The sequence below is a fragment of the Aristolochia californica genome, unplaced genomic scaffold (assembly GCF_029961685.1).
Source record: "Aristolochia californica isolate CCGP_79_NKW_82.1479 unplaced genomic scaffold, dmAriCali1.0.hap1 SCAF_2, whole genome shotgun sequence".
Classification (NCBI taxonomy): Eukaryota; Viridiplantae; Streptophyta; class Magnoliopsida; order Piperales; family Aristolochiaceae; genus Aristolochia; species Aristolochia californica.
This window is the reverse complement of record NW_027181881.1, coordinates 38,533,537-38,605,625: the sequence shown is the minus strand read 5'-3', so window position 1 is coordinate 38,605,625 and position 72,089 is coordinate 38,533,537. Positions and strand designations below refer to the sequence as shown.

The 72,089-nt window shown below is 37.1% G+C and overlaps 2 protein-coding genes across 2 annotated transcripts; both read left to right on the top strand.

The window, feature by feature from the left end:
* Positions 1 to 31,271: 31,271 nt before the first annotated feature.
* Positions 31,272 to 40,150, top strand: LOC137955034 (dihydropyrimidine dehydrogenase (NADP(+)), chloroplastic-like). Its single transcript, XM_068801913.1, has 9 exons — positions 31,272 to 31,345; positions 31,456 to 31,498; positions 32,192 to 32,452; positions 35,801 to 35,971; positions 36,542 to 36,652; positions 36,749 to 36,781; positions 39,460 to 39,615; positions 39,711 to 39,836; positions 39,887 to 40,150. The coding sequence occupies exons 1-9, from the start codon at positions 31,272 to 31,274 to the stop codon at positions 40,148 to 40,150; spliced, it is 1,239 nt and encodes a 412-aa protein (XP_068658014.1).
* Positions 40,151 to 47,421: 7,271 nt separating this feature from the next.
* LOC137957144 (E3 ubiquitin protein ligase DRIP2-like) lies at positions 47,422 to 55,445 on the top strand. The gene is made up of 8 exons (XM_068804875.1): positions 47,422 to 47,470; positions 48,497 to 48,793; positions 49,672 to 49,771; positions 51,198 to 51,510; positions 51,600 to 52,030; positions 52,126 to 52,173; positions 54,753 to 54,822; positions 55,069 to 55,445. The coding sequence occupies exons 2-8, from the start codon at positions 48,655 to 48,657 to the stop codon at positions 55,261 to 55,263; spliced, it is 1,296 nt and encodes a 431-aa protein (XP_068660976.1). The 5' UTR covers positions 47,422 to 47,470; positions 48,497 to 48,654; the 3' UTR covers positions 55,264 to 55,445.
* Positions 55,446 to 72,089: the final 16,644 nt, after the last annotated feature.

Below are 72,089 nucleotides of genomic sequence, written 5' to 3'. Positions count from 1 at the left end.
AAGGGACATAAAGTATTAAATTTCTGGAAAAGAACAAAACATGAGTTCCTATTTATAATAAAGCAACATAGTACAATCTAGTTACAATTAAACTACCCTTGTCTCAATTACACCCAAAGTCTAACACATAAACATAAGTCCTAGCATAATTAAACAATTGAACATAAATAGAAGACCATCATAACTAAAACACCTTATAACTAAAACTCTTCTATGAGACCCCTTCCATAATAATTATGGCTCTGTAAGATTTCTTATTGTGAGTGTCATATAAGATTCTTCCATATCTTCTCTTCAAAACTTCTTCTCTAACTGGAGTTTACAACTTCAGCTTGCAATGAAAAGGATTATTGGTCTTCAATTCTTTTTTGCTAAAAAAAATTCTTCATATATGCAATTCTTCATAGATGCAAAAACTTTATCTTTTATGCTCCCCCTTTCTTGAATATTTTGGTCAAATAAATTTTACCACAATACATGGAATAAAATACCTCTTTTTTGTACTTCTTCTACTTCTCCCTCTCAAGCTGGAAGGTATAGGTGTAATCCAAGCTTTAAAAAAAATATTTGTATTTATTATCTCCTCCATCAAGGTGTTCCAAAGATAATAACTCTATCAGACACAGACTCTCTAAAAATAAGATGGGTGATGTATGTATGAAAAAGTTTGAAACCAACCTCATAGGATTTCAATTAAAAGTAGTGAAAATAATCACTAAAAAGGATAAATCCTATTACTATAAGGATGACAATAAAAAACCACTTAAGGGTACTCAAAAAAAAGTCTTGACGATGGACATAAAACACCCATATGTATGTAAAAAAGAAACCAACCCGTTGGGAGATTAGATCAAGCCCAAACGACCAAGGAAGGCCCACATATGTAAGATTATTATAAGATGGGCCACATGCACCAAGGAAGGCCCATAAGATGAGCCCAAGCCCATAAGAAGTAGGACCATAATGATTACCAAGAGTTGGCATTCTTATCACATCAGTTCGAAGATCAAGAAGGACTCACAAAAATATCTTTATCTTAGGTCACGACCAAGAAGAGTTTTAGTTTAAGTTATATTTGTCTTTTATAAATATTGAGTTACCTAATTATGTTAGGACTTACCTTCAGTGTTAGAGTTTGGGTGTAATTGGGACAAGGGTAGTTTTATTGTAATTGGACTTTACTGCTTTTCTCTGTTATAAATAGAGGTTCATGTACTCTGATTACAACAAGTTATTGATGTCAATGAAGTATTTTAATTTTCCATAAATTCAACATTGTATCAGAGCAGATTTTGTGAGTTGACTTGGTCAACTCACGGAGGTAATGTGATTCTTTTCTCTAAATCCTAAACCCTAGGTCTAGGTTCGTTGTTATTTGTTTTTCAGTCCCTACATCGGTAGTTTTCGTTGTGATTTTCACCTCTATATGTAGTTTTTCATAAGTTCAAGTTATACATTGAAGGAAATATATTTGAGTCTAATTTTTAAATAATAATGATTTGTTCCAATCGAAGTTCTCGACAGAGAGATATCGATATTTCAATGAGCAAAGATCAGTTTGAAAAAAGGTTCGAGCAGCAGCAGCAATCTTTAGATTTTGAGGTATTTTTTTCTATCAAGAACTAGACTTTATATGATTAAATATATATCAAAAGAAATATATGTAAGTCTATTCTTTTACCTATTCAACCAATTTTTTATCTGATTTATCTAAAAAGAGAAATAGATATTTCAAGCAAGAAAGAACAGATTGAAAAAGAGGTTCGAGCGGCAGCAGATAGCATCAATTTCCGAGGTATTTTATGTTATCAAGAAAGAGACTTTATATAAATAATTATATATCAAATGAAAGATAAGTAAGTCTATTTTCATACCTATTCAACCAATTCTCAGTTTGATTTTTTTATAAGGATATATTGATCTTGGAAGAGTCAATGGTCGTTCTGGAAAACAAGGAGAAACAGAACTTAGTTCAGTCAGATGATAGAGACCAAAAACTATCAGATTATTTATCTTATGAGAATTATATTTAATGAAGTTATTTCATACTTGGATCAAAAAATATAGTTTCATAATAAAAAAATGTTTTGTCAATCTGATCTATATTGAAAGATATATTCGAATTGGAAGAATCAAAGGTCATGCTGGTATCCTGATGTATTGGAAAATCCAAATTTATGCCGATTGTTTTGCGTCACTGTTTGAGTTGATATATCAGGAAAATATCTCACTTCTCCCTGGTTTGAGGGCTTATTTAAAAATCTCTGTTATTTTGGATTATTGTTACTTCTATGATATTTGGTTCAAGCTGGGATCACTGCCATTACCTCCCAGCTTGAGGGTGAGAAGTAGAAGAAGAACAAGAAAGAGGTATTTTATTCCTTATGTTGTGGATAATTTTATGTGACCAAAATATTCAAGAAAGGGGGAGCACAAAAGATGAAGCTTGTGCATCAAAGAAGAAATTTTTATATCGGATTATTTCATGGGTTATTTGACAAAGTTTACTATTTGGTCCGTGTTATATGTGTTGGAAGATGGTCATGTTATATTCAGCTACAAGTATTATGTTTCTTTGGGGACATTATTATTTAAGAAGAGGTGGCCTCATGTCATAATTTATTTTACTCCGTCTAAAAGATCAAAATTTTTTGTGGTTGGGAGTCCACGACGGAGGAACTTCTTCCCCGTCAAAAAGATGAAATTTTTTTGTGGTTGGGAGTCCACGACGGAGGAACTTCATCCCCGTCAAAAAGATGAAAATTATTTATGATTGGAAGTCCATGACAGAGGAACTTCATCCCCGTCAAAAAGATCAAAATAATTTGTGGTTGGGAGTCCACGACGGAGGAACTTCATCCCCATAAAAAAGATGAAAATTATTTGTGGTTGGAAGTCCATGACGTAGGAACTTATGATTACATTTGCGTTCTCACCCCCCCCCCCCCCCCCCCCCCCCCCTCCCACTGTAATGGATTTTATGTCTCTTACCACTTGATGGTCGTTGTCCTGTGGTGGGACAAGGTGGTGGAGACTTCAGAGCAATGCGGATAGACACACTACCGATAGCAGTGACTGGAGTATGAAGCAATGGCTTACCAGCTAGGAGTGATTTTTACTCTCACTTATAATGCAGCAGGGCCTCTTGGAAGGACGCAGCAACGTGAGGGGGAATGTTGGAAGATGAAGGCATATTGGAAGATGTGCCATTTTATACAAAAATATTTTATACATCATTTGCAACAAGCTGGGAGTTCAAGTTGTTCTCTCACCCCCAACTTGAGGGGGAGTGTTGGAAGATAAGATCAAGCCCAAATGACCAAGGAAGGCCCACGTATGTAAGATTATTATAAGATGGGCCCAAGCCCATAAAAAGTAGGACCCACAATGATTACCAAGAGCTGGCATCCTTATCACATCAATTGGAAGATCAAGAAAGACTCACAAAAGTATCTTTATCTTAGGGTCACGACCAAGAAGAGTTTTAGTTTAAGTTATATTTGTCTTTTATCAATATTGAGTTACCTAATTATGTTAGGACTTACCTTAAGTGTTAGAGTTTGGGTGTAATTGGAACAAGGGTAGAGTCAAAAAATATAGCCAGAGAAAGGTAACCGATAAAAAAGGGGTATGTGGGGAATGTAAGGAAGGGAAAATAACCACTTGTATAAAAAGAAGGAAACTGTAACGATAGAAAAATAACTTAACAAAGTTGAATAAGTATGACCTCAAGATAATTTCATGAGGGTGAACAAAATTTTTTGGAATTGATGATGCAGAAGATATACAACCAAGTAAGAAAAACACAAAATTTGAAAACAACATTGACTATGAAAACTTTGATAATTGCATAATTTATCTTACAAGTTTCTATTTCCAAATTGAACAGTCCACATGAAGAAAATTTCTAATCAAATATTTAATGAATTCCTATTTGGAATACTTTCCAGACTCTACAGAATAAAAACAAAAACTTTCTAATGATAGACTTTCCTGAATTAGCTACACTTTCCTAAATTTGATTTTCCCAAGATAGGAGATTTTTGGGATAAAAGAGGTTTCAAAAAAGAAGATAGTGTTGAAGTCAAACCAAATTTCTCTGATTAGAAGACAAATTTGGCTAAAAAACTTGGATTTTAGGATAAAAGGAAATTCAATTCATGTCAGTGCCTAGAGAGATAATAGGAGAGGAAATAAAAAAAAAAAGATTTTAGGCAAAATTGACCTTTGGTACTTCTGATATCAATATCTAAAAACATATAGATCAGAATCACTAAAGGCTTATTGATAAAGAAACTAAACTTGAAGAGTTTAATTTGATACCTAATTTGACACAAAAATATTTGTTCTTGAATCTTTTATGACGTCTTGATTCTTTTCATTTTGTAGCTTGACTCTTATCGACTCCAATGTGAATATCTCCTTAATATAAATCAAATTTACATGAAATTTAATCCTTCTTAAACTAAAATTTAATAAATGTCATCAAAGCATATATTTATTTTGAGATAAAGAATATGATAGATTTTGAACTCTATAATCTGGCCGAACTGGGTACTCTTTCTTCTTTGGCCACCATGACCATTGACTCTTCCAAGATCAATATCTCCCTCTAGAAAACTCAAATTGAGAATTGGTTGAATATTTAAAACAATAAATTTAAAGATATTTCTTTTTATATATAATTATTCATATAAAGCCTTGTTCTTGATGGCATAAAATAGTTCGAAATGTGAAACTTTCTACTATTGCTTGAGCCTTTCTTGCAAGCTGACTTTTGCTACTTCAAATATCAATTTCTCTTTGTAGAAAACTCTGATTGCTAAATTTTTTTTGCCCCTATAAATTAGACTCGATGATATTTCTGTAAATATATAATTTGTAATATTAAAAGCTCAATATAAAGGTTAAAACACCAATAAAACAATCGGTACTAGGATTGGAAAGAGAGAGAAAAGATAGAATACAAACCTAAACTACTAGAGATGATAAATTAAAAAGAATCACATTATCTCTATGGGCCAAGTCAACTTCGAGAACCTACTCTGTTACCATGTTGATTTTTTGGAAAAGATAAAAACTTCACTAATTTGATATAATATGAGTACATGAGCTCCTATTTATAATTGAGGAAAACGATACAATCCAATTACAATTAAACTACCCTTGTTCCAATTACACCCAAAGTCTAACACATAAATATAAGTCCAAGCATAATTAAACAACTGAACATAAATAAAAGACCAACACACCTTTTAACTGAAACTCTTTTTTGACGCCTCCTTCCATAATAATTCTGACTCTGTAAGACTTCTTAGTGTAAGACTCTTCAAGTGCCTGCGAGAATTCTGATTGATCGATCATACCTTATACATTGATCGATTAACTTAAAGTGTCAGACCCAATGGGAAGATATTGATCAATCGTATGAACAATCAATAAGTCACTTTTGGACAAAAAAAGAAAAACCGGTACACATGATTGATCGATCAATCACTTTACACTGATCTATCATAGTAAATCAACTTTTTATAAATGTGGCAAAAAATAACTAGTTTGGCTTGGAGAACTTATAAATACCCTACAAAATCTCCAATTGAGAACTTAATGAGATTTTATTGGCATACCTACTAGCTTTTATTCTCAATCATTTGAAAATCCTTCTTAAGTGCTATTTTGATAAATAGAGAACTACACTTTGCAAAATCTCTGCATTTCTTTCTCATCCCATCTCCATGATTTCAAGCTCCTACATTCTCCATTGTGCGTCAAAGGTTGGAACCTTGGAACTCTCAAAGGAGAAGGTCTCCAATTACAAGGGTGTAAGTTTTATCTTTCTTGAAATTTTTCATTTTCTGATAGGTTCATCTAGAACCTTGATATATCTAAGTAGAAGGGCCTTCTAGAGCTAGAATCTATCTAATCTCTTGAGGAGATAAGTTGTAATAATGTATTTGAGCATACATGTGGCTTGAAGGAGAGACAAATGTTGAATTTAGGACCTCTTTACTGAAATCTCGAGCATGGTGAGAGAGGGAGAAAGAAAAAGAAAGAGAGAGAGAGAGCTCTCGGAAAGGGAGGAGATAAGAGAGAAAAAAAAGAGTTTAGGTTAGAGAGAAAGTCTTCACGAGAGATAAGTGGAGAACTACTTCACTTTCTTATCATTAATTTGTATACAATCACCTCTATTTATAGTAGAGGAAAGTAGTAGAGTTCAAGTACAATTAAACTACCATTCTCCTAGTAACATTCAAACAATAACTCTTAAGGATAAGTCTATCATAATAAAATAACTCAACATAATTAGAAGACTAACATAACTCAAGTTAAAACTCTTCTATCAGGAGTGATCATATGATAAAGATGCCAGCTCGTGGTTATTATTGTGGGTCCCACTTGAGCTTCCAACTCATGTGATAAGGATACCAGCTCGTGGTTATCTATGTAGGGTCCACTTGATCTTCAAATCTTCCAACTCATTCCAACTCGTGCTCCACATCTTCCAACTCATGCCAGCTCATGTGATGACTCATCATGTCATCTCACATTCTCATGGTGGATCCCACCAACTCGTGCAACCATGGTGGGTCCCACATTGTAACAACAAAGTCTCTTTCTTGTTAATAGAGCAATTATTAGTGGAATTTCCCAAGCATAGGTTCTTGGCCGTGAATACCAATAGAGCAACATCGATAATAAAATATTTGGTGTTCAAATTATGTTGAGTGAATTTTTACCTATTTTATTTGCATGTTTGTTGAAGAGTGGATATGGAAGAGTCTTACATGACTCTCATAGAGCCAGGATTAATATGGTGGAGACTTACATGAGTCTCACAGAAGGAGGTCTCAGTTAAAGGAGTTTTAGTTATGTTAGTGTTCCATTCAAGTTTAGTTGTTCAATTGTTCTAGGACTTATCTTTTAGTGTTTAACTTTGGTGTAGATGGGATAATGATAGTTTAATTATAATTGGATTGTACTTGTTTCCTCTATTATAATTAGAGGCTCATTGTACTCAAATTACATCAAGTCAATGAAGTTTTTCACTTTTCTAGAAATTCAACATAGTATTAGACTGAGTTGTGTGAGTTAACTCAATCAGCCCACAAAGATAATATGATCATTTTTTGATCTATCATCTCTCATAGTTTAGGTTTGAATTCTATCTTTTATCTTTATTCCTATCTGAATAACTTTTTTTTCTTGGTGTTCGTACCTCCATATTAAACTTATCATATTTCAAAATATATATTGTTGGAAAGATATTCAAGTCTACTTTCCAATGCAAAAATTTTGGAAATCAAATTTTTATAAAAAGAAAAATTGATATTTGAATCCACAAACGTCATACTGCAAGAGAGTTTTGAGCAGCAATAGAAAGCTTCAAATTTTATGGCATTTTATTCCATCAAGAACAAGACTTTATATGGATAACTATATGTAAGTCTATTTTCTTTACCTATCCATCAAATTCTCAATCTGAGTTTTCTAGAGGGAGATATGGATTTCTGAAGAGTCAATGGTCATGTTGGCAAAAGAAGAAAGAATCTGAAATTTATCAAATTACTTGTCTCAAAAGAAGTCTATGAAACATTATACTTGAATGAAATTTATTGAAGCCTATTTTCAAAAGGAAAAAAATGTGTAATTTTTACCTTTCATATTTGTATTTGTAAAAGGTTCATCTGGAACCTATTTAATCTAGATAGAAAAGCCTAGTTAGAGCTAGAATCTTGCCGCATTCTCTTGAGGAGATTGGGATTGTAAAAATCATGTATTAAGCTACACGTGGCCAAAGAGTGCTAGAGTCTCTTTTGTAATTCCAACTATTAGAGCTTTTGAGAATAGTGTAATTTTCCGAAGCAAGGGTTCTTGAGTGGTGACTACCATTAGGGGAACATCAAAAACATAATTTATTTTTTCATGTGGTGTGTGCATGTTTTATTTTACTTGAATTTCTTGTATGCATGAATTTTTAATTACACACACAACTCAATTTTAATTTGATTGTCTCATTTTACCCCCTCTTGAGAAGACACCTAGGCCAACATAAGTATCTCTCCTCAAACTCGTGTTGTGGCTCTCTCCTTCTCATGTTCTCATTTTCTTTTTCCTTTCTTTTTCTTCTTCCTTCTTATTTTTCTCAAACCAAGTTACCCATGGATTAAACCCTAGAATTCAACAAACATAAGCTTGATCAATCAACTTTTGTGCAGTTTGATTGATCATGCTTGGGTTGATTGACCAACCTTCCCCAATTGATTGATCAACATAGCAAAAATGGGTTTTTAAACATTCCTGTGTTTGTTTTAATCATTTCAAAACCCTAAAATCCCTAGACCTTATACCCTTAATCTCGTTTTTATGATTTTTTAGTGCCAATCAAGCGTTTTCGTGAGTTTCTTTGTGGATTCTATCCATCTAAACTAACCCAAACCGTAATTCGTCTCTTGAACACTTATATTTCTCATTTCCACCAAGGATAAATCCATTTTATTTGTTTTATTCTACATTTTTCTACGTTTTTCTCTCTTTATAAACTCAATCCTTGAAAAATGCTAAGAAGAAGGCAAACATCACGTACAAAGATCCAAAGTGACCCACCAGAATCTCCGATTGGAGGGGCCACTTCCATTCAAAAGTCAATTTTTGCTGCTACGTGGAGCTCTTCTCAAAGAAAAGTATGGTGGAGCCATTCAAAGTAGACATTGCCTATTACGAGAGGGAGTTCCCTCAGTTTACTGATATTTAGGTCCCTTAGAGAAAGTTTTTAAGATGGAGGAAATCTTTTTGAACCTAGTAAAAGACTTCTACTCTAACTTAAATTAGTGGATGAAGAAGATCAAGAGTTGAGTTTCACATCCTCTGTGAAAAGAGTGGAGATCTCCATGACCAAAAGTGATGATAGACCAAGGAGAGTTGGCAAACCAATTTTGAGGATAGTCATCTTCAAACTATTCAGGATACTATACATGAATTTTGTGCACAACTTGTTTGTCTCGTACAACATAATGATTAAGGACTTGAGCATGCCCTTGAGGTTGTGCAAGGAAATCGTGATTTACTTCTTCAACCCCAGCCAGGGCACGTACTTGAGACTCACTACAACAGAGGGATTTTGAATGTGAGCATTGTCATGGGAGTTACTTTGGGTTATGCCTACTCCTTGTCCTACATGATGGATGTAGCCGGTAATATTCAGACAAATGGTTTGCCATTCGGGGAAATCTCCACTCTGATTCTTATGGACAAGAGCGCCAACTTCAACCTAGATCAGACCCCTAAGGTTCCAAGGAAGTTTTCTATAGGAGAAGCCAATGTTGGATTTTTTTTTTTTTTTTTTTTTTTTTTTTGAAAAAGTTCATTGTGAATGGATCCCCGAGCAAAGCTGGGTAAGGAGCACCAACATCTAGAATGATCAGCTGATGTGGTGAGCCCAGGATAGTAGTAGATTAATTAGTTCACCTTCATCAAGAGAAGAGAGGTACAAGCCATTCTAGTTCAGATCGTTTGACCAACCTAGAAGAAGATGTGGTGGATCTCAGAGAAAGGCAAATGGATATTGGATTGTTTTGTGTCAGACAGAGGAATAACTTCTCACCATCCTAGCTTGTGTGACTCCCTTACCACTGTCACCTCCTCCACATGATTTTCAAGCTCCTAGTCATTTTTTACCTTTGTTGAAATCATGTATTTTGATTTCTTTTTTCTCTATCCTGATTTCTATTTTGTTATATGTGTACTCATTCAGAAATTAATGAAAACTCCTTTTTTATCATCTCATTATGTGTATTTCTTGTTTATCTTTTTGGAGCATGATGTTGGAAGATAGGTTCAAGCCCACAAAACCAAGGAAGACCCACACATCCAAGGAAAAGGCCCACACATCCAAGAGAGGTGGCATCATGGTAGATAAGAAGACTTCTGATAAAGATGGCACAGATATGTAATTATTCAAAGAGGAACATGTCTACTTATGTCTTTTCTTATGTAAAGCTTGTAGCCCTAAGGGCATTATAGACATCGTAACATCCTCTCAAAAACTATACATAGAGGCCCTTGGCTTGGGGTAGAGTATTCAAGCTCTCGCCCCTTCTCTTAATTCGTCCAAGATCTCTCTTAGCCTAAAGGCTCTCTCTCTCCCTTTCTCTCTTCTCTTCTCTTCTTCTTTTCTTCTCCTCTCCTTCTCTTACTTTGGTTGTGGTTCTAATCATGAGATCCTAAGTTCAACAAATGACAAAAAGGAGGAGAGAAAACCAACATACTTTTAGGGGGAGAACTAAAAATTTATATTGAAAATTTCAAACTCAATCTTACATGCATGAATTGAGGGGGAGTCTCCATAACCTTTAAATGCTTCATAACTTTGGGTGAAATTTTCATTTTTCAAAATCAAGGTTTTGTGACCAACTAAAGAGGGTAGATAGTAGACCTAGGTTGACTCATTCCCAAATTTTAATGATAAAAAAACATAAGACGAATAAGCTAATAAATTTGGTTATAGAATTTTCAATGTTTTACCTTTAAGTGACATATCTATGAGGTCTTTGAGGAAGAATCCACAAATTCAACATAAAGACCTCAAGCCAAAAAGAAGAATCAAGTCACAATGAAAAAGCACCTCACCTTGGGGAAGAATGAAGAATTGACAACATAGAGTTTAGGCAAATTATTAAAATCTCAAGAACTCTAGCTATGAAAATACATAGCTAGCCAAATATGAGTCTCAAGCACAAGTATGGATAGAGCATTAGAAAAGGACTTTTTTTTTCTTTCAAAAACCATATTTTTTAAATTCATATAATATTTTTAGAAATCATAAATCCTTTGGAAAATTTCTAAACTATGCCTTGAAATTTATAGAATATATTGCAAAATAGCATGATCGACGAACCTTTAGAAGGCATGTTTGATCAAACCTTGACAACAACCATCTGCATAAAGGTTGATCGATTTGAAAACCACTATTAGCCAGATCAATCAACTATAGTGGAGATGGGTAAATCTATAAAAAAAATTATCAATCGACCCCCAGGCATTATAAATTATACAAATTGTTGTAGGCAAAAGTTATAAAGTATGATCAATCAACCTGTACAAGCTTGATCGATCAATAAGAATCCTATCAGTCCAATGTATAAATCTTGATTAATTGACCTATTTAAAGCTTTATTGGTCAACCTCTGACTTTGATCGATCAACCCATCTAGCATGATCAGTCATAAGGCTAAAAATGTAGTTGTTAAAGCTCGGTTGATCGATCAACCCTTTGGCCAGCTTTTTTTAATAGCCTAATAATGACTATTTGGGATAGGAATCACATATATAGGCTCTCAAAATTGTTGGAGAGCATTCATTGAGTATTGATTGTCAAATTACCAAATCTTTCAACAATTATTACTACATACATTCTTCCTATTATATCATTTTTAAGAGAAAATTTCAAAAGTTGCCATAATGTTTAACCTTCTCTTGATATTTTTTGGCATTCATAATTCATTCAAATCTCCATATACTTCACTCATCTGATTTAAGGAATGGAAGCATGGATCTCATTAGGAGAATGTTGTCTCTCTAAAAAGGTGTAAGTTTTCACTTTTTCTTTGATTTTGCACATTTTTCAAAGAGGTTTTCTAGAACCTGGAATCTAGAAGGAAAGTGTCTAGTAAATCTGGAATCTAGTTGTACTAAATCTCTTTGAGAGAGCTTAGATAAAATGTAATTGGGTATTAGATTTAGCTTAACGAAAGCTAGTTTAAAGAGAGCTAGTTAATTTCTTTGTAATTTTGGCTACTACAACCAAATTAGTGAATGTTTCCCGAGCAAGGGTTCTTGATGCTGAATTCAAGACGAAGGATCTTGGAGTACTCAAATATTTTTTGGGTCTTGAAGTATTATAATCCAGACATGGGATTGTGCTATCCCAAAGGAAATATGTCCTCGATCTACTAGAGGAGACATGAATGATGGGATGCAAACTAGCAGACACTCCTATGGACTCAAATACAAAATTATTTGGAGGCACTGGAGAAGATGTAAATATTGGAAAATATCAAAGACTAGTGGGATAACTTATTTACCTGTGTGTAACAAGGCCTGATATTTCATATGTAGTAAGTGTGGTAAGTCAATACATGCACAAGCCACAACTTAGTCATTGGCAAACACTTGGATACTACGATATCTGAAAGGAGCTCCAGGAAGAGGGTTTCTCTATAAAAAAAACATGGCCATTTCAACATCAAAAGGATTCTCAGATGCAGATTGGGCAATATCCCTGGATGATAGAAAATCTACTTCGGGATTTTGTGAAATGGTTGGAGGAAATTTGGTTACATGAAAAAGCAAGAAGAAAAATCTAGTTGCACGGTCTAGTGCAGAAGCAGAATACAAAGTCATGGTACACACTATTAGTGAACTCATATGGATAATATTTCTTCTCACTGAATTGGGATTCTACAAAGAAGCTCTGATAGATCTATACAGTGATAATCAAGCTGCAATACACATTACATCGAATCCAATCTTCCATGAAAGAACAAAGCATATTTAAGTGGACTGCCATTTTATATGAGAAAAGTTCCAAGCAGGTTTCTTCTCTCTGAAGCATATATGATCACAAAGTCAAGTTGCAGATAATCTCACCAAACCGGTCACTCACAAGATTATGTCTACCATATGCAGCAAGTTGGGCATTTATGATGTCTTCTCACCCCCAGCTTGAGGGGGAGTGTTACAATGTGGGACCCACCATGGTGCTCGAGCTGGTGGGACCTACCATGAGGATGTAGGACACCAAGAAGAGTCCTCACCCAAGCAAGCACGAGTTAAAGAATTAAGAAGCACAAGCTGAATTGAGTTAGAAGACTTGAAGATCAAGTGGGACCGACTAATATCTCATGAGCTGGCAACCTTATCAAGATGAGCTGGAAGATCATGAGGGACCCACAAGGATAAGGCCACAAGCTGGCCTCCTCCCTTATATTCACGTGAATGAAGAAAGAGTTCTAGTTCAACTCATATTAGTCTTCTAGGAGATTGGTTTGAATAGTCTTATCTTAGAGAGTTTGAGTTGGAAAGTAATTAGGATTGAAAGGCTAATTGTATAAGGACTCTACCTCTTCCTCTACTTTAAATACAGGTGTTGTAATTCAGAATTAATCAAGTTACACATCTCCTTCTTGAGTTAATCTCTCTCTTTTTGCTTGGCGCTACCTCTCTTTCTCTTTTCTTTTTTCTTCTCTCTACCCGAGAGCTCTTCTTCCCTTTTCTTCTTTTTTCTATCTTCTTTCTCTTGCTCGGAATTATGGAAAATGGATCCTAAATTCAACATGGTATCAGAGCATTAAATTTAGGATCCCTCGTCAAAGGAATGCTCTAAAGAAGTGATGATCAACACCACTCAAAGAAGGCTCTTTAGTAAAGGAAGAACACAAGCCTTGAGATAAGTGCTCAATTTTTTTTTCTCTTCATGTTACTCATTTCCGAATTTTAAAAGATGATTTAAGGATGAGTATGTGAATGCTTTAATCTTATTATATTATGGATATGCATGCCTCTCTATCTAGAAGAAGCTATCAAAACAGTTTTGTCGGTTTGGTAATTCTGTTAACCCAGACCAGTCCATGATCAAAATGTTGGAAGTTTTTTCGTGGGAAAAAAAATCCACTGATATAGAAGATTGTTATTGAGTCTCTTATGAGTGGTATTATAGAAAAAAATCAGACTAATAATTTAGCATCAATGCTAAAATTCCCCATACATCGAGTTGTTTGAAGAGTACTACTTGGTGTTATTATTAGAATTTTTTTGAAGAAGGGCCTATCATGGTTGTAGAGAATATGAATATTAAAAGTGATATGCTGAGAATTACCACTACGTGGGGTTTCAAATTTTATGAGTTGGTCCACATCGGTTTGGAGCTTCCTTATAACAAAAGACTTACTTGGTTACCTCACCACCCGAGGACCACCTGTTGATGAAAATGATATTTTTTATAACAAATGGTTGAAAAATTATACTTCTGTGATTAGTTGGCTAATCAATAGCATGGAAGAACATGTCTCCAACAATGTCATTCATTTTGACACTATTGAACAAATTTGGGAGACATGTGCTAAACTGTACTCTTGCCCGGATAATCTACATAGACCATATGACATTCTCCAAAGAATGTTGAATACTAAACAAGAAGAAAATATCCATGAGTACTTGGCCCACTTTAGAGGCTTTCTTCAAGAGTGGAAGTTAGCTCAGCCATCAACCACATATATTTCTATCCAAGACAAACAAAAGGAAGACTTAATTATTGCTATTTGTCTTGCAAATATTAAACCCCATCTTGAGATTGCCAAGAGTCAACTTCTGAGCGCTTATGCTATCCCCAAGTTTGATGATGTATGCGCAACACTACTTCATATTCCATACACTTTTTCCTCCACTACTGAAGTATCATCCGCTATGTATTCCGATCGTAGAGGATCATCATCTGACCGAGGCCAAGGCCAAGGTAGAGGTTATAGAGGAGGCAGAGGAAGACGTGGAAGGACTGGTGCTGGTAGAGTAGATGGGAAAGAATGTTATTACAAGGATTCCAAGGCATGCACTTACTGTGGACAATATGGCCATTATAAAGAAATATGTTATAAATACAATGGAGAGTTAAAATTGACAAGGGCTAATCAAGACTTTATAAGTGATACAAAAGAAGAACAGCCCACAAAATCAATATCATAGAAAATTTTTACTGAGGAAGAGTATGAGCTATTTCAGAAAATGAAGACAATGTTGGTTTCTTCCACTAGTTCCTCTGCAACTACTACTGCCATTACCATTTCAGGTATGCTATCTGCCTCATCTTCATCCTAGATAATTGACTCAGAAGCCTCCGAGCATCTTACAGGTAACAAAAATTTATTACATTCTCTATCTCTGAGTCTTTCACACAAGTTTGTTACCATAGTTGATGGTTCTCAAACCAAAGTCCAAGGGAAAGGTTCCACTTCTGTCATACCATCACTTCCACTCACTGATATTCTTTTCGTTCCTACTTTCCCTTTGAATCTATTATCTATTAGTCAGCTGACAAAATATTTTAATTACTCTGCTACCTTCTCATCCACTTCATGTATCTTTGAGGATCTTATAACAAAGTAGATGATTGGTAGAGGCCATGAACAAGGGGGGCTTTACTACTTGGATGTGCCAAAAATGAATATGGTTTCTACTACTCAAAAAGAGACACGGTTATGGCACAATCGATTGGGACATCCATCTGCACAATCTCTTCATTATATGTTTCCTTCTCTTAAAGTAAGGTCAGAATTTCATTGTGAGGTTTTTCAATTGAGTAAACATCAAAAAAGTCATACTCTCCTTGTCCAGAAGTCAAAAGTGTTAATCCATTTTCTTTAATTCATACAAATGTTTGGGGGCCCTTGAGTGTCTCCAACATTTCTCATGTGTTAAATTTATGGAAAAGTGAAATAATTCATTGACATCAATAACTTGTTGTAATCAGAGTACATGAACCTCTATTTATAATAGAGAAAGGTAGTAGAGTCCAATTACAATAAAACTACCCTTGTCCCAATTACACCAAACTCTAACACTTAAAGATAAGTCCTAACATAATTAAATAACTCAATATAGATAAAAGATAAACATAACTCAAACTAAAACTCTTCTTTGACATGACCATATGATAAGATACTTTTGTGAGTCCTTCTTGATCTTCCAACTGATGTGATAAGGATGTCAGCTCATGGTAATCATTGTGGGTCCTACTTCTTATAGGCTTGGGCCCATCTTGTGGGCCTTCCTTGGTCGTGTGACCCATCTTATAATAATCTTAGATATGTGGGCCTTCCTTAGTCGTGTGGGCTTGAACTTATCTTCCAACACTCCCCCTAAAGCTGGGGGTGAGAGAACAACATGAACTCCCAGTTTACTGCAAATGATGTATAGAATATTTTTGTATAAAATGGCACATCTTCCAACATTCCCCCTCACGCTGTTGCGTCCTTCCATGAGGCCCTGCGGCATTATATAAGTGAGAGTAAAAATCACTCCTAGCCGGTAAGCCATTGCTTGATACTCCAGTCCTAATGCTGGATGTAGGGCACACTCCATCTTCTATCGGTAGTGTGTCTATCGGCATTGCTCTGAAGTGTCCACCACCGTGTCCCTCCATAGGACAACGACTCTCAAGTGGTAGGAGACATAAAAGCCATTACAGGGGGAGGGGGTGATAACATAGATGTAATCATCAGTTCCTCCGTCATGGTTTCCAACCACATATAATGTTGATCTTTTTGACGAGGATGAAGTTCCTCCGTCATGGACTTCCAACCACAAATAATTTTGATCTTTTTGACGGGGATGAAGTTCCTCCATCATGGACTCCCATTTTCTTGAATATTTTGGTCACATAAACTTATTCACAACATATGAAATAAAATACCTCTTTCTTGTACTTCTTCTACTTCTCCCCCTCAAGCTGGGAGGTAATGGCAATGATCCCAGCTTGAACCAAATATCATAGATGTAGCAATAAGCCCAAATAAAAAAGATGTATAAATAAGCCCTCAAACCAGGGAGAAGTGAGATATTTTCCTGATATATCAACTCAAAAAGTGACGCAAACAATTGGCATAAATTCAGATTTTCCAATACAACAGAATACCAGCATGACCTTTGATTCTTCCAATTCGAATATATTTTTCAATATAGATCAGATTGACATGAAATTTTTTCCTTCTGAAAGTAGACTTAAATACCTTTCATCCAAGTATAATATAAATTCATAAAATATAATTTTCAGAAGATAAATAATGTGATATATTTCGGTCTCTGTCATCTGGCAGAACTAATATTGTTTCTCCTGTTTTTTCAGAATGACCATTGACTCTTCAAAGATCTATATCTCCTTATAAAAATATCATACTGAGGATTGGTTGAATAGGTAAGAAAATATGCTTACATATATTTATTTTGATATATAATTCTCCATATAAATTCTCTTTCTTGATAACATAAAATACCTCAGAATTTGAAGCTTTTTGCTGCCGCCCGAACCTATTTTTCAATCTGACCTTTGCTGCTTCAAATATCGATTTCTCTTTGTAGATAACTCAAATAAAAAATTGGTTGAATAGTTAAAAGAATATACTTAAATATATTTCTTTTGATATATATTTTTCCATATAAATTCTAGTTCTTGATAGCAAAAAATACCTTGGAATAGGAAGATTGCTGCTGCTGCTCGAACTTTTTGCAATCTGACCTTCGCTCATTAAAATATATATATCTCTCTGTATATAACTCTGATTGGAAAAAATTGGTTTTATTTGGAAATTAGACTCAAATATATTTCCATCAATATATAATTTTTAATATAAAAACTAATTATAAAGGTAAAAAATGCAAATCAAACTACGGGTGTAGGGACAGAAAAAAAATAACTACGAACCTAGACTTAGGGTTTAGGGTTGAGAGAAAAGGATCACATTCTCTCCATGAGTTGACCACAACCTACACTGATACCATGTTAAATTTATGGAAAAGTTAAATACTTCATTGACATCAATAACTTGTTGTAATCAAAATACATGAACCTCAATTTATAATAGAGGAAGGTAGTAGAGTCCAATTACAATAAAAGTACCCTTGTTCCAATTACACCCAAACTCTAACACTTAAAAATAAGTCCTAACATAATTAAATAACTCAATATAGATAAAAGACAAACATAACTCAAACTATAACTATTCTTTGACGTGACCATATGATAAGATACTTTTGTGAGTCCTTCTTGATCTTCCAACTGATGTTAAAGGATGCCAGTTCATGGTAATCATTGTGGGTCCTACTTCTTATAGGCTTGGGCCCATTGTGGGTCTTCCTTGGTCGTGTGGGCTTGAGCTTATCTTCCAACATCATGAAAAATACTTTATTACATTTATTGATGATTTCACTCCCACAACTTGGTTGTTTATATTTAAGGAGCATTCTGAGATACCATTTATTTTTAAGTCATTTCATGTTATGGTACTCACACAATTTGGTCAGAAAATAAAAATTCTCCGGTCTGATAATTCCATAGAATATGTTTCCCTTGACTCTTTTTGTTAAGAAAATGACATTATTCATCAAACATCATGCGCTTACACTCCTCGATAAAATGTTGTAGCTGAATGGAAAAATCATCATATTCTTGAGATAGCTCGAGGTTTATTATATGCCATGAAAGTTTCATACTTTTCTTGGCCTCATCAGTCCTTACGACTTGTTTTCTTATAAATCGTTTACCCTCTACCATTCTTGGTAATAAATCTCCTTACTCTATATTATTACCAAATGATGATCCTTTTTCACTACCTTTGAAAGTCTTCGGATGTCAATGTTTTGTTCATAATTCATTTCCTAGACATAGAAAACTTGATCCTAATCTATCAAGTGTATCTTTTTGGGATACTTTGGCACAAAAAAGGGTTATGTTTATTATAGTCCTACTCTTCAACGTTTATTTGTGTCCAGGGATGTAACATTTTTTGTAGACTCTTCATTTTATTTTGATAGTGCTCCTCCTGGTCTATCCTCAGTACCAAGTACCCCTCGACCATTTGTGCCTCGTGATAAAGAGATCATTCAACCCCTAGAGCAAGTGGCTGACACCACACCTGCCGAGTTAACAGATCCAACAAAGGTAAGTCCTTCATCACCAATTATTTTTGGCCCTCAATATGATACTCGTCCTATTGCCATAACAAAAGAACCCAGATCATGCAATAGACCTACTTCTCATCCCATTTCAAATTTTGTGTCTCATCATCGCCTCTCACCTTTATTTTGTCAATTTCTTTCTTCTATTTCCACCATCTCTGTTCCACAATCCTATCAGGAGGCTCTACAACATCCAGGGTGGAAGGCAGCAATGGATGAAGAAATGAAGGCCCTTAATGACAATCATACATGGTCATTGGTTCCTCTTCCAACAGATAAAAAACTTGTTGGTTGCAAGTGGGTTTATACTGTCAAACATAATCCGGATGGGTCAATTGCACGACTGAAGACTCAACTGGTTGCTAAAGGTTATACTCAGTGTTATGGAATTGATTATGAAGAAACCTTTCTCAAGTGGCAAAAATGAACTCGGTACGTATATTATTATCTCTGGCGAACAATTCATCATGGCCGATCTATCAACTTGATGTGAAAAATACATTTCTTAATGGTGATATTAAAGAAAAAATTTACATGCAACAACCCCCTAGGTCTGTGGTTGAGGGGGTATCAGTATGCCTGCCTAAAAAAATATTTATATGGTCTAAAACAGCCCCTTGGGCATGGTTTGAGAAATTTAGTCAAGCCATCAAATAGATCGGCTTTTATAGATGCTCTGGAGATCACTTAGTATTTATTGAAAATACACCGAGAGGTAAGGTGGTTCTGGCTATATATGTGATATTATTTTAACTGGGAGTGATTCCGAGGGTATCCAGAAAAAAGGAGAAAATATGTGCTGAATTCAAGACGAAGGATCTTGGAATACTCAAATATTTTTTGGGTATTGAAGTATTACAATCCAGACATGGGATTGTGCTATCCCAAAGGAGGTATGCCCATAATCTACTAGAGGAGACAGGAATGATGGGATGCAAATCAGCAGACACTCCTATGGACTCAAATAAAAAATTATGTCGAGGCACTGGAGAAGATGTAGATATTGGGAAATATCAAAGACTAGTGGGATGACTTATTTACTTGTGTGTAACAAGGCTGGATATTTCATATGCAGTAAGTGTGGTAAGTCAATACATGCATAAGCCACAACTTTGTCATTGGCAAGAACTTGAAAGGATACTACGATATCTAAAAGGAGATCCAGGAAGATGGCTTCTCTATAAAAACCATGGTGACTTCAACATTGAAGGATTCTCAGATGCAGACTGGGCCGGATCCCCAGATAACAAAAAATCTACTTCAGGATTTTGTACAATGGTTGGAGGGAATTTGGATACATGAAAAAGCAAGAAGCAAAATGTAGTAGCACAGTCTAGTGCAGAAGTAGAATACAGTGCCATGGCACACACTATTAGTGAACTCATGGATAAGATCTCTTCTCACTGAATTGGGATTCTACAAAGAATCTCCAATAGATCTATACTGTGATAATCAAACTGCAATACACATTACATCAAATCCAGTCTTCTATGAAAGAGCAAAGCATATTGAAATGGACTACCATTTTATACGAGAAAAGTTCGAAGCAGGTTTCTTATCTCTAAAGCATATATCATCACAAAGTCAAGTTGCAGATATTCTCACCAAGTCAGTCACTCACAAGATTATGTCTACCATATGCAGCAAGTTGGACATTTATGATGTCTTTTCACCCCCTACCTAAGGGGGAGTATTACAATGTGGGACCCACCATGGTGCTCAAGCTTGTAGGACCCACCATGAGGACGTGGGACACCAAGAAGAGTCCTCACCCAAGCAAGCACAAGTTAAGGAATTAAGAAGCACAAGCTGAATTGAGTTAGAAGACTTGAAGATCAAGTGGGACCGACTAATATCTCACGAGTTGGCAACCTTATCAAGATGAGCTGGAAGATCATGAGGGACCTACAAGGATAAGGCCACCAGTTGGCCTCCTCCCTTATATTCATGTGAATGAAGAAAGAGTTCTAGTTCAACTCGTATTAGTCTTCTAGGAGATTGGTTTAAATCGTCTTATCTTAGAGAGTTTGAGTTAGAATGTAATTAGGATTGAAAGGCTAATTGTATAAGGGCTCTACCTCTTCCTCTACTATAAATAGAGGTGTTGTAATTCGGAATTAATTAAGTTACACATCTCCTTCTTGAGTTAATCTCTCTCTCTCTCTTTTCTTGGCGCCACCTCTCTTTTCTCTTTTCTTTTTTCTTCTCTCTACCCGAGAGCTCTTCTTCCCTTTCCTTCTTTTTTCTTTCTTCTTTCTCTTACTCGGAATTATGGAAAAGGGATCCTAAATTCAACAAATTCAAATCCTTCCTCATTCCTTAAATTCTAGGGTTTAATCCATGGATAACTTGGTTTGAGAAGAAAAAGAAGAAATAACTAGAAAGAAGGAAGAAGAGAAGAGAAGATGAGAAGGAGAAGGCTAGAGCACAAGTTTAAGCAGAGAAACTTTAGGGGTTAAAAGAGAGCACGATTTTCCAGCTCCTCCCCCACTATTTCTTATTTATATAGGTGGGGCATGGATGATTTATTACATAAGAATAAAAAAAATACTTAAAAAACCACTAATTATAGTTTATGCCACCCACTCTCATTATTACATAGAATACCACTCAAACTACTTCAACACTCCCCCTAAAGCAAGGGAAAAAACATTAAATATTCTCAGTTTGGAGCATGCAACTATGAATGACTTTGTGGTAATAGCCTTTGTGAAGAAGTCCACCAATTAATTCTTAGAAGGGATATATTACCTAAATATCATTCTTGCTTCAAGTTTTCTCTTGCATGAAATGATAGTCTATCTCAATGTTCTTGGTTCTCTCATGCAAGATTGGATTGGTCACAATATGGATAGCTACTTAATTGTCATAATGAAGCTATATAGGACGGTTACCCAGAACCTGAGCTCAGTTATAAATGATTTTACCCATAACAATTCACTTACAGCAGGTATCATAGCTCAATATTCCTCTTCTACACTCAATCTAGCCACTACACTTTTTTTATTTGCTTCTCCAGTTACTAGATTGCCCCCAATAGTTTTTTACTAACTAGAGGTGTATTTTCTCTCATTAGGGGACCTAGCCCAATCAGCACTAGTAAAGTCTTCAATTTCTATATGACCATGACATTTATATAGCAGCCCTTGACTTGGACTTTTCTTGAGATAACGAAAGATTGTATCCAACACTTCTCAATATGATTGTTGTGATTGATGCATACACTGACTGATAAGACTGGCCGAATAGGAAATATATAGTCTAGAGACTATGAGATATATCAGTTGTCACACTAACCGTTGAAACTTACCAACATCAACATGACTACCAGTTCCTGCACACAACTTAACATTAGGTTCCATAGGTGTGTTTGTAGCCTTACATCCAAGCATCCTGGTCTCCTTCAACAAATCAAGCACGTACTTCCTTTGTGATTGGACTATACCATGTTTGGATAGAAGAACTTCAATCCCAAGGAAGTGTTTGAGACACCCAAGGTTCTTGGTTTGGAACTCCTTGTTAAGGTCCTGTTTTACCTGTTGAATGCCATAAAGGTCACTGCCGGTAATAATAAATCGTCCACATATACCGCCATAAAAAATGTTGCCCTTAATGAATTTTTTAGTAAACATGGAGTGATCATTCTAAGACCTCTTGAACCCAAATTTTGTAACCATAGTGGTAATTTTTTCAAACCACTTTTGCGAAGATTGTTTCAACCCATTTATTGCTTTACTCAGTTGACATACTTTCTCCCCCTCAACCACATAACTAGGTGGTTGGCACATGTAGCTTCCTCGGAGAGTATACAATTGAATAAATCATTCTTGACATGTAACTGATGTAACTCCAATTCAAAATTGGTTGCTAAGAGCTCAGACAGAGTTCGTGTTGGCAACAAGAGACAAGGTTTCATCATAATCAATATTTTAAGATTGATTATGACCTGTAGCAACCAACCAATCCATGTATCTAGCAACAGAACCATCTGGATTATACTTTAGGGAGAAGACCCACTTGCACCCGATTGCCTTTTTCCCTTGTGGATGAGTGGCTAAATACCAAGTGGAATTGTGGTACATAGCCTGAATCTCTTCAACCATGAACTTGGATCAGTGAAAGCCTCCTCACAGTAAGTAGGAATGGTGGAAAAAGACACTTCAGACAAAAAAGAGACATAATGAGAGATAGGGTGTTAAGTAGATGGAGGTCTAACAATAGTGAGGCTAGGCTCTTTTCAAAGAGAAATGGGCCTAGTATCATAAGGTGGTCCATAAACTACTGAAGAGGAAGCAGGACAACATACCTCGGGATCATCTGAAGACTCCACAGGTGACTGATCAATGGGTGTAGAGTGACGGTCTTTAAAAGGCTGTTCTATAGTCATAAAATCATAATCCACCAGGATAAGCGGCTTTGGTATCCCTATAGATGATGAGAAACCATGAGGAGTGTTAGCGGAAAATAGGGTTGATGCTTAAAAAAGGTAATATCAACTGAGATGAAATTTTTCTTCAAGGACGAAGAGTAACACATGTAGCCTTTTCTTATCTTTGGAATACCCCTAGAAAATGCACTTAACGGGCTAGGAAAGGAATTTACCCTCGGGTGGTGATGAACAAAACATGTGCATCCAAATACCTTAGGTGCCAATGGGAAGGCAATTGAATCAGGGAAATTTGGAGAAGGGTTTGGCACCTTTTAGCACATTAGGGGGCATACCTTTAATCAAGAAAAAAATAAAATGAGGACCCAGTAAGGCCAATAAAACAATGGAACATTCATAAACAACATAACAGTTTGGTCGATTTCTACAAGATGGTGATGTTTTCTTTTAGATACACAATTCCATTGAAATGTATAAACACATGATGATTGATGAATGATCCCTTTTTCCTTGAAAATTTTTTGAAAGGGAGAGGAAAAACTCTTTTTTGTTATTAGACCGAAAGATTTCGACTTTGGTTTTAAACTCATTTTCCACCATTGCACAAAATGTGGGGAAAATAGGATATACCTCAACCCTGTCCTACATCAAATATAACCATGAAACTCTTGAGTAATCATCCACAAGTATGAAAAAGAATACTTAGATTGAGATATGTTTATGCCATTAACAAGTCCCTACACATCCAAATGAGTGAAAGAAACAAAAAAATTTAAATTTGATAATGAGGGATGGCCAAACCTTTTATGCCATTTGGAATTCTCTTCTATTGTGGTTACTACTACTATTGTCAATGTAGTAGGGTCCAAATAGTGAAGCCCCCCTCTCTCAAGACCACCGCCAATCACCTATTTCATCTTGATGTCCTAAAAAACACAATGAGATGGAAAAAAGTTAACAAAATAATTTTGTACCAGTATAAGACTCAATGGAAACTGAGGGATAAATAAGACATTAGAAAGTGAAAACAATGGTGAAATGGTGGATGTACCAGTACCCTAAATCCTAGTTTGTGATCCATCTGCCATGGAGACAAAGCGAAAGTGAATGGTGTCACAAAGGGAAAAATTCAATTTTACCTGTGAGGTGCTCAGAGGCTTTGGAATCAATGATCCAAGGTGAATTGCTAGAGCATGAGAAAAAGGAAGACGTAACAGTAGTAACAATTGTGGTGGTTGTGTTGCTTTGGAGACCTGCCATCATACTTTTAAACTTCTAAAACAATTCATAATCCTCTTTTTACAGAGTTCATCTTCCTCTGGAGGACTCTTAAGGATATTTCACTTTTGGTAGATGTTGTTGAAGAGCAAATATGGAAGAGTATTACATAACTCTCACAATAAGAAGTATTATAGAGCCAAAATTATTATGGAAACATATCTCACAGAAGAGTTTCAATTTAAAGGTGTTTTAGTTATGTTAATATTCTATTTATGTTGAGTTATTTAATTATGCTATGACTTCAGTGTTAGAGTTTGGGTGTAATTGGGACAAGGGTAGTTTAATTGTAATTGGACTCTACTACTTTCCTCTATTATAAATAGGGTTTTTGTACTCTGATTACATTAAGTCAATGAAGTATTTCTCTTTTCCATAAATTCAACATGGTATCAGAGCTTTGATCTTCAGGATTCAAATTATTTTTCCCTACTCATTCTCTTCTTAATGATGGGCAGCAGCAAATGGATAGCAGCAGAGTAAGGATTTCGATTTGAGTTTCTTTAATTCATTAGAAGACGCGTTTGATTTCTTTCTATATCTCTGTTATTTGGTGTTGAGATATGCAATTACAAAAACTTTCCATACTTGCTGATTAGAAACTTGTTGTTGTAATCACTGTTGCTGCTCCTTGTAAGTCAAATGTTACTGGCTTGAATCGCTTCTCCTCTGGTAAGCCAAAACTATCTCGGCTAGTTGCTTAATTGATGGGATTTTGTTCCATCACTGTGTTGCTGATTTTAAGCCCGATTCGTCGTATTACTAATGTCATGAGATTCAATTGATTTCCAGAAAATCCTATGGTCTCCTCTTGTCATTTTCATGCTGATTACTCTACTGGACCTGCTCGTAGCTGCTATTTTTTTGGAACTGATAGAGCTATCTTTGTTGCTCATCCTACTCTGCTCGGCAATCACCAAGAGCTGCTTCGGGAGGACAAAGACACTGGTGTAGCCTGTCAGATTCTATTTCTGACTCATCTACCATCGTTGGTTCATCGCCAGCAATCCTCTCTATTCACTAATTGATTCCCATTGTCATTGCAGGAGAAGATGACTTTGTTGAGTCCATTTCTTTTTGGCCCATTGGATTATTTCCTCAATCGAGAACTCTATTTTTGTCGAGATATTTGCTCTCACCGGCTGTCGACATATTCCAAAAACACTTGCCTTAGTAGACAGTCGCAATGATGTCTCTTTACAATCATCGACACCGTGAGGAAGAAGACGCACTACTGCCAAATTAATTTTTCCTAAGTTAGGAAAAACCAGTGTTGGTTTTTCCCGAGTCTCGGACTGGACCCGCCCAAGTTCTCCCAGTGATGGTTTTGTTGACCCGAGGATTACTTGCTCCTGTTCTAATGAGTTAATCTGGGTCAACTCGGGTCCATGTCAACCTAACTCGGCCCACTTATTTCCTGCCTCGATTGTACGGGTCTGAGTCACAAGGTTTATACCTATTTTTCCTACGACTCAGTTATATTGGTCTGATATCTTACTCGGTTCTCTATCTTCGATTCGATTATTATGTTGGATTATTACTTGGTTTCAACATACTATTTGGTACAACTTCCTTCTTTACTGATGGACTGACAAAAGATTATTTTATGTGTCTTTATTACTCTTAAGAACTTTCATTATTTACCAGTTATCCACTGCTTTATAATTGCACATTTGGCATGTGTTACTTGGGCATTGGCCCATTTTCACTACTACTATTGTGTCTCTTTGATTGAGACATTATTTTTGAATAAGAACTCCTCGGATCCTTGCCTTGGGTTCACTATTTGTTGATTGTTGTCGGCACTGGTGGCCTCAACATCTTATCTTCCTCTTTACCCATTACCCATTGGTTATTTGGCAGCCTTTCTCTTACCGTCTTTTATTTGACTCTCACTTACCCCTATTAGAGCATTGCTTTGGTTGGTCTCTTTTCTTTACATGGGTGTTTTAAGTCCATTGAGACTTTTTATTGGTACCCATAGGTCTTTTATCGATGTCTTGTGAATGACTGGCATTACCCACTTTAGTGATTATTATCACTATATTTGTTCGAAATCCTTCGAGGTTGGTTTTGACTTATGTTTTATCACCCATTTTTACTTCTTGAGAATTTGTGTTCAGTTTCGTACTTATCCTAGGGACACCATGATGGAGGAGATTATTACTACATCTATGTTACTTGTTTCAAGCCGAGATCACTTCCATTACCTTGCAACTTGAGGTGGGGAAGTAGAAGAAGAAGTACAAGAAAGAGGTATTTCAGTCCATATGTTGTGGTAATTTTTATGTGACCAAAATATTCAAGAAAGAGGGAGCACAAAAGACAGTTTTTTCATCTATGATGAATTGTATTTCTTAAGAATTTTTTTTCAGAAAAAAAAAATTGAAGACCAAGAACCCTTTTCATTTCAAGCTGAAGTTATAAACTTCAACTTGAGGGGGAGTGTTGAAGAGAAAATATGGAAGAGTCTTACATGATTATCACAATAAGAAGTCTTACAGAGCCAAAATTATTATGGGAGTAGGTGTTTCAAAAGAATTTCAGTTTAAGGGTGTTTTAGTTATGTTAATCTTCTATTTATGCTGAGTTATTTAATTATGCTAGGACTTATATTTAAGTGTTCGATTTTGGGTATAATTGGGACAAGGGTAGTTTAATTGTAATTAGACTCTACTACTTTCCTCTATTATAGATAGGGGTTCGTGTACTCTAATTACATCAAATCAATAAAGTATTTCTCTTTTCCATAAATTCAACAGATGTAGTAGAGGTTGATGCTTGATTAACTTTGAAGTAAGGTGGTTTGCCATAGAGGTTCCAACAATTTTCAACTAGATGGTTTTTGAGCCCACAAAACGTACACTTTCTTGTTGACCACCAATGTTATAGGTGGAGCATTCCCACCTCTAATTCTACCTCTGCCATGTGTCTTTCCACCTAATCCTTTACGACTACCAAAACCATTGTTCCCTCTCCCTAGGGAGAACACAGCTGAGTTTTCCACTTGTTCTGGTTGACGTTTGGACTCCTTAGTTGGAATCCGTAGCATGGTTGCACATACATCATTAAAAGAATGTTTTACAGTAAAGATAAGTACCTGTGACTTGGAAACATCCAAGTAGGGTGATAAATTATCAAGACACATGATTGAGACCAGGTCTTCCCTCTACTGTCCCTGTGTGGAAACATTAAGTACATATGGTCGTGTAACCTTCAACTCTTCTAACAACCCTCTGAATTTGGCAAAGTTCTCATGAAGATTGTCTTTATACTTTGAGTTGCACATCTCCTTAAAATTTTCATAAATTTTTTGTAGATTGTCAGAGGTAGAATATAATTCAAAACATGTATCCCATATTGCTTTTGCTTTCTCTAGTGCACCATATTTTGGGGGGGGGGGGGGGGGGGGGGGGGGGGGGGGGGTTAGTCAACGTTGAAGTTGTAATGAAGTATTAAGTTCACCCGCATTACGTAGTTCATTCAATGGAGCCGTTAGTGGTGCACCAACACCAACGTCATCTGAAAAATGTAGGTAATTGTCTTAGGCTAAAATCGTGGAATCAAGATCCAGCCTAGAATTTCAAATCATCCACTTGAAGCCATCATTTGGGATGTGTCATTCCTCTCCGACGAAATTTGTTTTCTCTCTCACGCTCTCTTCTCCCTCTCGGCCTTCCTCCCTTGAGATTTTTTTCTCCCGCTCTCTTCTTCCTCTCATCTTTGCACTCCCTTCGTCGTTTTGTATCTCTTCTCCCTTCTCATTGTCTTGACATCTCTTCTCCCTTCATCATCTTCGCATCTCCTCTCCCTGTCTTTCTCGGCCTCCCTCTCCCTTCTCCCTCTTGGCCTCACTCTCTTCTCCCTCTCGTTTCCTTCAAATGAAGAAAACATCACCATAGTACCGCTTCCTCCTTGCTGTCCTTCTCCATGCTCCTCCAATTCGTCCGAAGAAAGTGATCCGTGGCTGAATTCACTAAAGCCCAAGAAGCAATTGAACAAGAGGAAGGGAATTCCCCACCGAGCTCCGGTTTTCTGAAATTCAGATTTCGATATAATTTACAACAGATTTTCTAGGACAATGGAAGTGCCCGAGGACCAATTTTGTCATCGATTTCGCCTCTTTGGGTCCCTCTTGTTTCGTCAAGTTAGATTGTACAGTATAAGGTTGTTCTCCACTGGGGGTTTTCTTCCCATCTTAATAAGCATTTATTTGTTTCTAAAATATTGGGGGCGGGCATTGTATGAATCCTTTTCTCTATCTTATGATAAAAGCGATTAGAAATAATTTATTAATACTCTATTCTATTTAAGTACAATATAAAAAGCTACTCATTCTCTTGTTTACATCATATTTTTCATTTTGGGACACTAACACTAGAATTTGTTTTCAGTGTACTTGAACTCATCTACACTAACACCCAACTTGAAGTTGACGTTGAATTAAATCATTGACTTGAATTTGAAGTTTAACTTCAACTTTAACTACAACGTTGATAAACCCCAACAACCCCCCCCCCCCCCCCCCCCCCCCCCCCCCCCCCCCCCCCCCCCATTGTTTGCCACATGTTCCTCTATACTATTAATCAACCAATTAATAACTAGTGTGTCTTCCCCAACTAGTTATGGTATGAGTGTTGATCCACATGCATAGGTGGTTGAGTTATATGCTCAACAAAGTCTCTCTCACCCACCCACCCCCCGCAATGTTTGCCACATTTCCTCAATACTATTAATCAACCAATTAATAACTAGTGTGTCTTCCCCAACTAGTTATGGTATGAGTGTTGATCCACATGCATAGGTGGTTGAGTTATATGCTCAACAATGTCTCTAGTAATAAAAAAAATATTTCACACATTGGGACCAAGACAAGTAATTACTCAAGCTTTTTAGCGGAATTTTAGTAATCCCCAAGGAATCACGTATGCTGAAATCAACATATGTAGAGGAAGAGGAAGTATTTGATTATTTAAACATTATGACTTACAAAAGAACTTTTTTTCTTCTAGAAAACCTTTAGGATGAGAGAGAACAATAATTTATCAAAACTAACAACTATTTTAAGATATGGAATACAAAACTATGTAATGTCAGGTGATCAAATTTGGCAAGTAATAAGCAAGTAAACAAGCCAATAGATCACACAAACGTGGCCCCTTTTTCTTTTTCTTTATTTTTTTTGTTTGAGATTCTAAACCAGAATTATAATCACCCAACAACCATTGGTGATTAAAAAGGGGGAAATGAACTAGGTGTTGGGTCCCAGATGCCAATGGCGTCGGCGGTTCGTGCATGGTCAACAGAGATGGCAACTTACCAAATGATGGAGGCTGCAAATAATCTACACTGAAAAAAAAGCTGGAGAAGTCCAACAAAACAGTACGAAAAATCCTCAAGTGAAGGAACAACAGCCGAAAGTGATCAACAACAGAGCAATGTCATGGCAGAGATTCATTCAACAACGAGCTCATTGATGCTGCTGTGAGAGCAGAGGGATCATCGCGGTTGGTGGTCATTAACCAGAAACTCCCAGAAATAGAATAGTAGTATAGAGGTGAAAATGTAAAGCAAATAACGGGTATATAGAGATTGAAAAAAAAATATGAACCTAAACTTCTTGAGATAATAGATTAGAAAAGATCACATTACCTCTGTGGGTTGACCGAGTCAACTCACAGAACCTACTTTGATACCATGTTGAATTTATGGAAAAGAGAAATACTGCATTGACATATTATAATCACAGTACATGAACCTCTATTTATAATAGAGGAAAGTAGTAGAGTCCAATTACAATTAAACTACCCTTGTCCCAATTACACCCAATCTCTAACACTTAAAGATAAGTCCTAGTATAATTAAATAACCTAATATAAATAGAAGATTAAAATGACTAAAATACCTTTAAACTGAAACTCTTCTATGAGATCTACTTCCATAATAATTGTGGCTTTGTTAGACTTCTTATGCCACCTCACGTGATCATGGTGTGTCCATATCTTATGAGCTTGGGCCATCTACCAACATTCTTGGATATGTGGGTCTTCCTTGGTCTTTTGGGTTTGGGCCCATCTTCCAACACACTTGGATATGTTGGCCTTCTTAATCGTGTAGGCTTGGGCCCATCTTCGAACACCCATCTTAGGGGGGATAAATAGAAGAAGAAGAAGTACAAGACAAAGGTAACCCAACAATGAAAAAATTCCATGTGTTGTGGTAATCAAGTTTTATGTGGCTAGAATATCCAATGGGAAGACAAGATGAGAACAAAATGAAAACTACAAGCAAGATGTAAACAAGAAAAAGAAGAATCAAATCAAGGCAATCAATTTTTTTCAAGCAAAAAAGTTTCTTGACCAAAATTATTTGCAAAGTGAAGATACAAACACTAGCTTGAGGAGTGTTAAAAAACACCCATGTGTGTATGGGTGGCATTGTTAGTAAATAAGGAGAATTTTCATAGAGATCGTATAGAATTGTAATTATACAAGTTGTTGTATGTCTTCTTTTTTTTTTCCTTTTGAAGCATGTAGCTCTAAGGACATTATTGCTAGGGGTGGCTTCAAATCGAGTAGGCTCGCGAGTGGCTTGAGTTTGGCTTGGTTCGATTTGGTATCTCTCGAGCTCAAGCAGAGCTCGAGATCCGGAATCGGCTCGTTTAAATTAACGAGCCGAGCTCGACCGAAGCCAAGTTCGGCTCGACGGCTTGCGAGTCGTCTCGCTAATTTAACGAGCGGCGGGATTTGGGGGGATTTTGGAAATTTTCCGAAGTCTCGATCTCGGAACCGGAAGAGAGTCGCGTCGTCTTCCCTTCTATCTCTACCATTTCCCATGCTTCTCTACCATAAACACTCCATGAAATTTTATTTGAAATGGTAGCATGGGACTTCGTCATAGTGGCCGGGGATATGGATCGTTGGCCGTCAAGTTGTCGAATGACTTATCCCCTGCAAGGTAAAGCCAGATCCACGATCCAAACATCATGCGCTCGAGTATGCAAATTGTGACGAGATCCTTGAGCCTTCATGCGATGTAGTTATGCTTGGTTTGAGATGTTGGCATAGGGCCATTTGCGGGAGCCTTTATGCTCTTTCCCTTTATGCTAGGGTTGGCATTTTTTTTCTGTGAACCGTAATGCTTTCTGTTACTGATAATAAGGTCGCCCTCTTTCCTGTTACTCTGGCTTGATAGGAAAAAAAAAGACGTTTGGTGACCAGGATCGGTTTTGCTTACTGAATGAATACTAGATAAGTCCATCATATTCATAAGAATTAAAAAGAAATTCTTTCTTGAGTACAAGTCCATCATAATTTATCTCGACAGAGGTGAAAGGTTGAGACACTATCCTGATATCCAAATCATGTTGAAAATATTTTTGAACACCTTTGAGTTTATTTACTCTGGAAATAAATGTCTCAAATTGCTCATCAAACCTGACCATCATTTTGCTATGCTTAAACTGCCTGTAATTTATTTCATTTAGTGAGAGGGTCGTTGGAGACAAGTTACATTTTTCAAATTATGTAAAATTTTGAGGTTCAGAAACATCATATGCGTTTATAATAAGTTGCTCCTGTAGCTCTTTGGTGACAACTAAAATTCATGGTAATCTTGTAGCTGAATCAGGATTTTCTTTTCACCAAAATAATTGAGCATCTATCTACTGTTTCATTTCCTTAAATTTTTTTAACTTGTAATGTGTTCTTTCTCGTGCTAATTTACAAGCCTATATTATTTTTTTTACTATCTTTATACTTTTCATCTTTACACCAAGTTTGTTTTCAACTCTGTTGATGCCAGGTCTCCCTGGAGGCAGATAAAGTTGTTAATGTGACCCCTCGTTATGCTAGACTGCGAGCAGAATCAAATGGATCCCCCAAAAGACAAATAATTGGGTGGGAGAATATTGAACTAATAAGTGATCGGCCACTTGAAACTATGTTGAAGGAGTTCAAGCAATTGAAGAAAGAGTATCCAGATCGGATTCTTATTGCTTCAATTATGGAGCATGACAAGGCTGCTTGGGATGAACTCATTGATCGTGTTGAGGAAACTGGAGTTGTAAGTTGCTGAAATTCCCTTTTTTTTATCTTTTATGGAGTTGTAAATTGCTGCAATTCCCTTTTTTATCTTTTTTGGAGTTGTAAGTTATCTTTCATTTCATTCCTAGTTGTTGAGATATCACATTTGATCATACAATTTCTGTCAGATACCGTTTCTTACTTCAATATGAATAGGACTAAATTGAATTGATTCTCCTTTGCTCTTAGGATGCGCTTGAGATCAATTTCTCTTGTCCACATGGCATGCCGGAAAGGAAAATGGGTGCTGCTGTGGGGAAAGATTGTGTGCTTCTGGAGGAAGTATGTGGTCGGGTCAATGCGAAAGCTACAGTTCCTGTGTGGGCAAAGATGACTCCAAATGTCACTGATATCACCCAGGTTTTCTTCCCTTTCACAGTTCTTCTCTTCTTCTCATTTATTCGACATATTTTTGGTTCTTAAAAAAGACGGGGCTTCTTCTTTTCTTAACAAGGTAAAGGTATTCAATTTTTCCAGTGTTTTCCTTTTCAAAATTTAGATCAAGAACTCAATTTTTTTCTGAGGATTTTGTATGTTTTCATGGAGGGCTCTTAGACAGGTAGAGCCCTATTTGTATTGAGAGAAATATAGGATTATAGAAGAAAAGAAGCATCTTTCATTTTATGTGAAATTTCTCTTACTTCCTCTTGCATCTCCAAACAAGGTTAAATTTTAACTCCTTAGCTGTTAACTTGATAAATCAAACATTTTCTTAACAAGCATTTGATTTGGTTGAGTGTGTTTTCAGAGTATAATTTTGTTTTGTAGAATTTAGGATCTCATGAAAGGAATTTTAGATCAACAAGAAAGAAGAAGAAGAAGAAGAGAGAAGGAGAAGAGCAAAAGAAGAACGTGGAAGGAGAGAGTTTGGATTAAGGGAGAAGAGGGTTGCGTAAAAAAGAAAAGTGAGGGCTGGACAAATTTGTGGAAAGAGAGGAGAGTGCTTCAATGCCCTACCTCTTAGCCAATGCCTTTATTTATAGTTTTACAATGCCCTTAGGGCTACAACTTGATCAAACAAAAGATATAAAAGGAACACATATTTACAATTCTATGCCATCTTTATGGAAAGTACCATATTTTACACGTATGCCACTCCTTTGACGTGTGGGCTTCTTGTCTTGAGCTCGTGGGCTTGAGCCCATCTTTCAACACTCCCCCTCAAGCTGGTGGAGAAAAGACATCATAAATACCCAGCTTGCCACATATAAATGATAGGATTTTAGATGTAACGGGTTTAGTGAGAATATCAGCTAGTTGCTCTTGAGAAGACACATGTTTGAGAGAGATAATTCCTGATTGAAACTTCTCCTGTATAAAAAGACAATCCACCTCAATATGTTTAGTTCTTTCATGAAAAACTGGATTTGAAGTGATATGAATGGCTTCTTGATTATAACAATGCAGATTTATGGACCCCTTTTTATAAAAACCTAGTTCGGTAAGAAGGGTCCTGATCCATAAAAGTTCACTAACGGTATGGGCCATAGCTCTATATTCTGCTTCGGCGCTAGATATTGCAACCACATTTTGATTCTTACTTTTCCATGTATCTAGAGTACAATATCCTGATGTAGATTTTCGATCATCAGGAGATCCAGCCCAATCTGCATCTGAGAAGCCTTCTATGTTGAAATGCCCATGTTTTTTATACAACAATCCTCTGCCTGAAGCTCCTTTTAGATAACGTAATATTCTCTCTAAAGCCTGCCAGTGGGTAATTTGTGGTTTGTGTATGAATTGACTCACCACACTTACAACATATAATATGTCTGGCCTAGTTACTGTGAGATAAATCAGTTTTTCCATGAGTCTTTGATATTTGCCAATATCAATATCTTCTTCATTTGTGGCACATAATTTTACATTTGTATCCATAGGTGTGTCAACTGGTCTACAACCCTTCATTCCTATTTCTTCAAGGAGATCCAAGACATATATTCTTTAAGACAATATTATCCCATGTTTGGATTAAAGAACTTCTATACCCAAAAAATATTTAAGCATACCAAGGTCTTTAGTCTTAAATTCCTGACATATCATCTGCTTCACCTCTTGTATGCTCAAAGCATCATCACCGGTTAAGATAATATCATCCACGTATACGGCCAATAATATTTTTCCTTTGACCGTATCTTTATAATATATGGAATGATCAACTGAGCACCGATGAAAACTAAACAGTAGGAGTGTTTGACAAAATTTATCAAACCAAACCCAAGGGGACTGCTTAAGCCCATATAAAGACTTTTTTAACCGGCATACTGACTCCCCCTCAACCACATAACCAGGTGGTTGAACCATATAAATTTCCTCACTGATATCACCATTTAAAAAAACATTTCCAACATCCAACTGATAGACGGGCCATGAGGAGTTAGCAGCAATAGATAAGATGATGTGTACAGAATTCAATTTTGCAACAGGAGAGAAGGTCTCCTCATAATCTATCCCATAGCTGTGTATAGCCCTTAGCAACCAGTCGAGCTTTAAGACGAGCAACCGATCCATCAGGATTATGTTTCACCGAAAAAACCCATCGACAACCAACTAGTCTTTTACCTTTCGGGAGTGATGTTAAGTACCAGGTTTGGTTTTTGTATAAGGCGTGCATTTCTTCATCCATAGCCACCTTTCATCCTGGATGTCTCAGGGCCTCCTGATACGACTGCAGAACGGAAGTAGAAGAAAGGGACGCAAGAAACTGAAAACACTCGGAAGACAAGCGATGGTGAGACATAAAATTTGAGATAGGATGCGAAGTAGTACAGGAGCGACTTTCTTTTCTTAAAGCAAAAGGTCGAGTATCAACTTCAGGCCCATACATAGGAGGAGAAGGACTTACCTTGGGTGGATCCGACAACTCCATAGGTGGAGGTATGGCTGGTGCATCAGGGGATGGATCCACTTCAAGATTGAATGGCACAAGCAGACAAGGAGTAGTAGAAGGACAAGTCCATATTATTTTTTTTACTATCTCCGTACTTTTCATCTTTACACCAAGAAATTGAAGAAAGAGTATCTAGATCGGATTCTTATTGCTTCAATTATGGAGGAGTATGACAAGGCTGCTTGGGAGGAACTCATTGATTGTGTTGAGGAAACTGGAGTTGTAAGTTGCTGCAATTCCCTTTTTTTTTTTTTTATCTTTTATGGAGTTGTAAATTGCTGCAATTCCCTTTTTTTATCTTTTTTGAAGTTTTAAGTTATCTTTCATTTCATTCCTAGTTGTTGAGATATCACATTTGATCATACAATTTCTGTCATATACCGTTTCTTACTTAAATATGAATAGAACTAAATTGAATTGATTCTCCTTTGATCTTAGGATGCGCTTGAGATCAATTTCTCTTGTCCACATGGCATGCCGAAAAGGAAAATGGGTGCTGTTGTGGGGAAAGATTGTGTGCTTCTGGAGGAAGTCTGTGGCTGGGTCAATGCGAAAGCTACAGTTCCTGTGTGGGCAAAGATTACTCCAAATGTCACTGATATCACCCAGGTTTTCTTCCCTTTCGCAGTTCTTCTCTTCTTCTCATTTATTTGACATATTTTCCATTCTTAAAAATGATGGGACTTCTTCTTTTCTTAACAAGGTAAAGGTATTCAGTTTTTTCAGTGCTTTCCTTTTCCAAATTTAGATCAAGAACTCAATTTTTTTCTGAGGATTTTGTATGCTTTCATGGCTCTTAGACAGGTAGAGCCCTATTTGTACTGAGAGAAATATAGGATTATAGAAGAAAAGAAGCATCTTTCATTTTATGTGAAATTTCTCTTACTTCCTCTTGCATCTCCAAACAGGGTTGAATTTTAACTCCTTTGCTGTTAACTTGATAAATCAAACATTTTCTTAACAAGCATTTGATTTGGTTGAGTGTGTTGTCAAAGTATAATTTTGTTTAAAAAACTATACCAACAGATTGCCAATTTATGACAGCCTATACCCACTCATATTCTGGTTTTTAAAGCATTTCAGGGGTATTATGCTTGTAATGTTTTCCTTACTGGTTTTTTAATTTAGTTTTCTTATGTTTTTTAATGTTTTTCCATTTTTGTCATTTGTATCATGCAGCCAGCACATGTGGCACTGCAAGAAGGATCTAAAGGCATCTCTGCCATTAATACTATCACAAGTGTTATGGGAATTAATCTCAATACTCTGCACCCTGAACCTTGCGTGGAGGGGTTTGTCGCTAAATCCTGCCAATCATAAATATTGCCTTCTCTTTGTTTGTTTTCTTCTCCATAGTCCTTTTTCGGTTTTGGTACACTTTCTCTCGGGTATACCACTCCAGGTGGTTATTCTTCTAAAGTTGTCCATCCTATTGCATTGGTGAGAAGTTTTGTGTATGGTTGTAATCCTCAATGAATCGTGAAGTTACTGAATGTTCTTATTTATAAGGTACGTACAGTATACAAAACATATCATCAAAGATCAAAGAAACTAATTGATACATATCTTATCGTATACATAACAGATCATCAAAGATCAAGGAGAGAATCAGAAGATGATTCATCCTTATCACTCCCCTTCAAGCTAAGCGTGGCAGAAGGAATCACGTGAAGCTTGTTACGAAAATGAGGAACTGAGACTTGGGGACTCCCTTGGTAAAACAATCAACAAGCTGGAGATGTCAGGGAACAAAAGCGACTTTTAAGGAACCATTTGTAATAAGTTCACGAACAAAATGATAGTCAATCGCAATATGCTTGGAACGAGGCCGAGTGACAGGATTGACCGCCATAAAAATAACACTTTTTTTATCGCATAACATCTTCAGAGGGGAAGGCAATCGAAGACGAAGATCATGAAGAAGTTGAACAATCCAAGCAACTTCAGCAGTAGCAACGACTAAGGATCGATACTCAGCTTCGGCACTGGAGTGAGAAACAGTGGACTGTTTCTTGGAGCACAAAGAGACAAAATTAGCTCCCAAGAAGATAGTATAGTCAGTGATAGACTGACGTGTATCAGGACACCCAGCCCAATCAGCATCAGAATAAGCAAGTAACTCATGAGAGGGAGTTGGAAAGAGTGTCAATAGTACACAAATTAGGGTGACCTAGAAGAGCATGCCACAAATAAACGGAGGCACGCAGCTTATTGGAAGAAATGATGGAAGTAAAGGCAAGATGATGTTGATCGAACACGTACAGACCATTCTCACATCTGTCGACCCCCAACACTACTCTTGTGACCCGATCCTGTATGGTAAAACTAGAAGGAGAAAATGTGACACAACTGTTATTATCCTTTGTAAGTTGACTGATGGAAATAAGCTTTTTCTTAATATCAGGAACAACTAAAACATTGGATAAAAGAAATGAGCTGTTGGGAACAAGAGTAGAAACGGAACCTGTGTGAGAAATAGAAAGTGACTAACCATTACCAACCATCACCCTTTCATTACCAGAGTAGATAGCAAGAACGTCTACACACTCGGGATCATTTTCCATGTGAGATATTGCACCAGAGTCAGGATACCAATCAGAGTCATTGGAGGCTGGAATCGAACAAGCAACGAAAGCCTCAACAAGGTTGGCGGACTGCTTTTCCTTGAGATTAAGAAATGTCCAGCAACGTTTAGCCAGGTGTCCCTCCTTGTCGCAGATTTGACAATAAACTAGAGATTTTGGGGCGGCAGAGGAAGGCGTGGGCTTCCCTTTCTTTTTGCTTTTCGGTCTGGTGGAAGAATTCCGTTGGGTGTAGAATGCTAAGTTGGGTGTAGACTGTTGATACATCGATCTTTCAAAAATCTCATGGCTCAATGCTTTTGGAATGAGATCTACAAAAGTAGGTAACGGATGCTGGGAAAGCATTGTAGTTGAGAACACCTTATAATCGGGACCTAAGGCTCTCAAGAACCAATGGACTTCATCCAAGTCATCAAGTGGACGACCAATTGCCGCTAGTTGATCGCAGAGGCCTTTGAAGAGTCAAGAAAATTCGGCCACGGATTTGGAGCCTCGCTGCATCAGTTGAAGCTCATCCTTCAGTTGGAGTTCTCGAGTCTTGGATCTATGAGAGAAAGAGGCTTCAAGAGTAGTCCAGGCCTCATGTCCATGACTCAAACCAAGTACCTCATTCATAGACTCATCTGTAAGAGAAGAATCGAAAAGACTTAGGAGAGTCTGGTCTGTATTCAGCCAGGAATTGTATGCTAGATTTACCTGTGTGGTGCCATCAGAGCCGGTAACCTTTGGAGAAGTGGCTGGGACACTACCATCCAGAAATCCGAGAAGACCTTGACTGGTTAATAGAGGAATAAATTGATTTCTCCATAACAAATAATTGCATGAGGTCAGTTTGATGGTGAGCATATGCACCATCGTGTTCAACAGATGTGAAGTTGACAAGGATGACGCAGCCATGGAAGCAGGAGAATCTGTCGACGTCGTTTTCGAAGAAGACCAAAAAAAATAGAGTTTCAGACCTACCCAAAATAGAGATGTCGTCGGCAGTGAAAAGGCTCGTGCGATGCCATCGCTGATGCCTATGCTGCTGGGTGACCCTATAGAGAGGGCGTCATTGTCGAAGAAGACGACGAAAAGATGCAGAAACAGAGACGCCGTCAGCAGCGAAAAGGCTCGTGCGATGTCGTCGCTGATGCCTTTGCCGCTGGGCGACCTTGCAGAGAGGGCATCGTTGTCAGAGAAGATGACAGAAAATTTCCGAAACAGAGAAGCCTTCGGCAGCGAAAAAGGCTTGTGTGATGCCTTTGCTGTTGGGCGACCCTGCAGAGAGGGGTCTCTTAAATGTGACATTGCCGTTGCCGAAGATGACGACGGAAAAAAAAATTACAATAGCTCTGATACCATGAGAAGTTATGTAGGGCTGTAATCCTCAATGCATCATGAGGTTAGTGAATGTTCTTATTTATAAGGTATGTACAGTATACAAAACAGATCATCGAAGATCAAAGAAACTAATTGATACATATCTTATCGTATACATAGCAGATCATCGAAAATCAAGGAGAGAATCAGAAGATGATTCATCCTTATCAATTGGCAATGGTGATGCAAATTGTAAAAATGATGCAATCAGAGTTTAGCAATGTCGATTGTTCGCTTTCTGCCATTGGAGGAGTAGAGAAAGGAGAAGACGTAGCTGAGTTCATTCTTCTTGGAGCAAATACTATTCAGGTATTTGTTTTGAATTTTGTTGCAAGACATAATGCTCATACCAAATGAGCACGTTGAACACTGTTGAGACCAGGGCTTATGGTGCCATTGTTTAGGCTGCAATTCTGAGCGGCGAAGACGATGAGAAGGTCCAAGACCTGCTGCTTCTGGATGTGACTTCGCTAAGTCTGGGTATTGTGACCGCTGGTGAAGTGATGACTGCAACCGCTCGATTCTATCTTGTATTTTGGTTTATAAATATGTAATTGATTCATTCATTCTTACTTTGGAGGTATTTCCGGTTTCATGGTTTTGGGTTTCAAGTTCGCCGTGGGAAGGGAATAGTGTTGAAAAGTGCCAGGGGAGTAAGGAGTGTCCTGCACTGGTTGTGACACATGAAGAGGTCGCAATTCTTCTCGACTTATTTGGACAATCAACCCAGCGTATTGATCCAGAGGGTGAGCGAGCTCGGATCAAAGACAACAATTTGTTGGGCAAATTCGAGCTGACGGGCATTCCTCCGGCACATCGTGGGGTTCCCCAAATCAAAGTTTGATTCGACATCGGCACGAACAGGATCTTGAATGTCTCTGTCGAGGACAAGACGACAGGGTTTAAGAATAAGATTACAATCACTAACAACTAAAAGAAGATTGAGCAAGGAAGAATTTGAGAAGATGGTCAAGGAAGTAAAGCGGTAAAGGCGGAGGATGAAGAAGTGAAAAATAAAGTGGAGGCAAAAAAAGGAAAGACGAGGTTTTTTGTATTAAATGTTTGAATGAGTTATATTTGTGTTATTTTTATTTTTATTGCAGTGTATAGAGTGTTTAGACTATTTTATGGAGTGTATGGAGTGTATAAACAATTTCATGGAGTGTTTATGCAATGTATAGACAATTTTATGGAGTGTTTATGCAGGTATGATGTATATAAATTATGCCCAATTTTAAGTAGAAGTTATGCCAAATTTTATACAGGTATTATATACATAGATTATGCTCAATTTTAAGTAGAGGTCATGCCCAATCTTATACATGTATTATATATATATATATAGGTTATGCCCAATTTTATGTAAAATGTATGCATAATTTGATATATATTTTTTGAAAATTTTTAAATGTATGTTGAAGCTCGAGCTCGAATCGAACTCGGTTAAAATTTTTGGGCTCGAGCTCGATAACAATTTTACGCTCGAGACGAGGCTTGGCTCGAAGCTCAGCTCGAAATATTTAAATCAATCTTGGCTCGAACATAAGCAGGTTCGGGCTCGGCTCGGTTCAATGCCACCCCTAATTATCGCCATTATAAACACCTTCAGACAACTATAAATACAACCTCAAGGCATAAGTAGAGCATTCATGCCTCTTCTTCTTTGCTCATATTCGTCCATACAACTCTCTCTTTTTTACCTCTTCTTTTTTTCCCTTGGTTTCTTCTCTCCTCTCTCCCAAGAGCTAGAACTCCTTTCTTCTCTCCTTCCATTGAGATATCTTGTGTTTATGTGTTGGCCCTAGAAATAAATATAGTGCAATGCAAGTATGATCAATCAGTGAACTTCCTATGATTGTTCATGCTTTATATCCATGACTGGCAAGATTTTGTCTGATCGACCAATCATGTGGGATGATAAATCATTCAATGCAAAATTTTATTTCCTAGACAGTATTGATCGATTAGTCCAAGTGGGATGATGGATCATGCTTTATAGCATGAAATGACCACGTTCTAAACGATTGATTATGTACTTCGGATGATCGATCATTCCAGTGCCACTTTATTTAATTTAAATTTAAAAGCATGAGAGTGAATTATCTTAAGTGCTCTAACTTGTTTGAAAAGATGTATATGATGTTTTGAAACATGAACGAATGCAATGTATGTCCTAAAGCTTCATGTTTAACATTGTACCTTAAATCAAAGGGGTTTGGACAACTCTCTTTTACATGGATTAAGTTTTGATATACATCAAGGTATCTTAAACTCGTGTCTTCACATTATCTTCTTCTTCAATGGTGCTTCTTCAAGAGTAGGTTTTCCATGATGCTTGAGGTCTAGGGTATGCTCGATTCATTTTGAAGCTTTAGGCCTTAGGATTCATGTCCTTCAAAGGTAAAGTATCTTAAATACTTAGTTTGCAAATTGTCAACTCTATTAACTTTTGTTGTCATCATAAGCAAGAAGGGGCTCAACCTATGTTCAACAACATGTAATTTAAAAAAAAAAAAAAAAAGCTTTGGAGCCTAAAATTATGTACTCAAAGGAAAAACCACCAAAATTGAAAGACATAGATTTATATTTGAGAAAGGAGTTTAAAGTTTTGATTACGCAATCAACATACTTTCAATATAACCTTTGAGTCTTTCAATACTGATATCTCTGTTTGGAAATATCGGATTGAGAAACAATTTATTGGATTAGAAATTAGACACACAAAGCTTTCTTTTAAGATATAATTCTCCATATAGTGTTTTGTTACTAATGGCATAAAATCTCTCAAAATATGAAGCTTGTTGCTGCCACCAAAGCCTTTCTTATTGCCTAATCTTTGCTATTTTAAATGTCAATTTTTCTCTGTAGAAATTTATTTTTTGCTTCGAAAAATAGAATCAAAGAAATTTCCATCAATATATAATTTTAAATAAAGTATCGTATAAAGGTGAGAACTCCAAGAAAACACAAGTACTGGGAGAGGAAAACATCAATGAGAAAGAAAAAAATAGAATATAAACCTAAACTAATTGAGATGAAAGATAAGAAAATAAACTCATTGTCTTTGTGGATTGATCGAGTAAACTCATATGACCTGCTTTCATACTATGCCGAATTTCTAAAAAAGAAAGGAAATAATTAATTGAATGATTTAATTTGAATACATTGGGTCTCTATTTATAATTAAAAATACATATAATTATAATGAGATTAAACTATCTAAATCTCAGTTACACCCAGAATAGAATTCTTAATCATAATCAAAATAAACAACTATTTAAAGATAAATTACAAACCAATTAAATAAATTTTGACAAAGTAGAAACCTAAAATTTCTTCCTTGGCTACAACTTTTTTTCATGAGACTCTTCTATATTTATTCTTCAACTATAGAAGAAGTGATCCCTTATAATAAAAATAATTTTTGTATATAATTTATTCACATTTTGTATTATTGTTGGAAGATGAGCTCAAGCTCACATGACCAAGGAAGACCCACATATACAAGGAGAAGACCCATACGTCCAAGAGAGGTGGCATCATGGAAAATAAGAGGACTTCTCATTGGCACAATTATGTAATTAGGCAAGGAGGAACATGTCTACTTATGTCTTTTCTTATATAAAGCTCGTAGCCCTAAGGGCATTATGGACATCGTAACATCCTATTATGCACACAATAACATTATTATTTTAGTTGTTTTATTTAATTTACTTTATTTTATTTCAGTTTTAGGTCATAGGGGTATTTTTGGAATTATTTATTAATAGGGATATTTTTGAAATTTTTTATTAAACCCTAACAGGGTGAACCCTATTTAAGGGGTAAGAGTAATGAGAAAAGAAAGGATTGAAGTATTAATAATTAGGTTAAATCTAGCGTAAAGAGGCTTAGAGTTCTCCTCAACGAGCTCTAGGGTTATCAAGCTTCCCTTAGGCTTGATCTTCGTTTTTGTCTTCCCCATGTCTTCCTACTACCCCTATGGTAATCCCTGGAAAACCCGTAACCCGTGGCAGATTGCAGATCCTCCCAAAGAATCCACGTGTCAGATTCGGGACCGTATCAACTGGTATCAGAGCGGGAACACAATGGGTTATTCTATATCCCAAGAAAGATGGATCGCTATGGGTAAGGAATTGGAGAAAATACGAGCACGGTTAGATGCTTCCATTGAACGTTATGGAAGGGAGAAACTTGTTGTTGCAGCAACACAGGTCATACGACCTCAAATCTCTATCTCGGACGGGCAGAACGGCCCATGGCCGAAAAAATCAAAAATTTCGTCTCGAGGGGCGGATGCAGAAAAGCAGCAGAAATTAGTCGTCCCTTGCTCACGGCAAGCCAAGCACGCAGCCATAGTCCGTTACGCACGGGAGGGGACAAATTTTCGTTCCGCACGGGAGGGGAAAAATTTCCCGTCCATAATCAAGGGTGGGGGTTCCGCCTCCCAAGACCCCTCCCCACGGCCAACCCGGTGTCTTCCGACGATTCTTCTGACAGGTGTGTGTTTCCGAGAGCCCTCGGTCTCGGAAAATTACCAGGCGGCAACACCCAAAACGGCTGCTCTTCACCACCGGACACGAAGACGACTCCGTCGGCGCCGTCATACACAACTCCGGTGGGATTCGACTTCTGGCCACCACTTCCCACACTCAATCCACCTCTCGACAGAACAGAGCAAACCATTGTTCCAAATTGGGGGGGGGACAATGTATCAGATTTTTTTTTTTTGAGGGGCTTTGTGTTTCTGTGGATGAGCACAATACCTGTGCGGATGTGGATCTTCGAATTGCAGCTGTGGGATTTAAATTTCTGGATCCCCTGTATGTTGTTCGACCACGAACTATCCGCTCTGTTCGGAGCCGTGTGGACGGAAGACGACCGTCGCCCGCCTTTGTCGGCGCCTTGAGGGAAGGAGCAGCTGTCGACAAGGTTTTGGCACTTACCAACGGCCGCGATGTTCGGGATCGGCAGGAGTATAACGCCGGATTTCGATTTTCGAAGAAGCGTCGACGACATTTCCGTCGAAGGAGGAAGAAGATGGTTCAATTCAAATTTTCCTAAGTTAGAAAAATTTCATCAGCGCATGAAGCTGAGTCGTGCACTGGACCGGGTTCCTGAACCGAGTCAACCCAGGTTCACTTGGACCAGGCCAAAAAAAAAAAAAAATCGCATCCTCAAAGGGGGTCGTGCGCCGGACCGGGTTCCTGAACCGAGTCAACACAGGTTAACTCATACCTGGACAAAAAATAAATAAATAAATAAATAATTTGGCGTCCTGAAGGTGGGTCATAGCTATCGCAGATGCTACTTCGGCACCGGTGGAGACGTCGGCATACCGACACTACTTCCGAGCTTGAGGACAAGCTCGTCTTCCAAGGGGGTGTAATGTTATGCACACAATAACATTATTATTTTAGTTGTTTTATTTAATTTACTTTATTTTATTTTAGTTTTAGGCCATAGGGGTATTTTTGGAATTATTTATTAATAGGGATATTTTTGGAATATTTTATTCATAGGGATATTTTTGTAATATTTTATTAAACCCTAACAAGGTGAACCCTATGTAAGGGGTAAGAGTAATGAGAAAAGGAAGGATTGAAGTATAAAAAATTAGGTTAAATCTAGCATAAAGAGGCTTAGAGTTCTCCTCAACGAGCTCTAGGGTTATCAAGTTTCCCTTAGGCTTGATCTTCGTTTTTGTCTTCCCCATGTCTTCCTACTACCCCTATGGTAATCCCTGGAAGACCCGTAACCCGTGGCAGATTGCAGATCCTCCCAAAGAATCCACGTGTCAGATTCGGGACCGTATCAAGTTTGTCTTATGTCTAAGAGTGATTTTACTCTCTTTTATTCTATGCTAGCAGGGTATCTTGGTAAAGAACAAAAAGACCACCAGCTTGAGGGGGAGTATTGCAAGATATGATGGACTGTCATTTTATACGGGAAGATCCTATACACTATTTGTAACAAGTTGGACGTTTATGATGTTATCTCACCCCCAACTTGAGGGAGAGTGTTGGAAGATGGGTTCAATCCCACAAGACCAATAAAGACCCACACATCCAAGAGAAGTGACATCATGGTAAATAAGAAGACTTTTCATAAAGATGATACAAGGATGTAACTATTCAAGGAGGAACATGTCTACTTATGCCTTTTCTTATGTAAAGCATGTAGTCCTAAAAGCATTATGAACATCGTAACATCCTCTAAAAAACTATAAATTGAGGCCATTGGCTTGAGGTAGAACATTCAAGTTCTCTCCCCTTCTCTTAATTCATCCAACTCTCTCTTAGCCTAAAGACTCTTTTTGTCCTCTTCCTCTTTTAATTTGCTTGAGGTTCTAATCATGGGATCCTAAATTCAACAATTATGATAATATTAGACAAAGATGTATATTTAAAAATAAATTCAAGGTTGTATTAGAAATTAGTTTTTTCAGCTTAATAGAAAATATTTCCTCCTTATTAGCAATTGCACGAGGGAGAACGAGGATAAATATCTCTCTCAGTCATTGATTCTGCATGGGGATTTCCGACGACGAGTGTCATCGAGAATCCTGAGACCGTTTCATACTATTTTTGGGACAAAGAATCCGCAAACATTTCCAAGCCTTGCTTGTCCAAAAGCTTACCTCTTCTGGCGTCACCCCTGACAACTCTAAAGGCGTTGGTTCTTCTTCTCGTCCCATCGCTGGATATGACTCTCGACGTCGGACGGTACCCTGCAATCTCCGGGTGAAATGAAGTTTGACTCTAGTCCTTGCGTTCATTGTCGCCTGTTTAGCATAGTGGAATGCAATGTGTCGCTAAAAAATGGAATCAAGAAGCGGAAAATTGAAAAGATTATCCGTTTCTTTTAACGTATATGTGGAGCGTTTATTATCCGTTCTTTTTTCCTGTTGTTTAATAAAATATCCAACTCTGTATTTGCCCTTGCCTTGGGTTTTCTGATCAGTATTTGTTCTATTCTCAACCGTTCATACTTGGAAATCGTCGTCATTCATTGAATCGAAGAGATCTCGATCAGTATGGTTTTTCGTTTGTCCTCCACCAGCGTCAGATAGATCATTAGTAGCAATAGACAGAGAGATCAGCATCAAGCCTTTCCGAGACGACCGGCCGACCGGCCTCCGGCCTCCATCCACTCCACCAGTCTCTAAGACCCGAAGAGGACGATGCACGCCTAAAATTCCCACATTTTATTGTTATTGAATTTACTTAAAATTCGAAATAGCAAATCCGTAATTTTTTAATCCAAAAAAAACTGGCTGTTTCTGGGAAACTTCGCCTCGTAATCCCTGAGGACCCCTTAACGGTGAAATTCGTAAATAAGGGCATCATGGCCTTGAGCTGTCGTTTGCATGACGAGCCGTGGCTGTCGGACATCCGAGTCGGATGCTGCAATTTGCAACGCTTGCATTAACGGTTCCGGATCGGGTACCGCATAACTAAGCCCGTTGGGACGGCAATGAGTGATCAATCCAAGTCTTACTTCGGGCAAAACGCGTCTGACTATTTTATCGCCTCCGCCGACCAGAACTCGCCAAACCTCACGTGAACGAAGTAATCCGGTCAAACGTGTGTCACCCTGGGATTTTTTGCCGTATTTCTTGCGCATCTTGGCTTTAACGTGGCAGCTAACCGCGACGCTCGAGCCACATTTCGGTTCTACCGCACTAAAAATGTTCAACTCGTTGCTACCAGATTAGTCAGGGCCAAGTATGGTTTGGGCCTCGTCGGGCCCACTTGAGCTCTTGGTATGAATATTTATTTATTCTAATTCTTTTATTTAATAAATAAAAGCCTTGCCTCGATTTAGCAGAAAAAAAAAGTGAAAAAAAAAAAAAAACTACTTTTCTTCTCGTCGCCGCCTCTTCCGTTGGCCGCATGTATCCTCGTATTATGTGAGAGAAAGAACGCCTCTTCCCTCTGCTCCCATCGTTCCCCTCTCATCCTACTCTTCGCTCACTATTTCTCCCAGAAATTCACAGTTGCTTACGAAGAAACGAGCTGGTACGAAACCCTCGCTCTGTATCTCCATGCAGAGCTTCCTCTGTTTCTTTTTCGCTATCTCGAAATCTGCGTCTTACCTCGGCGTCTCCTGCATGGACATGAACCTTACTCCGATCGACGTTCTGCGCCTCCTGCGACCTTTGGTAATCCTTCCTCAAATGTATTTGTTTGCATTCTCGCTGGTGCACGTTTGTTTTCTCAGATTATTATACTTCAAGTACAACGTTCGATTTGCGAGGTTGAAGATCGTCATCTATTTTTCCACGATTTTGGAATTTTCTTTGGTTTGACGACTGCTGTCTCGATTCTGTGGCTGTCCAGTCAACTCCTGCTTCCAAGCGTTAGATGCGATTCTGTTCTGATTTTCGGGGTTCCTCAGGGTGCATGGATTCCTGCGGTTATGAAATCAGTAAAATTTTCGATTTTTTGGGTTGAAATCATGTCGCTATTTTGCACCCATTGGGGCCTGATCTTCAGTATCACAGAATTCAACTTAAATCTTCTTATCGTTGAGGATAACAGTTGTAAATTGTTTGCCCTTTCTGGTTTTCGTTAAGCTCTTCAACTAGCTTGCCTGGTATTCAAGAGATGTCCTTGAGCTTCTAACAGTGATATAATGGTCTGAAGATGTGGATAACCTACATTTCCCTGCCGCTTCAAAGTTTCATTTTTGGTGAAAATTTCGATACTGTTGATGCTGCTTATACAATAGCTAAGCGAATCTTCATACCGATAAAAATTAAGGCTCGACTTCATGCTTTTCGCTATACCGTACTATTTTTATTTTTTTTCGATTTGCGGATGCGATTGTAGCTGCCTGCGATGTTAGAGAACTTCTGACGTCTCTTAAAAAGAGTTGGCGCGAGGGCAAATTTCCTATTTCGGCATTCTGCATTTAGCAAAGTTAATTGTACGTTCATATAAAAAAACAGCTGAATTTTCTTGGCTTGCTTCACGGGCTGAAGAAGGGCCTAAAAAAAAATAAAAAATAAAAAATAAAAAAAAGTGAAGACTTATGAAGTCATCGCAGTGAAATGGAAGTCCTTTTTTTTTTCCTTCTAATAATACTATTTTATACACGGTTATGCATTATGTGTTTCCGGACTATGTTTCTTACATGGATTGATGCATGTGCACGTTGTCACTGGATCTAATGTATTATCTTTCAGGATTTGTTTGCTGCTAAGGAACCAGGATATCTTAAGGTCTGTACACTTTGAGGTTCAATAGCGTACTCATAGCTTCTCTCTCACAGCATAAAGTACTCAGTGGCTGAAGATGATAGTAGCTGCAAGATTAAAAAGAATAAGGTGCAGTGTAATTTGACATGGTACCAGTGACAATGGCTAAAATGGCAAATCAGTTTGCAAAAGTGAAGAGGGGGCCGCTTTTAAATTGCTTAACCTGCACACTCTGTTTGAATCTCCTTAGAGAAGCAACCACCATCACTGTCTGCCTCCATACATGTAAGAATCTGTAACTCTAGTTCATATGAGGAATCTTTCCCCTGTCTTATTATATTTTATGACAAGTTAGGAGATAGCAGAACCCTTGATTTCTATGGATATATTTAGTGTTAAGAGTTTCCTGGTTTAAGATTGGCTGAGTGGCTTTGATCCTGCAAACCTGCTAATTTCAATTTTCACTGAAGGCTTGCCCTACATGTATCTTATTTTGACCCTTGGTTAATTTAACATGTCCTTTTTGCAGAGTTTATGGTAACATTTTAGTAAACCTACTTACAATGACCTATCTGTTCTCTTTTGAGTTTGGAATCATATAAAAGAGCCTGGTTATCCAAACTGACTCATTAAAAACTACCTCCATTTAAAGCTAAATGATAAGAGTTCCCAGAGCACTTGCATTCTCCCCATACCATACAATTATTATGCCCCTGTGTTGTATATATGAGTTTCCTTGACAATGTCTGTAAGACAACTGCAACAATAACAGGGTATTGAGTTCTCGAGCTATTTCTTGTTAGCACGAAAAAACTATGACTTTTGCTTTCTGTTCAACTGGAGAATAAAGTCTGCCCGCATTTCTTTGTTTCTTTGAATTATTTTGTAATTCATTTAAACACTAGTGTCATTTTGAGGTGTTAGCACATAATTTAGTATATTAAATCACCTGTGAGACCTAACCTACTTACTGTTATATCTCCCTGATTATCTCTACTATTGAATTAAAGGCTTGATAAATGTTTAATTGCTAATGTATAAGTCTCCATTTTGCTCATTTTAATTGCTTATGGACTTATTTGTGTTGAACGATCATTCCCGTTGAGATGGATCTGATGGAAACTTTATGTTGTTCTGACAACATTTTAGTTTTTATGTTTCAGTTTGCAAAGACTGTATATACCAAAAGCTTGAAGAGGATGAAACGTGTACCTGTCCAATTTGTAATGTCTACTTGGGATGCTCACCTTGTGATAAATTAAGGTGGTTTCTTATACCTTGAATTATGGCCTCACTTATTGTTCTTGGGATTGTATACTACAGATATTTCTACTGAATCAATTTGTACAAATACATCCAACATTTTTTTTCATAAACCAGGCAGTTACATGTTGCTATTTTATGATCATGTGAGTCATAATTCTTTTCCTCAATTGTTCTTGGGTGCATGGGTCACAAATTTTTTATTGGAGCAAGTTCATTCTTTGTTTTATGTTTGTCTTCATTGTTTGATGTTCGCATATATGGGCTTGCCGTAAACCCGTTCCTTAAAGCTTTGAGCCCTGCTCGTTCTTGTTCGTAGAATCGAGACACCTTTGTGCCAGATTAACAGTTTTTTGTCACATATCGAACCCCTGTAAGAAAGTTTCTCATGGGCTTCGTTATCCTCTATTATTAATTCCTCAATTTTTTGCAGCATTGAAAGCAAGTGGAGTGATAATTCAAACCACCTATAAGTCTTTTGAAACTGAAACACTTCCCTTAATAGTTTGGAACCACTTGTAAATATTGAAATTTTTTGCAGCTGCTATGATCATTAGAGCATCAAATTACAAAAGAGTGTTCAAGCCTCGACATATATGTACGAGAGACTTCAAAAGGAGATATACAACATAAAAAGATATGAGTTTTTAGTTGTTATCTCTGATCTTGTTTTAGGTGGATAAAACCTTGCCTTGGATAACATTTCTTCCCTGCTGAATATCATTCCTATTTTGTTCAGCATGGTGATGGTACTCTATGGACCTGCAGTTCTTGTTGGTCAAGAACCATTTCCGTGGACAGTTCCTGAGTTTATCCACAGATTTCTGTTGATGTGCTTTATAAGTTTCTGTTTTCCTTTTCAAAAAGAAGTTTCTGTTTTCTTTTTGAGGGCAAAGATGAGGAGCAGTACTGCTTGTTCATGGATTCTATGTGTTGTCTTTACATTATACAAGGGTTTTAGTTTTACAGTTTTAATTTCTGGTTCAAGGCTACTTGAATATTGCATATCATATCAACTTCTTCCACCCCTATGACAACTTTATGTGAATTAAATGCAATCGTCTATTTCTGAGTATCTGATCCTCAATTCTTGTTATTGATTTGCATTTGGAAATTCTTTTTTTTTTTTTTGGATTAACTGGCTTAATTGTAGCACATATTACATCTAATATGTGTGGAATGGGCCTTTGGTTCAATGGCCACATGGTAGGACTTCGATTGTCAGGTATTGGGTTCAAGTTTCACCACGGTAAGGGGCTTTAGCATTCCGAAAAAAATTATTTATAATATTCTGATAAAAAAACTTTGTCAAGGTTTTAAGATTTTGTTGGCCTCCTAATTTTTTATGTCAACTCACTCTCTAGAATGCTTCCTGTGTTTTTGGACTGCCCCTAATTCATGTAATGGTTCATGATTTTGTCCACAGACCAGATAATAATCTGCAAGAACTAAGAATGAAAATATTTCCTCTAAATAAGAAGAAGGAACAAGAAACTTCACCGACTGTTACGACCACCACCAGAAGAAAGGAAAGATCTCTGTCATCTCTTGTTACAAGTACAAATCCCATACCAAAAAAACGCTGTCTGGGCAGAACTAGAACCTTATCCAGGAAGACGGCCATGTCTCGGCCTAACAAGCTCCATTCTGACAGAGATGCAGGTGATGGTAGTAATCACACAGATCAGAGAGAGTCACCAGAACACTCAAATGCCTTCTCTATTGGTACCAAGAAACAGGTTTTTCACCATACACCAAAAATTTTGTGTTTATACTGCTAAAATAAATCTCAGTTTATGTACTAATCTTCTTTTACTTTCATTTTTAGAGAGTCTTGGCTGAGAAAGAACCTTGTCAAGTTTCTTCTTCTCATCAGGGTGCTTCCAGTAAGGATATTGAGGAGGGTTCCAGTTGGGACAGGTTAGCTTTTCTTGCAGAGGCAGCAGATAAGACAGATGGTGCCAAGCTTGCTTTATTGGGCCTCCCTGCTGTAAACAAGGAAGACTATGAAAAATTAACTGTCAAGAATAAAAGGAGGTTTAGGAGAAGAGCTCGTGAATCTTTCTCTTCTGAATCAAAGATGAAAATTGAATGCCATAATTCTAGTGGAGAAGATCTCAGACCTGACTCAAATGGTGATGTTGAGGGTGAAAGCTCAAGGCAACTGAGTCTTCCATTGAAGTCTGGAAACAGGTCTTCTGAAATAAATTTCAGAAAGCTGTATCCTGTTTGGTTCACCCTGCTTGCTACAAAAGATCGGTAAGGACACTGCCTGTTAAATTGAAAACTTGTGGGTTTTCCTACTTAATAGCATTTGACGTAAATTACCTTATCTCTTCTGATCCTGCACGCAGGAATGGAGATTCTTTACCACAAATACTAAATTCACATATAAGAGTCAAGTAAGTGGAATTGTTGCAATTGTGACAAACTATCTCGAGCCTTCTTGTGTGTAATTTTCAGATGCAGACCCTAAGTTCTGGAATAATTGCAAACCTGGGTACAAGTACGTCGTGTGCTTAATATTGGCCATGTCATTTTTATGTCAAATAATAATGAAATCATTGAGTACTATCTAGCACTCTGTTGTTGTGCTCTAATTGCATTAGTTTGAAATGTTATTATACATAGAGAACAATTTTAATGTCTGCTGCTTCGTCATTTTGTAGAATACCAACATTATTCTTGTTCCTTCAAGTGAAAAACTAGTGAAAGAGATGGGCTGACTCTTCCATCTTCTCCTTTTCTACTATCCCAGCTCTGAGAGAGGACATGAAAAGAGAGAAAGCGGGGCTTCACCTCTCTATGCAGATGCAGAGGTTGGAGTTCTGCAGGCCCTTTCTTCCTTCCTACTCCCTTCATTCAGTAGGCTAGGAAATTGGGAAGGGGGAGGCCCCACCTCCCCTCTCTCTCTGCACAGACGAGAGAGGAAGGAGGCATTGGGAGGTCCTCCCATCTCTCCTCTGTTTTGTTAGATAGGAAGGGGAAATGGAGACCGTTCTCTTTTTGTTCTTTTCTTTGTACACAAGTAGCAGGTGGAGCCTCTACCCCTCCCCCCTTCTCCCCTGATGTCACAAGGCGGGGGAAGGGTGAGCTCACCTCTTCCCTTTCCCTTTCTTCCTCCTGCTGTTGCATAGGGGAAAAGGTGTCGTTTTAACTCCTTTCTTGAAGGATGGTAAAAATGTCTTTTTAAAAGATTGAACACTTTAAGACAATGTGACTGTTTTATCCTTCATATAAAAATATTTTTAGACAGAACTCTGATTGGACTGTTTTTGTAATATGACATAATTGTGACTGTATGTGATATTTGGTAAAAAATTAAGAGTGGCATTTGTAAGTTTAATTTTTCTTCAGTTGTCCTTTGAGAATGGAATACTTCAGAAGATGACTGACAGGAGCACTCTTCTAGCACTAATGTCAATGGCTTCATGAGAAATTGATTTGAGATCCTGAAAAAGATTTATATCAAAATGGAGAGGAAGGAGAGGGTTAATTTTTTTATTCCACCCCATAAATGAGAAGAGGCAAGCTGACAAGCAGATGAGAGATTGCCCTGTTGTATTCCCTTATCTTTTGACAAAATTGCCATTACTCCAAAAGAAAAGAACAAAGAAAGAAAGAGAATAGCTGGAATCAGCAATTGTTCAGTGCGTGAGATCATTAAGTTGAATTGTTTTCTCTTAATTGTATGATAAGGTTCCAGACAATAATGTTAAGGTCTTGCATAAAATTATCTTGAATAACATATGACCTGAATTGGAATAGTGTAGAAATATTTGAAGGTCAATGTAGTGAAGGAACTAGAAAACAGTGGAGCAGATTTTATGGGGTCCCTGAAGGCAACTCCAACATAATAGGGACAAGATTCTAGAAGTGATGATCAATTTGATCTGTAATGGGAAATGAGGCCTGACAAATCCCTTCTGTATTGAAATTATGATAACAGTTTGCTATCAAGTAGAACTAGGCTTGCTATTTGTAAAAAATCTCATTATCTTGACTGATATACATAAATGCGTAAATTGCTTCACATGGAAGTATTCTAAGATGTGAAATCTGACTTTACTGTTCATTTGTCTTGCACAAAGTTCTGCACTTATATTGAACTTGGTGTTTGCCCCATTTTATACATCTTGAGGCATATTTCTATATTAACAATACAAAATAGTAAAGTTCAAAAAAAATCCAAATAGTAACAGGCCATAATTAACTGATAATCACTTTGGTGGATAAAAAATTTCACCATTCTATAGTTGTTCATGCACTCCATATCTCAGGCTGGTTTTCTGAGCGTGAGAGTTGTACTGGGAGCATAATCCCATGTTGGTTTGAAATTGAACAAATTCTGTATGTTTTAGTTGGGAGAAGCCCCGTAACTATAGATACTCAGAGAAACCCAGCACAACTTTAAGAATCACCTTTTTTCTTTATGCGCCTTCTTATGTTGGAAATTTTCATTGGCAAAGTTGTTTATCTGTCTTAGTTTGATCTAGAATTAGTTTCTGTCTTCATATAGTGTTAGGGTGGTTTTCAAGAAACATTTTATTTACATCAGCAGTTCTAGTTTCTCCACCCAATTTTATAGGGCGCTTTATACCTAGTACTTATCATCTAGTCTGCAACTGGACCTCATGCTTAGTCAGTGGATATTAGCTGTGATCTTGCTGTTTGACCTTTTCTTCCAGCTGATTGCGATTGACTTTCCTTTTTTATTTTTAGCTTCAGTTCTAGCATGCATTTCAGTTTGACAACTTTTATTGAAGTCAGTCTTCTTCAAATGTATATTTTATACATATAAATAATTTCTTTCTGTAAGATTTTTTATGTTTTGGCCAAGCACACATTACATTTGCAATATAATTTTGAGTTAACCAGTCAGTTCAAGTTTGATATACAAACACCCAATATGCCCTGACCACCTTTTCAAGTTTGACTCTTATCATTTTCTTACAACTCATAGTGAGCCATTGACATGCAGGGATGGAACTATGCCTCTATCATACGTCAACAAGTACCTTGCACACAAGCTCAATCTTGATGAATCTGAGGTAATGGTTTATGCCTTTGTCGATTATTCGTTTCCCACATTTCCTTCTTCCATCCTCTCACTCTTGAATCAATTCAAGATATCCTCTTCAAGAAAAATAGCATATCCACTTCAAGAAAAATGGTCTATTGGAAGACTTCCTGAGATTTTCAAACCTGTTCCATATCACTGTGCATTTCTGCTCTCTTTTTACTACAAATGGGCTTCTATGATAATATTTATTGATGAGGAGAACGGCCTTGTGCAGGTTGTGGTCACTTGTTGTGGTCAGTCCTTGGTTTCAACCGCTCCTTTGAGCAGTGTAGGTGATATTTGGGTACAGCATATGGTAAAGAAGGGCAAGGGAAAGGGGTCACGATCCCCGAATCCCAAGCTAGACCCACCAAACTCAGATAACATACACAACTTCGTGATTGTCTTGACATATGGCAGGAGGAGATGAGACCTCCTAAAAGATTACAATTCTCAGAAAGCACCTGGCCCAGAGATAAAGATGGTGTCTGTCCTTCACTTTGACGTTTTATTATTTTTTCATTTTAGTTATTCGTAAATTTTTCAGCGCAACCTCCAAATCTCTCTGTGGACGAAGGCAGGAAAATTTATTTGATTGGTGTTTTTTAGTGATTGTTTGAGTGTGTTCGTGGTCGCTGTATCTGTCAGTAATTGCACAGATTCAGAGACGAGTTAGAAGAAAATTAACTCTCTCAAAAGCGTTCCGGTACTTTAGGATCCAATTTATATAAACTCTTCATAATGGACTAAATTCAAAAAAAAAATTGTGTAGATTTTTTTATTGGAGTGGGTAATGAAATGCCCAATATCCATTTTAATTTCTACTTTATAGCCTTAAGATTCTGCTTTTCCAATCTTCTCTGCATTTCATCAAATGATTCTTTCTCCTATACAGGTTGGTAATTGCCAATTAATCCCTCAATCTTTTATTAATCGCGGCACGGCCCGGGGCAACTATCAAACAAAATGGCATAATTCTCTTTAAATTCAAATATATGATTTAATTCAAATATACCCAAATTTTTGCCTTGCTTATCCATTTATATTGAGATACAAAATAAAGATCCTTATCCATTTAATGTTTCTAGTAAAATCTCTCTTTTATTTATATTTTACTTAATTAATAGAATAAATATGGGTGTTTTGTACTTTGATTACCCATGTAGCTAGTTTGATTAATGTGCACATCATGAAGCTTGGATAATGTCGAATGAAGTATGCATTATGCTAAGCACCTTATTCACATACACTTAACCTATTTCATGCAATATTTGGATTATAGACACAAGTTGAATTGTGTTTAACTAGGCCGATCAAAACTGGCTAACCCAGCAAGTTATCTACATAACAGGTTGTTTAGAAGGGGGAGAGAGTAGTTTTTCTCTTAATCTTGGGTGTGTTCACAATATTAATTACAATTTGATGTGAAATTTTTATACAAGCATTCAAATTACAAATAATATACAAATTTTTTTATAGTGATTCACAATCTTATTTCAAATTGCTAATTCATTCCCAAGGAGCTTTTACCTCGGAGTTAAAAATTTATTAAGCTTGGGTTACTAAGTAATACTTAAAAGAAATTGTCTCCGAAGCCATTTACAATGCTGCCCACATATGCACTTATACCACTTAATTGGCTAGAGTAGTTAACTTACGAAAGCTCTCCCCCACTTAGGAATACAATACCAAACTAAGTTATCCAACCTAGGTCAACAAAGGGGTTTTTCAATAACTAACTAGACAATCTTGTTTAGACCCAAACAAGGATTTGCAACACAAACTCATTATGCACACTTGGACTAGATCCAAGAATGGGACTTTTCAACACCTCCTTCCTATACAAACACTTTGACTAAACAATGGTAGTAGCATGACTTCACAACCTTTCCTTGAGGAATACAACCAGTAACTAAGCAACAACTTAGATCTACAAAGAATTTTACAATACCTCCACAACTCCATGGCTACTCTCAATCAAATTGAGATGAGGGTAGATTAGACATGCCTTGTCAAAGCTATACTCAACTTGCAGGGGTTACTTGCTTCGACTTCAACACATGCAAATGTTTCTCCAATGCGTATATTTAGTCATTCAAGCGCAAACAAAAAGGCACACAATTCGTAAATACCTATTCAATGTAAATAATAGCTCAACAATGTCCTTAAATGACCAAATATTAAAATCTAAGTTCAATGTAAATCAGATTAGTTTTTGAATTAGGAGAGTTATAAAGCAGCTCCACATAAATTTAATTTTACAATACAACCACACTAGTCGAAGATCTAAATCTTTGAGTTCAGATTTACAAGCCCATGGTCAATAAAAAGTTTTTAAAGTGTGAGAGCAATGATGCTTTGATTTCGAAAACAGCCCCCAAACAACAACATCATACAATTGCTCCAAATGTACTACATAGTTTCAAATCAATATAAAATTTTCTTATGCTTGCTAAGACAAATAACACGATTTCAAAGTAAAGGTGAAAGAAGTCTAGCAAGAGTTAAGCTAACCAAGTAGAATTTCAAAGTATGGACTCAAAAATATGTAGCTCTTAGGAAACTTGATGTTTGAAAGATCAAATCCAATCTCCAAATCATTTTCAAAATAAGTACTTAGGGGTGACTGATTTTATAGGGAGTCAACTGCAAAATTTGGGGTTGTTGGAAGATAGTGCCCAAGCCCACACGACCAAGGAAGACCCACATATATAAGAGTATTATAAGATGGGTCACACTACCAAAGAAGGCCCACAAGATGGGTCCAAGCATATAAGTAGGACCCACAATGATTACCATGAGTTATCATCCTTATCACATCAGTTGGAAGATCAAGAAGGACTCAAGAAAGTATCTTTATCTAATGGTCACGTCCAAGAAGAGTTTGAGTTTGAGTTATGTTTTGCTTTTATCTATATTGAGTTATTTAATTATGCTAGGACTTATCTTTAAGTATTAGAGTTTGGGTGTAATTGGGACAAATGTAGTTTTATTATAATTGGACTATACTACCTTCATCTATTATAAATAGATATTCATGTACACTGATTACAACAAGTCAATGAAGTTTTTCTCTTTCTCATAAATTCAACATGGTATCAGAGCAGGTTGTGTGAGTTGACTTGGTCAACCCACAGAGGTAATGTGATCCTTTTCTCTAAACCCTAAACCCTATGTCTAGGTTTGTAGTTTTTTTTTTCAATCCCTTTACCCATAGTTTTCTTTGTGTTTTTTTCATCCATACATAGTTTTTCATATTGAAAATTATATATTTACGGAAATATATTTGAGTCTAATTTCCAAATAAAAATGATTGTTTCAATTGGAGTTATCTATAGAGAGATATTGATATTTGAATGAGCGAAGGTCGGATTGCAAAAAGGTTCGAACAGCAACAGAAAGCTTCAGAATCTGAGGTATTTATTGCAATCAAGAACTAGACTTTATATGGAGAAATATATATCAAAAGAAATATCTTTAAGTTTATTCTTTTACCTATTTAACCAATTTTTTACCTGAGTTATCTACAAAGAGAAATCGATATTTGAAACAACAAAGGTCAAATTGAAAAAGAGGTTCGAGAGATAGCAGAAAGCCTCAACTTACGAGGTATTTTATGCTATCAAGAAAAAGACTTTATATGGAGAGTTATATATCAAAATAAATATATGTAAGTCTATTTTCTTACCTATTCTATAAATTCTTGGTATGATGTTTTTATAAGAAGATATTGATCTTGGAAGAGTCAATGGTCATTCTAGAAAAAAAAATGAGAAACCGTACGTAGTTCGGCCAGATGACAAAGACCGAAATCTATCAGATTATTTATCTTCTGATAATTATATTTTATGAAGAGATGTTATACTTGGATGAAATTTATTTAAGTCTAGTTTCAGATAAAGAAAATTTCATGTCAATCTGATCTATATTTAAATATATAGTCGCATTGGAAGAATCAAAGGTCATACTGGTATTATCTTGTATTGAAAAGTCTGAATTTATGCCCATTATTTTGAGTCACTTTTTGAGTTGATATATCAGAAAAATATCTCACTTCTCCCTAGTTTGAGGGATTATTTATACATCTCTGTTATTTGGGCTTATTGCTATATCTATGATATTTGGTTAAAGTTGGGATCACTGCTATTACCTCCTAGCTTGAGGGGGAGAAGTAGAAAAAGTACAAGAAAGAGGTATTTTATTTCATATTTTATGAATAAGTTTATGTGACCAAAACATTCAAGAAAGGGGGTGCACAAAATATGAAGTTTGTGCATCTAAGAAGAAATTTTTATATCGGATTATTTCATGGGTTCTTTTACAAAGTTTATTATTTGGTTCGTGTTATATGTGTTGGAAGATGGTTGTGTTATATACAACTGCTGTTATTATGTCTCTTTGGGGACATTATTATTGAAGAAGAGGTGACCTCATATCATCATTTATTTTACCCCATAAAAAAATATCACAGTTGGAAAACCATGAAGAAGGATACCCTATAAAAAAATATCACGTTTGGGAAACCATGATGGGCCTTGTAAAAAAATATCATGATTGGAAAACCATGACGGAGGAACTTAATACCCTGTAAAAAAAATATCACGGTTGGAAAACCATGATGGAGGATACCCTGTCAAAAAATATCATGGTTGGGAAACCATAATAGGCCCTGTAAAATAAATATCACAGTTGGGAAACCATGACAGAGGAGCTTATTATTGCATCTATGTTATACCCCCCTGAATTGGCCAACTGGGTCTCAAGGAAGAGAGCACCTACGTGACGGGGAGTGTTGGAAGATTGGAAGACATCCATTTTATACAAAAAAAAAAATTATACATCATTTGTAGCAAGCTGGGAGCTCTTGATGTTCTCTCACTCCCAGCTTGAGGGGGAGTGTTGGAAGATAGGGCCCAAGCCCACACGACCAAGGAAGGCCCACATATCTAAGAGTATTATAAGATGAGTTACACGACCAAGGAAGACCCACATATCTAAAAGTATTAAAAGATGGACCACACGACCAAAGAAGGCCCACAAGATGGGCCCAAGCACATAAGTAGGACCCACAATGATTACCATGAGCAGGCATCCTTATCACATCAGTTGGAAGATCAAGAAGGACTCGAGAAAGTATCTTTATCTAATGGTCACGTCTAAGAAGAGTTTTAATTTGAGTTATGTTTGTCTTTTATTTATATTGAGTTATTAAATTTTGCTAGGACTTATCTTTAAGTGTTAGAGTTTGGGTGTAATTGGGGCAAATGTAGTTTTATTATAATTGGATTCTACTACCTTCCTCTAGTATAAATAGAGGTTCATGTACTCTAATTATAACAAGTCAACGAAGTTTTTCTCTTTCCCATAAATTCAACAGGGGTGAAATCAACTCAAATAGACAAATATTCAATGTTCAAATTTTGAACCATTTAACTTGGAAAAATACATTTTTTCCTTCTACAAAGATTATTGAAATTGTTGGAAGACAGGGCCCAAAACCACACGACCAAGGAAGGCTCACATATACAAGTGTATTAGAAGATGGGCCCAAACCCATAAGACCAAAGAAGACCTATGTAACCAAGAGATGTAGAAAATGGGCTCAAGGCGCATAGATCAAGGAGAAAGCCCATAGGCCCACATACAGTGATGGTAGGATGATAAATAAACGGTCATCTCATAGAGATACCATTAATGTAATTATGTTAAAGTTTCTCCCAATGAGTTTCTTGCCCTTTTTCTCCCTGATCTAAATTCGTCCTAAAAATCAACATGGTATCAGCTTTGGTTATCTGGATTCACATCTATAGTTTTTTGGATTAAAAAACTCTTATTTTTTCTTTGTTCTACCATTGCTTAGTTTTTTTTTCTCATCGTCTTGTTAATTTTTATTGGCTCATTTATTGGAGGGGATTCGAATTCTTGTTTTCTGTTTTTCTAGTTCTTGGTGTTTTGAGTCTTGTCTTTATCCGCCAATAGAGTAGGAGAGGAGGTTTGGGGTATTAATGGCGGTTCCGTCGGTATTTCTTGGTCCTGATCAGTGAGTCTTTTAGTTGTTTCTTATTTAAGTTGAGGAGTTGCGGAGCTTTGATGGCGGATTTCATGGCGATTCTTTCGCTGGTGATCTCCAACTATGTGAAGATGCGTGGGGACTGAGGCGCTTGCGATTAGGTTTTCGAAGCTTTACGGGATCAACGTCTACGAAGACGAAAGAGAGTTGGCAAAAGTTGCGGCTTCTAGGGTTCGGATTTTCCCGTTCTGTGACGTCGACGATACCGTCCATCAGAATGAGGCGGTCCGCCCGCCTGTTTGTCCCCAAGTCTGTCAAGATGTCCCCGGATGCCGATACCGTCAGAGTTTTGCGTTCTGGCAAGCGCCTGTTGTCCGACACCGCCAAGACACATGGAGAGGATGACGATTGGCTGAAATTGCTTGGAAGTCCTGGCGTGGAAGCGGCAGATTTCCGCCGCTGGAAAAGGGAGAACAGATGGCAGGAGAAGGAGACAGCGACCACGGCAACGTTTCTACGGGGAAAGTTTCTCTTCCTGACTGCTTCTCCGGGATCGTCGGCCCGAACGTTGCTGCTCTCGGAAAGTTTCCTCCCGAAGAGAAGCTCTGTTCGATGATAATCCTTTCCATTTTTCGTTTCCTGTATGAGAATCCAGAATCCGGTTTTTCAGTTTTCTACTGCTTCCTCGCGGAACATCATCCGAGTTCCTTCTACTGCTAGGCTATCTTCGAAAATAATTTTTGGAAAGCTCCTATACAGATTTTTCGGAAACTAATCTTCTGAATTGATATATTTTGGGAAGTCTCTCACTGTTGTCCCGGTTCTGCTCAGCGCCAGCTCTGCCGCGGGGAAGAAGACGACCGTGGCCAGATTTAAGATTTCCTGAGTTTGGAAATTTAATCAGCGCTGGTTCAGTGCCTGTGAGACCCGGACTCGACTCGCCCGAGTCAAGCCAACGAGCCAGTGAACCAGCAAACAAAGGGTCGTGGTTCTGGCCAGACCGAGTCAACTCGGATCAACTCGGTCCTGGACCGGCTCGACTCGGGTTCGGGTCAACCTGACTCGGGCCACTTAATTTCTGCCTCGATAAACATGCACAAGATTTCGGCGCGACTCTGTAAATTTTATTTCTAGCTGGATTTTTGTTTTTAAAGAATTGACAAATTATTCCTTAGTCAGTATATTATTTGGTCTAGATATGATCATTGGATTATTTCATGGGTGATATTACAAAGATTATTTCATGTCGTGTTAAATGGGCCCAAGCCAAGCTTATTTTAGCTACTACTATTGTGTATTTTTTATGAGACATTATTATTGAGGAAGAGGTAGCCTCATACCATTATTTATTGTCAACCCTGTCAAAAATATCAATTTTTTTTTTGGTTGGGAGTCTATGACGGAGTAACTTATTGTGTTATTTATTGTCAACCCCATAAAAAATATCAAATTTTTTTGTGGTTGGGAGTTCATGATGGCGGAACTTCATCCCTGTCAAAAATATCAAATTTTTGTGGTTGAGAGTCCATGACGGAGGAACTTCATTCCCGTAAAAAATATCAAAATTTTTGTGGTTGGAAGTCCATGATGGAGGAACTTCATCCCCGTAAAAAATATAACATTTTTGTAGTTGGAAGTCTATGACGAAGGGACTTATTGTTATATTTATGTTACTTCCCCCCCATTAATATCATATATTAATCTACCACTTGAGAGTCGTTATCCTGTGGAGGGACACGGTGGTGGAGGTGGACACTTCATAGCAATATCTTAGCAGCTAGGAGTGATTTACTCTCACTGATATTATACCAGCTGGGCCTCATGAACGAGAGCACCAGTGTGAAGGGGAGTGTTGGAAGATGAAGACATCTTATACAAGAAAGATTTTATACATCATTTGCAGCAAACTGGGAGTTCATGTTGTTCTCTCACCTCCAGCTTGAGGGGGAGTGTTGGAAGACAAGGCCCAAACCCACACGACTAAGGAATGCTCACACATACAAGTGTATTAGAAGATGGGCCTAAACCCATGAGACCAAGGAAGACCCATGCAACCAAGAGATGTATAAGATGGGCTCAAGGCCCATAGATCAAGGAGAAGGCCCATAGGCCCACATAAAGTGATGGTAGGATGGTAAATAAAGGGTCATCTAATAGAGATGGCATTGATATAATAATGTTAAAGTTCTAGGGTTAAAACCCTAAATTCTAAATCCTAAGTTCAGGGGTATTATTGTAATATTATAGTTTCATAAATCAATAAATAGAGCTTCAAGGGGAGGATAAGGAATAATCAATGCCTTAACCCTTCTTCCTCTAGTTTTTTCCCAATGAGTTTCTTTCCCTTTTGCTCCATGAGCTAAATTCGTAGAGTCCTGAAAAATCAACATAAATCATGATTAAAATCTCTATGAAAATACTTAAAATGAGTTTTTAATGACATAGATAGGTCACTTACATATTTTAGAGACCTATCTTGGCCAAATCAAAGCGTTCATTCTCATTTTGTAATTTTTCTAGAATGTATACTTACAGTTGATTAGAGGTCAACCGAATGATCTTCATAAGACTCCTCTTTCTTCTAGGCATTTATCTTCATTTGAATTGGTTGTTTTATTGTCTGGCCGAATGACCCCGAACAAAGACTTTTATCTCTCTTCTGGGGTGCCGATAGGTTAACTAAAACATTTTTAACATTTCAACAAAACTTATACAAACACATTCACTACATCAGAATTTTATAGCAGTTCACAACAACTATTTTTGTGCCTATTGATCATCACTTAATCATGAGAGCAAGCACATGAGATTCCTCTCTCCTCCTACTGACCACTCACTTGTGCAATCTTCGGATGCTTATGAGGTAAGTTATATTCCATCTTCTCTAGTTGTTTTTGCCCCACCATATGATACTCATCCTATCACCCTTTGTAAAGTAGCGACCCAAGTGGACGATATGACATACTACAAATAAACACCAAATATTTTGTTATCTTTGTCTCCCTATTGATATTCATCGCCCAAGAACTTGTGCTTGAAAATTTTCACTAATAATCATGCTATTTGCTTGGAATAACAAGAAAGAGATTCCAGCTCCCCTTCAAGCCACGTTTATGCTCTAATACATGATTACAAATCAATCTCTCCAAGAGATTAGCTAGATTGTAGCTCCAACATGCCTTTCTATTTAGATTGAGCAAGGTTCTAGATGAACTTATCAAGAAATAAAAATTAATGAAAGAAAAATAAAACTTACACCCTTTAAACCATGGAGAGATATCCTTCTCCTTGAAAGATCCAAACTTCTAGATTTTGATGCACAATGGAGTAGATAGGAGCTTGAATAAAATGTATGTAAAGAGTTGGAATTGAGAAAGGAAGGGAAGATATGCAAAATGGACTCGTTCTTTCTCAAAATATAACTTAGGAAGGAATTTCAAGAGAATGCTTATGAATTGTTGTAAGTATACAAATAAAAGCTCATTACCTTGTCAATGGGAGGTTTGGTGGGGTATTTATAAGTTTTCCAAGCCAAACTAGCCATTTGTTTCCTATATGCAAAGAGTTGATTTCACATTGATCGATCAATGTGAAGTGAGTGATTCATCGATCATGTGTAACAACTATATTTTTGTTAGAAAATGACTTGTCGATCGATGGTAGGATCGATCTACATCTTTCTGTTGGGTCGATCAATGTGAAGTGAATGATCGATTGTATGTAACAACTATATTTCTGTTAGAAAATGACTTGCCAATCAATGGTAGGATCGATCAACATCTTTCTGTTGGGCCTAACATTTTAAGTTGATCGATCAATTAGAATTCCTATTGGCAGGTCATAACAAGTATGATCGATCAATGACTTTGCTATGATCGATCATGCTTTATGCCCCTGGTTGATAAGGTTTTGTATGATCGACAGGTCTCAAGAGGTTGATTGATCAATTAACATGTTTTTGATTTGCTTGGGCAGTATTGATCGATCAATCCACTTGGGTTGATAGATCATGCTTTATAGCACAAATGAACCATGTTCTGGATCATCGACCAATCAACCTTGGTTGATCGATCATGCTTTATATTTTTAGCTTATGCACTTTTGGTTGATCGATCATTGGTAGGTGTTGATCGATCAATTCAGTGCCAATTCACTATATGAATTTTTAAAGCATGTAAATTTGTGACCTTAAGTGATTCTGACTTGTGTGAAATGTATGTATGCTTTTCTAAAAACATGTTTGAATGCAAATATGTCCTAAACCTAAAAAATTTACATTGTACCTCAAGTTTTGGAAGGATTGGGGTTGCTCAGTTACATAGACTAAGTTTTGACATTTTTCCATTACTTCCTAAAACTCTAGTCTTCAAATTTCTGATACTTTCTAAGGGTGATTCTTCGAGAACACTTTGACATGCCATAAAGCTCGAGGCCTTTGAGAAACTTGTGCTAGTTCATTGCTTAGACCTTTGAGTTTTGTATCTCTTAAAGAAAATGCATCTGGAATGCTTGAATTAAAATTGTTAGCTCAATTAAGTTTTGTTATAATCAAAATCAAGAAGGGAGTTAACACTTGGTCAACATAAATAACCATGTAAAACTACTCATCCACCATCCACTTCACATCCCTTCTTTAATTTTTTTCTACTCACTACTTCTCCTCCAATTGTGTTTCTTTTTTGTTTTCAATATCATGTTCTCAGGTTTTGATTAATTATGAAGAGGAATTAAAAGAACCAAGATGGAAAGCTGCAACGGATGATGAGATTCAAGCCATGTATCAAAATTCTACCAGTGATTTGGTTCCTCTTCCTGCTAGTAAGAAGACAATTAGTTGCAATTGTGTTTTTACACTTGAGTATAATCCAGATGGAACTATTGCTAGATAGCACAATTGGTGGTTAAAGGCTATACTCGATCATATGGCATTGATTTATGATGAGACATTCTCATTGGTGGCCAAAATGATTTCTATTTGGGTTCTTATTTCTCTTGTGACTACTTTTAAATGGGAACTACAATTGGATGTCAAGAATTCCTTATTAAATGTTGGTCTTTTAGAGGAGATCTATATGCTTCAACCACCTAGGTATGTGGTTGAAGTGGGACAAGTATGTCAGTTAAAAAAAGGCTATCTATGGGCTCAAACAATCCCCACGAGCCTACTTTGATAAGTTTACAATGGTTGTCACTCAACTCGGGTTTAAGAGAGAGCGATCACTTAGTCTTGTTAAGTTGTGGAGCCTAATCAATGCCTTACGCTGAGTCGGTACACGGAGCTCCCGCCAGGTCCATGATATATTTATTGTTGTTTCATTAAGGGTAGTTTTGAGATTTCTCCCTAGTATTGCGGTTGCCCTAGTTTTCTCTTTATATTTGGGGGCACTGCTATTAGGGTTTATCATTTCATCACCGAGAAAGATCATCAATTGTGGTTGAGAGCGATTTCTCTTGTAAACTATTTCATCTTTATATAGTGAATTACTATAGCGACGGAAGATAGGACGTAGTTTCACCTTGAGGCGCACCTGTATAAATCTTGTGTCTTTCTTCGTGCTTGCTTTTTTTTTTCTTTCATGATTATTATTATTGATCTCACTAATTTTGAATTAGGGCATCTAATTCCTAACAAGTATTTCTCAAAAATGCCACTGAAGGGAAGATTCCCATGACACTATATGTTGATGATATTGTCATCATCGAGAGTGAATACAATGAAATTTAGCAAGTCAAAGAAAAGGAAATTCCCAACCAAAGACTTGGGGCTTCTCAAATACTTCTTGGGTATAGAAGTTCTACAAGCGAAATACGGCATAGTTATGTCACAAAGGAAGTATGTTCTTGATCTTTTACAACAAATTGGAATGCTCAGGGTGCAAGTTGGTTGATACACCTATGGAGCCCAATATTAAATTATGTGCTAAAGGTGGTGGCAATGTTGATGTTGGATGGTTTAGAAATTAATCTATCTCGGGCAACAAGACTTGATATATCTTATTCAGCCAGTGCCTTTTGTTGGTCTAGGTGGCTTCTCAAGAGGGGGTGTGAGTGAATTGTAATATTCAAATTAAAACCAATTTGTGCTTGTAATTAAAATATCATGCATAAAATCAATTCAATGTAAATAGCAACATGCACACAGAACATCGACAAAGATTTTTTTTATCGATGTTTCCCTGGTGGTAGTCACTGCCCAAGAACATGTGCTTGGGAAAAGTCCACTATTACGATCTAATAGTTGGAAAACTACAAAAGAGATTCCATCTCTCTTAGGCTACAAGTAGCTCAATACACGATTTTACACAAGCCAATCTCCTAAGAGATTGTTGCTAGATTCTAACTCTAGCTAGGCCTTTCTATCTAGATTATCAGGTTCTAGATGAACCTTTCATAATTTCATAAAAAAGATGGGGAAAAATTACATTCTTACTTGAAGAGATACTTCTGCTTGAGAGGTTCATGTTGATCCCTCCTTCGTAACACATTGTGAATAGATCAAGGAGTTTGTACTATGATGTATGCAAGGATGATTGAAAGAGATTGAAGGTTTTTCAAAAGTATGACTCTCTCTCTTTTGTCTCTAAAGCATTTTTGGTAGGAATTTGTAAGATAAAGGTTTGTGGCTTGAAGATATGCCAATAAATGCTCATTCACTCCTTTACTCACGGTTTGGTGGGGTATTTATAAACTAGCCATTATTTGCCCGTTTCCAAAAATTAGACGGTTGATTGATTAATCATAATGACTACTTTTTTTTTTTCAGACAGTAACTTATTGATCGATAGATTGATTGAACAATATGTTACCATTGGTCCAGAAAAGTTAAGTTGATCAATCATTGCCAGTGGCTGATCCATCAATCGAGATTCCCTTTGGATGTATAATACAAGTATGATTGATCAATGTATTTTCATTTGATCAATCATGCCTATAGTCCCTTACTAGCAAGGTTCTAACTGATCGATCAATTTGGAGGGATGATTAATTATTCCATGATAATTATGCTTGCCTTGACAAATATGATTGATCAATCTCTGAGGGATGCATTATAGCATGAAATGACCATGTCATGGATAATCGATCATGCTTCATATTTCTGGCCTGCACAGTTCTTGATGATTGGTTAGTGACCAATCGATCATTCCAATGCCAGATTATAAGTGTAGATTTTATAAAGCATGGGAATTTCTCTCTAAGTCCTTTAACATGTTTCTAAGTGATGTGTACGATGATTCTAAACATGTCTATATACAATTTATATCCCAAAGCTTCGATTTCACAAGTACTTAAGGAATAGGAATTAGAATACTCTCTTAAAAAAATGGACTGAGTTTAAATGTTTGTCTATGATGCTTGAACTCGAGTCTTCTCGTTGTATTCTTCCTTGTGGGTACTTATTCAAGAGATGTTCTTCAATTGTGCTTGAGGTCTTCATATTGGCTTTGAGGCTTTAGACCTTGAGATGCTCTTGAGGTCTTCATATTGGCTTTGAGGCTTTAGACCTTGAGATGCTCTTGAAGTTTAAGTATATGAAATACTTTAGATTTACATGTTATGATCTCAATTAAGTTTTGTTATCGTCAAAAGTAATGTGGGAGTCAACCTATAGTAAAACATCTCCCTTTTTTTTATGATGACAAAACCTAACGTGAAAAAAATAAAAATTATACTTCCCTAAAGGTAGGAGTTAAGTAAATATGCAATTTTATCATAAGCTCCCCCTTATTCTGGGCATAGTTTATTTTAATCCTTTCGAGTACAATTTTATGAGCGCATAGGTATTTTTTATCCAAGTTCCTTTTTTTTTCTTCTTCTCATTTTTTTCATACTAAAAAAGATAGTGAAATTAAATGCATATAATAAGAACAAAAAGTAACTCAAATTCCATATCATTATGTTTTTCAAATGATTACAAAATAGTGTGTACAAGTATAATAGTCATAATACATGTATGTCAAATAAAAACATGTACACTAGGAGTTAAAAACAAATGGCTTGATCCTAAGCTGGAGGCGAAAGTCGGTTGAGGATGGTGTCAAGGTGGTGCTTGATCCTCTACAGTCATTCCATCACATCATGTAGTGTGGACATAATGTTATGGTCCTGGGTTAAGTACTTGGCTTTCCACTACCTACCAGGCCGGTCTTTTGGGTAGTATTGGTTAGGTACTTAATATTTGGTATCAGAGCGGGCACCCACATCGCGAGTTCGAATCCTAGTGTGAGAAAACTTAGCGGAGGGGGTGACCTAGAGGCTGGATTAAAATTACTGGTAGGGTAAAAAAAAAAGTGGGTCGGGCCAGTGTTGCTAGAGTGGGCCATCGCTAGAGTGGGCCACCGTAGACGTCAACTCTTGAAGGTGGGATGTGATGTTATGGTCCTGGGTTAAGTACTTGGCTTTCAGCTACCTACCAGGCCGGTCTTTTGGGTAGTATTGGTTAAGTACTTAACACATAACTGCTATTTGAGTAGCCCAAACATCATCTACGATGCCTTCTAGAGCAGAGAGCTGGTTTTTGGATGATGAAGTGTTTTATTCCATTCTTCTTCTCTTCGGGAACTCGAATTGATCTGCAGGAGGCTCCAAACTAAGCTTGTCTCTGTAAGCAACAAGCTCTGGGGAAAACTCCTTTGGTATTTTCTTCTTTCGGATCTACTATCCTCGCCATTTGCTGAACCCAAAATTTCCAACTTTTATTTCTCCAATGGAAATCTTCTTTGTCGTGTCCATGGATACCACAACTTAGAGGTCTACACCACCATGGAGAAGGATGATGGTGATCTCTTGTGCGAATGGTAGGCTATCCACCCTTGAGTTGACAGTAATATCGGCCATCCTATTGGCCATGAAGTACCCATATTCCAAAGAACCTTTTGGAAGATAGCCATCAACTCGAAAATATCAGTTGTTGTGAGTCATGAGAAGGTTCCCTTCCTACGATTTAGTACATGAGTCACTATCTCCATGGTGACTCGTTGTTAACATGGTGTGGTCTCGTATCCTCACCTCATAGGAGCTCATGACTCTCTGTCCAAAAACAACGAAGATAACATCTTGAATGTTCTGAGGGAGGTCCTCGTAGAGATCCGTCGACCAATTTTCTTTGATGTATCTCATCTTGTCTATGGTGGTGGAGCCAGAGAAATCATGCAGAGAGGGAGTCTGAATGGAGATGAGTATTTTCTTCACATAGGAAGAAATCTTGAGACCATGAGGCCTTTGCTCCTCAATTTCTAAGTTAGTGTAAAACAACTTCACTAGAAAGGGATACACTGGCCCCTCTCTCTTCAATAATCCTTTATAAGGCTGAAAGAACTTTGCAAAGCCTTCAATTTCCCTTTCACATAAGGAAATACCTACTTTTGTCGATTCAACGACGCTTTTTTAGGGCAAAGTAGAGGAATAGCTCTCTCATTGAGATCTAATGTGGAAATATTCTCTCCTATTGAGAATTTCCTCGCAGATGTTGTTCTCCTTCCACAATGTCTTCTGCTTTGCAATGACCTTTTCTCTAAACATTTTAGTCAGTTCAGTTTTTTAGAGAAAATGGAAGAAATGAGGGTTTTAGCCTCAGATTTGATGGAGAATCTCTCAAAAGAGAAAATGAAATAGAGATTTGGGGCACTGGAGCTTTGGAAAATCATTGGAATGTGTTGGAAGACACCTCAAGTGGCATTAAGTTAATAACCTTACCCACATCAAGGAGGTGGCACAAAGAGTAACTAAGTTCTCTTCTTATAAGGATGGCACAAGGGTCTAATTGTGTAAAATGATGTATGTCTACTTATGTCATTTCCTTTTGAAAGCTTGTAGCCCTAAGGGCATTGTAGTCATTGTAACCTTCCTTCATAAACTATAAATAGAGGCTCAAGGCAAGGGGTAGATCATTAAGTTTCTCCTCTTCTCTCAATTTTCTCCCTAGCCTTTCTCTTATCCTAAGCTCTCTCAAGCTCCATCTTTTTGAGCTCCATCTCTCTCTAACCGTCTCTCTCTGTCTCTCTTTCCTTCTTTCTTCTTCCCCTTTAGTCTCTTCTTCTTCTTCCTCTCTTCCTTCTCATCCTCTACTCGAGGAGCTCATCATGGGATCCTAAATCCAATAGAATGGGTTTTGAAATGATTTGGGATGAAGGGATAGGTTAAAATTTTTAATTTGACTCTTCTTCTTTTCTATTTCATACATGGATGGCCGGTCATTCTATTTTGATCGATCGATCAATCGCTTAAGTTGATCGATCAATGACTTTAGCATAGTGATTGAAATGTGATCTTTTGATTTCTATTTCACTCTGTTGGCACTATAATTATTGGATGTGCTCATTAAGCTCAAGTTTTTCAGCTGAAGTGAATCAAGGTGGGTTGCTCGTGCCTATTTCTTGTCGAAGTTTAGAGAAATGGTCAAAGCCTAAAGGTTTTGTAAAAATACATGCTAATTGAGTTTCAGTGAGGACAAACTCAATTGTAATAACCTTGGTTTGAACTAGCTCTCTGATAAAATGATGTCTAATTTATATGTATTTTGATCAAGAGTGGTGAACCAGATTCTTACTGAGACTATGGTGCTCATGTTGTCACAATGGACTAGAATTTCTTTTTGCTCTAAGTCGTATTCGTCTAGTTGCTTTTCATTCAAAGAAGTTGAGCACAAAAACTTCTACATTCTGTGTATTCAGCTTCGTTAGTAGATAGCGCAGCTGAATGTTGTTTCTCGGGAAACCAAAAGACAAGTATATTTCCATGTAATTGGCAGCCACCAGTAGTACTTTTCCCATCAATTTTGCAACCGAAAAAATCAGCATTTGAATAACCGACTAGATCAATGGCTGAAGAGTTTGAAAATTAAATATCTAAGTTGGATGTCCCAAGTAGATGACGAAAAATTATTTTTACTGCCATTACGTGAGATTCTCTACAATCTAATTGATAGCTAGCACATAGAAATGTTGAGAACATTATGTTTGGTCTACTGGTAGAAAGGTAAAGTAGGGATCCTATCATGCTTCTATAAAACTTTTGATCTATGGCCCTACTGGAGTTGTCCGAGTCAAGTTTCAAGGACGAACTCATGTGTGTGCTAATTGACTTAAGAATTTTTATGTTGAATCTCTTAAGCAATCCTTTAGTATATTTCGATTAATTTATGAATGTGCAATTTTCAATTTGAGTTACTTGAAGTCCAAGGAAGAATATGAGTTCATGCATTAAATTGATTTCAAATTCATTCTTCATTACACTAGAAAATTCTTGAC

What these genes read in the sequence shown, in the direction of transcription:
- LOC137955034 (XM_068801913.1), top strand. Translation starts at nt 31,272, where the DNA reads ATGGGACTTCGTCATAGTGGCCGGGGATATGGATCGTTGGCCGTCAAG. An exon ending in CTCTTTCCCTTTATGCTAGG is followed by an intron (nt 31,499 to 32,191) that starts GTTGGCATTTTT and finishes TGTTGATGCCAG; the next exon opens with GTCTCCCTGGAGGCAGATAA. An exon ending in ACCCTGAACCTTGCGTGGAG is followed by an intron (nt 36,653 to 36,748) that starts GGGTTTGTCGCT and finishes ACACTTTCTCTC; the next exon opens with GGGTATACCACTCCAGGTGG.
- LOC137957144 (XM_068804875.1), top strand. Translation starts at nt 48,655, where the DNA reads ATGGTACCAGTGACAATGGCTAAAATGGCAAATCAGTTTGCAAAAGTG. An exon ending in TCACCTTGTGATAAATTAAG is followed by an intron (nt 49,772 to 51,197) that starts GTGGTTTCTTAT and finishes TTTTGTCCACAG; the next exon opens with ACCAGATAATAATCTGCAAG. An exon ending in CTGCTTGCTACAAAAGATCG is followed by an intron (nt 52,031 to 52,125) that starts GTAAGGACACTG and finishes TCCTGCACGCAG; the next exon opens with GAATGGAGATTCTTTACCAC.